At 35.9% G+C, this 72,089-nt stretch overlaps 5 protein-coding genes and 1 pseudogene across 5 annotated transcripts in view; 3 read left to right on the plus strand and 3 right to left on the minus strand.

The window, feature by feature from the left end:
• Positions 1-3,095: 3,095 nt before the first annotated feature.
• On the plus strand, positions 3,096-10,835 carry LOC137739724 (LRR receptor-like serine/threonine-protein kinase IOS1). The gene is made up of 13 exons (XM_068479406.1): positions 3,096-3,290; positions 4,805-5,342; positions 5,552-6,027; positions 6,127-6,265; positions 6,346-6,417; positions 6,579-6,650; positions 8,054-8,134; positions 8,475-8,647; positions 8,751-8,974; positions 9,073-9,199; positions 9,356-9,422; positions 9,638-9,826; positions 9,998-10,835. Exons 1-13 carry the CDS (start codon positions 3,155-3,157, stop codon positions 10,383-10,385), a joined length of 2,682 nt encoding a protein of 893 aa, XP_068335507.1. The 5' UTR covers positions 3,096-3,154; the 3' UTR covers positions 10,386-10,835.
• An 11,954-nt stretch (positions 10,836-22,789) lies between these two features.
• On the plus strand, positions 22,790-30,397 carry LOC137739723 (LRR receptor-like serine/threonine-protein kinase IOS1). Its single transcript, XM_068479405.1, has 13 exons — positions 22,790-22,963; positions 23,828-24,371; positions 24,927-25,414; positions 25,525-25,663; positions 25,744-25,815; positions 25,977-26,048; positions 27,656-27,736; positions 28,274-28,446; positions 28,550-28,773; positions 28,872-28,998; positions 29,156-29,218; positions 29,437-29,626; positions 29,826-30,397. The coding sequence occupies exons 1-13, from the start codon at positions 22,828-22,830 to the stop codon at positions 30,211-30,213; spliced, it is 2,697 nt and encodes an 898-aa protein (XP_068335506.1). The 5' UTR covers positions 22,790-22,827; the 3' UTR covers positions 30,214-30,397.
• Positions 30,398-50,018: 19,621 nt separating this feature from the next.
• LOC137739518 (GDSL esterase/lipase APG-like) lies at positions 50,019-52,547 on the plus strand. The gene is made up of 5 exons (XM_068479112.1): positions 50,019-50,468; positions 50,971-51,101; positions 51,286-51,519; positions 51,840-52,095; positions 52,203-52,547. Exons 1-5 carry the CDS (start codon positions 50,210-50,212, stop codon positions 52,397-52,399), a joined length of 1,077 nt encoding a protein of 358 aa, XP_068335213.1. The 5' UTR covers positions 50,019-50,209; the 3' UTR covers positions 52,400-52,547.
• A 106-nt stretch (positions 52,548-52,653) lies between these two features.
• LOC137739517 (polyadenylate-binding protein 6-like) lies at positions 52,654-56,003 on the minus strand (annotated as a pseudogene).
• Positions 56,004-56,996: 993 nt separating this feature from the next.
• Positions 56,997-61,076, minus strand: LOC137739902 (protein CHUP1, chloroplastic-like). The gene is made up of 5 exons (XM_068479645.1): positions 60,652-61,076; positions 59,933-60,165; positions 59,715-59,812; positions 58,226-58,996; positions 56,997-58,138 (listed from the first exon to the last, which is right to left on the minus strand). The coding sequence occupies exons 2-5, from the start codon at positions 60,084-60,086 to the stop codon at positions 57,263-57,265; spliced, it is 1,899 nt and encodes a 632-aa protein (XP_068335746.1). The 5' UTR covers positions 60,087-60,165; positions 60,652-61,076; the 3' UTR covers positions 56,997-57,262.
• A 6,872-nt stretch (positions 61,077-67,948) lies between these two features.
• The window catches only part of LOC137739490 (ATP-dependent 6-phosphofructokinase 6-like), a 5,348-nt gene continuing 1,207 nt past the window's right edge, over positions 67,949-72,089 (minus strand). Inside the window, exons 2-13 of the mRNA XM_068479077.1 lie at positions 71,988-72,034; positions 71,838-71,877; positions 71,665-71,727; positions 71,441-71,578; positions 71,019-71,177; positions 70,858-70,911; positions 70,622-70,690; positions 70,386-70,515; positions 69,863-70,119; positions 68,952-69,000; positions 68,663-68,817; positions 67,949-68,393 (exon numbers count right to left, since the gene is read on the minus strand). Of these exons, the coding sequence (XP_068335178.1) occupies positions 68,190-68,393; positions 68,663-68,817; positions 68,952-69,000; positions 69,863-70,119; positions 70,386-70,515; positions 70,622-70,690; positions 70,858-70,911; positions 71,019-71,177; positions 71,441-71,578; positions 71,665-71,727; positions 71,838-71,877; positions 71,988-72,034 (1,365 nt within the window). The 3' untranslated portion in view covers positions 67,949-68,189. The remainder of the gene's footprint in view (positions 68,394-68,662; positions 68,818-68,951; positions 69,001-69,862; positions 70,120-70,385; positions 70,516-70,621; positions 70,691-70,857; positions 70,912-71,018; positions 71,178-71,440; positions 71,579-71,664; positions 71,728-71,837; positions 71,878-71,987; positions 72,035-72,089) is intronic.

The following is a 72,089-nucleotide window of genomic DNA, read 5'->3' on the forward strand; positions in this document are numbered from 1 at the left end:
AAATAAGTATGGGGACAATGGATCTCCTTGTCGAATACCCCGCTTTGGATGTACAAAACCTACTGGATCACCATTGACTTTCAATGAATACCTGTATTAATACAAACCATTATTAAGCCGATCCAAACCTCTGAGAACCCCATCTTCCGCATAATTGCTTCCAAATAATTCCACTCCAAACGATGGTAAGCCTTGCAAATGTCCAGCTTCAATGCCAATATACCATTCGACCCGGATGTTTTCTTATGCATATAAAGGGCAATTTCCACGCCACAAGGCTATTATCCGAGATAAGTCTTACAGGAATGAAAGCACTTGATTCGGGGATATTATGCAGAAGAATACTCTTCAAACGATTTGTAAGAACCTTACCAATGATCTTGTACAGAACGTTGCAAGGGTTAATAGGACGAAGATGTTTCGTTTCAGTTGGGTCCTTTACTTTGGGAATTAACGTTACATGCGTGTGGTTAATCTTAAAAGGCTTTTTAGCCAAAATGATCCATGAGATCTGCATAACTCCTCACTTTGGTCACTGAGATTTCAAATCAATAAAAGTGGTCCTTGAGATTGTCCACCATCTATTATTTTGGTCCTTATGTTAAAAACTCCATTAAGTGTCCCGGAGCTCTTGGCCGGAAGTTTGGGCAATTTTCAAAGCTTCGTAACTCAATCGTTTCTTAACCAAATTCGACCTATAATACATCAAAATGAAGATAGGAAATTATAGAATAAGATTATACCTATTTGGAAGCCCAATGGTTGTCGGAGATGGTCAGAAAATAGGCTCAAAGTTGACTGGTTCGAGGGAAAACTGGAAAACTCGTCGGAAACTGGGCAAACTTTAAACGTTCATAACTTCTTCAATATTCAACAAAATCAAGTGATTCAAAACAAAAATCTTATTTCTCGACAAGACAAAGAGAATGGTATCTCTTTCAGCCGTTAACTCGCCTTGGTTTTTTCTAAAAACGGCTCAAAAGCGGCTAACTCGAGATCAAGACAACCACTTTCGAGCCGTTTTTCGGCCAACAAATGGCAAGTTAGCCACTGAAAAATGTATCATTCTCTTTATCTCGTCTAGAAGTATGATTTTTGTTTTTGAATCACTTGATTTCGTTGAGTATTGAAGAAGTTATGAACGTTTAAAGTTTGCCCAGTTTCCGGCCAGTTTTCCAGTTTTCTTTCGGACCAATCAAATTTGAGGCTATTTTCCGACAATCTCTGGCAACCATTAGCCTCCAAATAGGTATACTCTTATTCTACACTTTTCTACCTTCATTTTGAAATATTATGAGTCAAATTTGGTTAAGAAATAATTGAGTTACGAAACTTTAAAAATTGCTCAAACTTCCGACCAAGAGTTGTGGGACACTTAACGGAATTTTTAACGGAATGACCAAAATGATGGATGATGGACAATCTCATGGACCACTTCTATTGATTTGAAATCTTAGGGACCAAAGTGAGGAGTTATGCAAATCTCAGAAACTATTTTAGTTAAAAAGCCATCTTAAAAAGCATGTCCTGACTGAATCATAGACCGAATCCCATTGCACACATCCCGTCCAACTATCTCCCAATGCTTTTTTCTTGCTGCTTCGAAACCATAATATTCTTCATCAACCCCAAATTTACTTCCTGGCCCAACGTCATGGGCCTACAAACCACCCCAACTTCATTCTAATCCACCGAAGAAACATGCTTTAAATGAGCTCCAAATATTTACATAAGCAATGAGAAATTTTATTTTAAAGTTATTAATTTTTTAAAATACGTATACCATCATTTGCATAGTTACACATGATATATCACTTTATGTATTGTTTATACTGACAAATTTCTCCTCATTAAGAGTGATGCACGTATCCCATTGCATTTGCACCCCCACATCTCGCCTCATTTACAGGTATTTCCCAAGAAATTGGATCCTCTCCTGAGCCCAAGGAGAGGATCCTCCTGACCAAGGATCTTGAATCGTTGGATTTTCATCCAACGACTATAGTTATTATAACTTTAAAGGAACTCTTTTTTTGTAACCGTTGGATAAAAATCCAACGGTCCAAGATCGAGATCCTCTCCTTGGGGTCGGGATAGGATCCAATTCCATTTCCCAACGTTGGACATCCCTACATTCACGAAATGAAGACTGAGACCTCGATTGACACGCAATTAGAGCCCTAACGTCCATTGACTCTTCCTACTCCCATTATGGCGTCCTCATTCAAACCAGGAATCACGGGTCCTCGATTTTCAAATGTCTTAGCATAAATAAGCGTGTGGGTAGTCATTTGTGGGATGGTTTTGAACCTGAATAGTTGTTTAACTTTCTAATATTTGATGTAAATATTTCGATTCATATTTAATAATATCTACTTTTTGAAGGAAAAAAAAAAAAAAAAAAAAGCCTTTATTTATTTATCTTCCAGTTATAGAGTAAAAGGCAATTCCTGTGATTGGTTCTAAAAAAGTTTGGAGCATTTATCCTTGGATTTGGATCCGCTTCGGATCTTAATATCTGGAGCCTTCTCATCCACAAATCTGGATCACTGATTGATGTGCAAATCAAATCAATTTCGTTGGTTGCATGTGATGAGTCAAGAAAATGAATTAAAGAAGACCGTTGGATTCAATTTGTGTAGCTCACATTAATGGATGAGAAGGTTCCAAACACTAAGGTCCAGAGCAGATCCAAATCATTTATCCTTACCACCATAAACTATATAGTGTATGCGCATTGCTTATCATAGACCTCATCATTTGTAATGTGTTTTTTCATCTAATTCTGGTTAGCTTTTATAGTAAATATTTCTTTTTTAATTTAAAAACGAAAAGTAATCAGAATTAAATGAAAAAACATGTGACAAACGATAATATGTATGATGAGCATATAGCAAGAAATGGTTGATATACTTTCGAACATCATATGCGAGACGACTTTCCAGAAGTATTCTTATGAAGTCAACTTTCCAGAACAGTTTTGACTGGATACAGAGCCTATCACATTTTCTAATCAACCAGACATCATTTCTAAGGCGACTGTATACATTTCACATTCAGATCACTAATAACATTTAGCGTATCGACGGGAGAACGATGATATACTTCGGAACCAATCCGTGTGTTGTGCAGCCTTGCTCTTATATAAAATGAGATGCTACGGAACCAATATTCGGTGTCTTGTGTTCCAAAGATGTCACGGACAATGAAGCAACTCTTCCTCTTTGCAGCGCAGCTTGGTGGTTTTGCTTTCAATCTTTTGCTCCTAGTTCATGCCCAAGATCAATCAGGTATGAATTCTAAATACATTATTATAATAAAACTAAGGGTTTTATCGTAAATGATCTTTGAAATTGACCCACCCATCAAAATAGTCCCTGACCCCGTCCCTCTTCTCCACCATCAATTTCACAGTGAGCTCAATCATGCGGCCTTGAATATCTAAGAAAGCAACTCTGTTGTCTTCGTCGACCATTTTTCCCATGATTGAATCTTTTTGAGTTCTTGGTTTTAGTTTGTTTATTGGCCTCAAATCTGAAAGAAGAGGTGGCCGTGGAACAAAATCCAGGTCCCATGTGCTGCCATTGGCTATGAAAAGCGTAGGACAAAGGCCCATGAGATCTACCCCTTAATTATCCCCACAAAAATCCGAAAAATTGTTGAAAAAACAAATTATTGGTGGGGAAGAAGAAGATGAAGTACTGTTTTTTTTATTTATTTATAGTTTTTAATTATACACATAAAAATTATTTTTTATTATTTAAATATTTTCAATTCACATGGCAATATTTAATGGGAACATTTTTGCTCATCACTCTAAGACCATCTCTATTCAAAAGGGCTACTTTTAGACCCTGTTCAGATTATATCCCTACAAAAAATTATTTTTTTAATAAACAGTAACATGCTATATCTATATACAATATCCAGTCGAATGGTGCTATTTTTTTAGCTTCCTCAATAATTTATTATTTTAAGTTTGTTCTTCAATTTTCTTGGTTAATCGAATTAAACTCTTATATTAAAATAAAGTTTCCGAACATATTTTGAAGAGCACTTGTCGCTAAATGTTGTTTTGAGTTTTATGTTATTAAATATTTTAATTTTACTTGCATGTTAACAACTTAAACATTAAAATGAGATAAGATAGTATGGAATAATGAAAAGGATGTGAGAAATAATGTAGAAATGACTTAGGTATTTATAGGAAAAAATAGAATTTTTAATTTTTTCTTTTAAATTTCGTCTTAAGAATAAAAAATGATACATGACGTCAGCTAGCAACATAATTAGACCCAACTTTCAAGGCTGACTGGTTAACTCTGTTTGTCCAACCCTTTGGCCATTTGGCTATATTTTAGCTTGGTGGGTCCCAATTTTTTTTGCCCATCCTTCTAATGGAGATGGGTTTTGTGTCAAAATAAACTATGTTTTGACCTATAACCCTTTAATTAGTTTAGTTGGAGATAACCAAAACTCTAGGACACGCTCAGCACCCCCTCTAAAGATTGACATGTGTCCCATAAGAGAAACATGATTAACTATTAATAGTAAAAAAAAAAAAAAAAAAGGAATTAAGTCGTCCCTTCTTCTTCCCCAAATTCACAAGCCACTAATTCATGCTTGAAAACTTAACAGAGAAAATATTGTGACAGAATGACCATCTGTGATACTTATTTTTAAGAAATACATTGATCAATTTTTAATTTCAGAAATCAATTTCAAGGATCATTTGTTATAAAAACCCTAAAGTTAATAAACAATTAAGAACTCTTTTCTTATATTTGTAATATATCTGTGCCAGGCTTCATTAGCATAGATTGTGGCCTAGGGGAAGATTCCAGGTATAATGACGATCCGTCAGGCATTACCTATATTTCAGATGAAAACTTCGTAGCCACTGGTGAACGGAAGCTTGTGTTGCCTGAATACAGAAACAAGTATTCCCTGGCATACAACTCTCTTAGAAGCTTCCCTGAAGGAATCCGAAACTGCTACAAAATAAATGTTACAAGTAAAACCAAGTATTTGATCAGAGCAGGTTTCTTTTATGGGAATTATGATGAACAAAATGAAATACCCGAATTTGAGATACATCTTGGACCTAACTTGTGGGATACAGTGAAGTTTGAAACAGAGAATAATATCGAGCTTGAGCTCATACATGTCCCTCTGCGAAACTATGTACATGTTTGTCTGGTGGAGACAGGCTCCGGGGTTCCATTTATATCATCTATAGATCTCAGGCCTTTAACCGATGCCTCGTACAAAACAGAAAAAGGGTCCTTACCACTTCTCCGGCGGTGTGACACTGGTCTAAAATCTGGCCTTTGGGGATATAGGTAAGTGATTTACATGTTTCTATTGTTCTCAATTTAACCACATATACGGTATGGCAGGATCCTTTTTTTTTCACGAAATGATTTAGTGTTAAATAGTTGTAGAATCATTTATAATTAGCAATTTATATTCTGTCTAGTTTTCGAGGTAGGAAATATTACATTCATCAACATTGTATGCATGTATTGATGCAATACCTTTATTTGTATAGGTATCCATATGATATTCATGATCGATTCTGGAGTTACTTGGAGAACCAAGGCGCTTGGACAAATTTAAATACCTCATCCACCATCAATTCAGAATTCGAGTATCAACCGCCATCCATCGTGATGGGCACAGCTGCAACACCAAATACTTCAAATAGGTCGTTGAATATTTTCTGGGAGCCTGACACAGAAGTATATCATGTTTACTTGCACTTTGCAGAAGTTGGAAAGCTCCAACCCAACCAGTCTAGACAGTTCAACATTACGACAAACGGAGAGCTATGTAATGGGACACTTGCTCCTGATTATTTGTCCACAACGACAATATTCTGTACCGCTGAATCCTTGAGTGGATCAAGAGTACAAAATAATTTGTCAATTATAAAGACTGGAAACTCTACCCTTCCACCCATCCTCAATGCCTACGAGATTTATAAAGTGAAAGAATTCTTAATATCAGATACCAGCCAAGACGATGGTGAGTCATATTGATTCCTTACACAAGCTTATAAAGTTTATTGCCTCACCTAATATGTGAGTTTTATTAAGATCCTCTGTTTGCTTGTGAAAATATTAGTTGTGGCAATCACAAAGATCAAGTCAACCTATAATATTGAAAAGAACTGGCAAGGAGATCCTTGTAGCCCTCAAGTTTACTCATGGGATGGTCTAAACTGCAGCTATCATGGAAATGATCCCCCAAGAATTATATCCTTGTAAGTATAAATATCTTCACACCAAATTGCAGGTTAATTTTCAGTAATAATTTTATTGACGTTATGGACTTTGCAATCAGGAACTTGTCTTCCAATGGATTACAAGGGGAGATTTCTCCTTCTCTGTCAAATCTAACAATGATACAGACATTGTAAGTGTATCTAAATAATCTGTAATTTTGTGTGAAAACATATCTCGGTAATACTACGGCAAATGATCAACTATACCGAAAAAGAAATGACACGAATCATACTGGAAGAATTTCAGTCATCATAACCGTTTGTGTTAAATGAGTTGAGCTGCTCATTGCAGGGATTTATCAAACAACAACTTAAGAGGATCAATTCCAGAATTTTTGTCACAAATGCCGACGTTAAATGTCTTGTAAGTTATTTTGTTATAAATGTGTATGTGCGTGTGTGTGTTTTGTTATTGTCTTATAGGCTTATTTACGCATTTGAAACTCAATATGAGTCGTGCACCATGTAACTTAAATTGTGTCACTTAACTTCCTAAAACTCAACTTGTTTTTCACTTTACACATGCGGTCAAAGTCTGTTAAAAAATCCGTTAAAATTGGTGATATGATGCAAATATGACCCAGTTTTTGCACAAATGGATGCTACTAGAAAAAATGTCCGTGCATTGCTGCGGGACTTAAATGCACGAGCCTTAACTACATGAATAAGACACATTTAACCTTAAAAAAATTCAACATAATCATGAATGAACAAAAAGGATGCATATAGGAAATTATAAAAAGCATTGTAACCGTAGATCCAAGAAATTATAAAAATTCATCCAATCAAGAGACAATATAATAGTTGTGGGAAGGTGAGTACGGACCTAAGAATCTAAGATATACTTGATTTGCAATTCCATTATAATACAAAAATTGATACAAACATCTGAAATGAACATGAGGTCTACAAAGGTTTTAGAACTTACCAATAAATGACGCCGGAAGAAGGCGCAAATATGGCCCCGAAAATCCCAGAAGAAGCAGATGACTCCTTCGACCCGAAAAACTCATAAGTGAAGAAAGAAGACAACAACCCAGTTAGAAGACGACGTGCCTCTGAATTTCTTCCCACCAATCTGACTCCTCAACTTCAAATAAAAAAACATCAATTCAATTCGGTCTAATCGAGTGTAATCCCATTAATCAGTCAAACCCAATTTGGTCTCACCGAACGAAGAATGAACAGGAGGTGGCAATTTTGTAAATAAAACGAAATTTGGGCTGAAATCAGCCCCGGTAAGCTCGTAAATAAAGTGAAATGCACCCAAAATTGAACAGTGCCGTCCCCCTACTTTAAACTAAGTAAAGTAATGTGGATGCTACTTTTAAAAATAAAAAACTAAAATTCCCGGATGTGTTTTAAAATAGTGATGACCTTTTGTGAAAGGACGTCGGAGAGACACCATCGACATTGAGCAATTTTTATTTTCTATTTTAAATACAAATTTGTTGAAAGTACCTAATGATGACCTTTTATTTTCTTTTAAGTACATAAAACTCATTAACCTTTTAGTGTTATTTCAGATTCGTATCAATTATTTTTAATTTTCCAAATAAGTACCTAACCTATTGAAAATGTCATATTTATTAAGTCCCAATTAATTTTTTTATTAAATGTACATGTGGCAAAACTGAGTTCAACCTCTTGAAAATATTACATTTAAATCTCAGTTAATTTTTCCGTTAATCCTATATCTTTTTATATATATGTTCTCATTTAGAAAGCATGGTAACTATATATGTACTGCTTAATCTACCTTTGCAGAAATTTGGAGAATAACAACCTCACAGGCTCAATTCCGGCGGTACTCATTGACAGATGGAAGGATGGTTTCATATCAATAAGGTGCGCCACCCTTTTTTCTGCGGAACGAGGATATTTGTTGAAGAAAATAGAGAATACTATATATTAAAATAGAAAAAATAAATATCAACGAATATCAACGAACATAAATTAATAAAAGATATGTGAAAAGTAAAAATAGGTGCGTGGATAGCACATCCCAAAATATAATCCACCAGTCTTTTTTTCTTTTTTTAACTTCTTCCTTCCTAGAAATTTAAAATGATGTGCCATTCTGCAGAAACTTAAAGATATAAGAAAATGTGTTACAAGTTTTATTTGGGAATTATATGATCTTTTACCATAATTGATTAAACAATACAATATTATTTTCGTATGTCAGTTTGTGCGAAAATCCAAACCTATCCGGAAATGTTTCTTGCGACAAGAAGAAGAACAAGAAGTACAATTTTTTTGTTCTGATGATGATTGTTTCGGTTGTTGCACTGTCAGTCCTCTTACTAAGTGCAGCAGCTATCTGGTGTCGGGCTGCTTCTAAAAGGAAAAGGCGACTTGGTAAGATTCCATATTTGTTAATGTCATCTTCTTCTGCAATAAATAATCACAAACAGAAGGTTTTGATTGTATAAGATGCTTATGAAAAATGTTATGATTGCAGGAAATAGCACAGATGCAAATGTAGCCATTCAGCATGGGTCATTTGAGCGAAAAGGGAGACGGTTTACGTACTCTGAGATAGTACAGATTACAGAGGAATGCAAGAGGGTTCTTGGAAAAGGCGGCTTTGGAACAGTTTATCACGGCCACATAGACGACACTCAGGTAGCTGTCAAGATGCTTTCACCGTCATCAGTGCAAGGGTTTCAGGAATTTCTCACAGAGGCATGTTTGTCATATTAAATAAACAAATCCCACAGTTTTTAGGATCAATATTAATCTTATTAAATTACATGTAGCGCTTCTGAACTACTAAATTACAGGTTGATCTTCTTATGAGAGTTCATCATAGAAATTTGACAAGTCTTGTTGGATATTGCAATGATGAAACCAACATAGGCCTGATCTACGAGTACATGGCCAATGGAAACCTGCGAGAACATCTTTCAGGTTGATGCAAATGAAATTACTCAGTACTAAATTTGCCATTCATTTCTTAATTAACTAGTACTATAAAAATTTTTGGTAGTCCTTAATTTGATAATTCTATTTTCCTGGATCACCGACTTTATAAAATAAGATAGTTATATTTTTTTATGGACGCAGGTAGCAGATCAAATATCTTGAGTTGGGGAGATAGAGTTCAAATAGCAATAGAAGCCGCACAAGGTCTGTATAACTAACCAATCGTATTATTTAGGCACACAAAAATGATACACCTAATATAGGTGCGTCCCACATACAGCGGTACGTAAGGCTGAACTTTATTAGAGAGTATGTTAGCAAATCTTTGAGACTCTTGAGTTTTAGTAGCTTAAATACCAATCATTATTGATAACGAAATGGGATCTACTTTTTGAGAAGTTTTGTCTGGATTTTGAAAACAAGACTGGAGTATCTGCACTATGGCTGCAGTCCGCCTATAATCCACAGGGATGTGAAATCAACAAACATCTTGCTGAATGAAAAATTCGAAGCCAAACTCTCTGATTTTGGCATATCCAGAAGTTTCCCTACAGAGGATGGAACGCATATAACAACTGATGCCGTTGGCACTCCCGGGTACCTTGACCCTGAGTAAGAGTTTTTTTAATTTTTTTTGAGGCATCGTCTTTATGTCCTTACTGTATATGCAAACAAACTTAAATTATATAATCAACAAGAAGAATGAAGAAAGAAACTATAAATCATTTTGGAAAACATTTTATATTGGATGATACGATTTGAGGTATATGGTTTGGCTTGCAGGTATTACGCATCAAACAGATTGAATAAAGAAAGTGATGTTTATAGCTTTGGGATTGTACTGTTGGAGATTATCACAAGTCGACCTGTTTTTTCTAGAACGCATGAGCGGAGTTACATCAGTGAATGGTTCAGTTTCATGCTTCAAAAAGGAGACATTTACAGTCTTGTTGATCCGAGGTTAGAAGGAAAATTCAATATTAACTCAGTCTGGAAAGCTGTGGAAATAGCAAATGCATGCGTATCTCCAACTGCCATCGAAAGGCTAAGCATGAGTCAGGTAGTGGCGGATCTAAAGGAGTGCTTGGCAACAGAAGTCGCTCGAGCAAACCCGAGGCATGAAACTGAAACAAAAAATTCCATTGCTATGCTACACCCCTCACTTAGGTAGTAGTACTAAATATCTCAACCAAATATATAAAGAGAGAGTTTGGGATGCATTATTTTCCTCTTTGTAATAAATACCGTAGTCTTTTTTATGGACTGCAACTATTTCATAATCACATGACGTGCGTCTTTTCGTGAGAAAGGCGAAAATGAAGATGTGATCTAAACAACTATTATGTTGTTTGCCATTGAAGGTCCTAGCGATTAAGGATTAAGTTTAAATCAACTTCAAGTAGTTAATGATTGGTATCAAGAGAGTTTATTTAGATGTTCATTTTTCTAATTAAACAATAATGTCAAATCCACTTGAGCATTGCTATTATGAAAAGATAACGTTGTGAATACATTGATACAAAAATTGTAGGTACAATAACTTAGGGGTGTTGGAGAACAATTCAGAAATAAACAAAAAATAACATAAATAAACAGAACTTGAAATTCTAATATTTTATTAACCAAAAATACTTGATGTGCATAATGAAATTATACAATAAATACATAAACTAATATAAGAATATCAATGATACTAACTTGATCACAGAAGGTAAAGGCTGGCGTAAAAGCTATGTCCTTCAAACAGTATTTTCGTCCCACTCTTGTGCTTGTGGTTCTACAACGTCTGCTCGACCAGGATTCAACTATCTAATTCTACAACCCGCACTGGATTCTAGAATTCTAGCTAATTTGCTTTGTGTGCTTACTCTCTGGAAATTTCGTACAGAAGAAAAAGAGGAAGAAAAGATTATCTCACTTGAATACTGTGATTGCAAATATATAGGTTGTTTTACACCCTTTCAAATACTTGTTCAGTGTATTTGAAAGTACACAACTCTTTCTAATAGCTATGTCTATTTAATCAAAACGTTTTTTTAATTAATAAATTAATTAAAAACTTAATCCAAAAATTAAAATTAATGAATCTGATTAATTTTAAATTCCAAGGCCCAAAGGCCCTTGTCTTGATTAATTAATATTAATTGTATTTATGCTATATTATATTCAAGTCTAATTCACACAACCATAAAACCTAAGGCCCTTGTCTTGACTAATTAATATTAATTGTATTTAGGCTATATTATATTCAAGCTTAATCCACGCAACCATAAGGCCCAAGGCCCTTGTCTTGATTAAATAATATTAATTGTATTTAGGCTATATTATATTCAAGCCTAATCCACACAACCATAAGACCCAAGCCTTCAATCCATTTCCAAATGGTCCAAGTTCTAATTACTAAGAAGAAGGAATAAGCCTACATAATGGCTAGTGAAAAATTATTGTTGACCAATGTGAGACAAAAGGGTTTCAAACTCCTACAAGGGGGACATGAAGCCTTATCTTAACACAATATCAATAAGTTCACACGAGTTAGGTAATCATTACTAAGTAGCTACTATAAATACTTATAAATATCAGATCCACAGCCCAACGGTTGTTAAGATCTTCGTCCAATGATTTGAAATTCGAACATGGAGTACATAGAAGTTCATGAAACTATTAAACTTCTCCAGCATATGAAAATATACAACAGGTTACTAATTTTTCATTGAAGCTTCTTATGTTAGTTTGCAAGAGAAATCCAAACACTTAGAGCCTAATACTTTCTTCAAAACTTTCCACATAAACAGTTAAATTTTTTTACTTTCGTGACTTGACAGTCTGAATGTGATTTAAAGATTTCCTAGAGCTCAAGTGCCAGTCAGTAAGTTTGTGGCACATGCAACTTTGTCAACCTAACTCTTGCCCTTTGTTTCAGTACTCCCCTAAACCCACGGTCCAAGTCTTCAAGTACAAATGTTTTTACTTGTCAACCTAACTCTCCCCCTTTGTTTCAGTGCTCCCCTAAACCCACGGTCTTTCAATTCTTCACGTACAAATGTTTCAACTTGTCAACCTAACTCTTCCCCTGAATGCAAACAAGGGTATGACCATTCCGATGTAGGTGCCTCATTAAAACCTCGTTAGGTTAGCAAAAACTACCAAAAATTACTATTTGCCCTACAAACCAAAATTCGTCAAGTAAATGAATTTTACCCGACAAAATTTTGGTCCGCAAAAACTGGTCATCATTTAGGTTTTGTCAGAGACTTTCCGTGGCAAAGTGAGTCGGTTGGGCAAGAGAGTTTTTGTCGGGCACACATTTGGCGCCAAGGGAAAAAAATGGTGCGTAGTGTGTGAAATCTTCCCCGATGAATCATAAAAGGATCCATCGCACAAAGGTTTAATTAGGTTTTGGGATTTATGATTTTGTTTCATCCCATAAGTGTTATAGCCATCGAGCAAATTGAGTGATAGGGTTGGCATATTAAATTCCTTCGATGATTAACGCATTCTACGAAACTAGTTTGTACGATCCAATTGACAAGTTTTTTTGTATATACTTCGAGATCTGATAACCTGTAAAGGAACACACAACCATGAGTAAGCCCTGGACCGAGGGTGTGCCAATTCAAGGCTCTCCGATGGTCAAGTTAGTAAGAAATATTAAGACTCAAGCAGGTAAGATAATAAGTGAGTAGTGATTGTGTTACCAAAGAGGAAGCCTAGAAGGGTGTATTTGTAACAGTCAAGGAGATGACCTTTTAGGATAGTAGAATATGTATTAAACCAGGAGAACCTATGATGATATCTAGGAAGTAGATATTGCATCCTCTTAGGTTTCCAAATCTTGTGGAACAAGAATGGTCTATCTGAAAAAAGTCAATGGATCTCACCCACTGATTCTGAAGCAGGACGATAGTAGCATCGTTCATCCTTTTAGTCAGCAACGCTATGGAGGCTGTTGATTCCATAACCGAACTTCTGAGGTAGGCGTATTACGATCCGTCTTACTTCGATCTTCGAAAATCATGGTCCCACAAATGCCCCTAACTAGACATCAAAAGGGAATTGTTCCCCTTAAATACAAAGACCATGCACTTCGGAATAAATGAGAATATGTACCGCTTTCTTCTTTTCAGATGCGTAGCGTCTTAACTTCGTTTCTTGTGAACTTTTGTAGCAATAGAAGCTGCACAAGGTCTACAACTTCATAATCTTTTTTTAATTAGCTAGCATATCGTCTCTATGATCTTCTCAATTATCTTTGGCAAGTGATGTCTTAATTTATAAATGCAGGATTGGAGTATCAGCACTATGGTTTTAAGCCACCTATAATCCACGGGGATGTGAAATCATCAAACATATTACTCAATGAAAGTTTCCAAGCCAAAATATCTGATTTCTAAATGTCCAGAAATTTTCTTACGGAGGACGGTTCTCATATATCGACGCGTGTTGCTAGAACTCCAGGGCACCTTGACCCCTAGTAAGTAATTCTTGCTCTCAGTGCTTGTTTGGGAGTCGCTTCTAAGTGTTTGGCAAATATTTAAAATTTCTTTAAACAGTTCCTAGACATTAGATCATTGTGAACGGTTAAGATTAAAAGCCTTGTATTGTCTGCTAGATAGAAAATCTGATAGAGGATCCAGATATAGAGAGAAGGATATATCTATATATAGCTTTTTGGATTAAGTACCTAAACCTCCTTTCCAAAAAAAAAAAACATTTTAGTGTCATTCCAAATTGATCTCAATCTTTTTAAACATTCTAAGCAAATACCTAACTCAATAAAAATGCCACATCCGTCAAGCCCCAGTTAATTTTTCAAAAATAGATTCTATTCAACCACCACTTTGGTATATCATGGACAATATTAATATTAGTTGCCCCAAAATCTAAATTTCAAACATAGATTATATAATATGGAACCCAATGATCAAACCGGTATTGAATTGAATCAGAAATGGACCCAAATCAAAATTACATTAGGAGGGCAATATCTTAATAAAGAAGAGGGTTAAGAATTCAGATAGGGTTTCAAGGAGTTTGTTTATATTCATATGGTTTCCTCTTTCGCCGATTCCCGGCTCGTAAAGCTTCTAGTTTTTCTTTGTGGGCGGTGAAGATGGTGGTGTTGCATCATGGCAGCCCATGCCATGATGCAACCTCCATAACCTTCGTCTCGAAGTTGGTGGCTTGAGTAGTAGGGTGAAGTTGATGGTTTTGCGATAGGTTTACAGGTGATGGCATGATGAGGGTTGTGGTAACCATTAGTTGGGTGGAGACTATGCTTCCATGACCTTCTATTGATTTTGGAGACAAACTAAGTCTAGTTAATTTAACAGATTTTTAACTGGAACTTAATGGATGTGACATTTTCAATAAGTTGGGCACTTGTTTGGAAAGTTTTAAAAGGTTGAAACCAATTTGGAATTATACTAAAAGATTGGGGGACTTTAGTACTTAATCCTAGTTTTTTTCACCTATCATTATATATGGCTACACATAAACATTCAAAAGATAATGACTTGAGTTGCATGGTCTATATTGCAGTACTACTTATCAAACAGGTTAAATGAGAAAAGCAATATCTATAGCTTTGGGGTTGTGCTGTTGGAGATTATCACTAGTAAACATGTTTTTATCAAAAACACATGATCACATTAGTGCTTGGGTTGTTTTCTTGCTTGAAAAGGGGACATTAACGGGATCTTTGATTCGAGAGTGGACAAGAACTTCAATGTTAGCTTTGGCTGGAAAGCTTTGGAAATAGCAATGGCATGTGTATCTGCAGATGCCACCAAAAGGCCTACCATGAGTGAAATAGTGGTGGGAATAAAGGAGTGTTTGGCAACAGAACTAGCTCGAGCAAAGTAGAGTGGCAATGAAACTGAATAGGAAGTTCCGTTGAGATGATGTCTAAGATGAAATCAATCTCTATGGAATTGGAAAGTGCCTCAGTTAGATAGTACAAGTAGACCTATCTTGATAAAAGAGGAAATTGTAGTAATGGTCCTTCAACTTCAATCTGATTGGAGTAATGATCCCTTAACTAAAATTCGTGATTATTTGTCCCTTAACTCATCAAAACGTGCAACTATGGTCCTTTTCATTCACTTTATCAGAACCTTCATCAAAATAAGTCACATGCCACACACGTGAAGCTGAATTAAAGGGGCAAACATAGAAACCCAAATGAGAAAGTAGCAATGGTCCCTCAACTTTTATCCAATTGGAGAAATAGTCTCTCAACTTTAACCTAATTGGAGCTCTGGTCCCTTAATTTTAACCCATATAACAATGGTCCTTCCACCATGACTCATTTTGACGAAAGTTCTAACGGAGTTGACGAAAGGACCATAATTGCACATTTTGATGAGTTAAATGACCCATGATCACGGATTTTAGTTGAAAGACCATTACTTTAGATATTCTCCATTTTATTGCCCGAGCTAGCCCACTTTTGTGTCACGAGCCTGACCCTATGTCTAAGTCCAAAAGAGACTAGCATGTTCTAAACCCAGATGCCTGCTCAGCGAATTTGTGACCATCGAAATTATCTTTTTTCTCTTTTAGTTTTAATGCAATGTTTTTTATATAAATGTTGGATTTATCTAATAGGCTTAAATGTCAAAATGGTCCCTGTGTTAGTCCTTTGGCCAATTTAGTCTCCATGTTTCTAGTTCGGCCAATTTAGTCCTCGTGTTTATCTCTGTTAACCAATTAAGAACATTCCGCGCAATCTTTGTTAAAAATTTAACAATATTCACAACAACAAAATTGGTCTTTTGCGGCGCACAAAAAGCACCGTAAACAGTTATTTACGACGTGAGCCCCCAAGCAATAAAAGCCCCAAAGATGTTTTGTCACATATGACGTTCTCTAGTAGCCGTGAATAATTTAAGCAAAACGTGTCGTAAATGCTCTTTAAGGAGTGCCTTGCACGCCTTAATTGGTATTAAATACAACATTAATAAAGTGTCTTAATACTGCAAAAACAATTACGGCATACATGTGTGTCATAATTTATATTTGATACGACGCCTGTTGAATGTCGTAATACTGTGAAAGCAATTACGGCACACGTTGTACGTCATAAAAAAAGACTACCATCAACAATTACTACTAATATTGCAGCTGGAGTTTACATTTATTTTTATTTTTACCAATTCATCTTAAGCAAACCGAACTTCATAACATCTAAATTAATATTGTAAGGAACACAAAATAAAGATAACAACAATCACCACAAACACATTAGACTCCAAATACTTAAATTAATTAGTAGAAATTGTCAATTACAGTACAATTGAAGGTTTTGACACAAACAAAAAATGTTTTGTTCCTCTTTACAACTGATGCACCTAAAGTTGACAGAGGAAACAAATCATGACTATAAAGCAGCATCACCCCCCCCCAAAAAAAAAAAAAAAAAAAAAAAAAAAAAAAAAAAAAAAAAAGCAAACTCCCAAGCTCATCCTCCATGTCCACTGCCCATAGATCATCCAATTTGATCACAAAAGAGCACCATACCAACAAAAAACAAAGCAATTCCTTTTTAAGTGCTGGGCTAATTCTCAAATCTGTAGGACCAAAATATATAACTTAGTAAGTGACAGAAAAACAAGAAATATCTAAAGTGACAGTCACTCAACTAAATTAATCATCCATGTCTTAAGTTGTTAAGGCTACAACTTCCATTGACATTAAGGCTACAACTTAGATATCCAAAGCATCCATGTCTTTGGTTAGATATAATACTCATAGCCAACAAACTCAAAGAAATATTACCAAAATAATCAAATCATGCACCAGTTCACGCTACATCGTGACGAAGATACATTCAAGAAGACACTTTGACACAACAGTGAAAAATTAGAAAATGGGTAAGAGCTGCAATAACACCATAGTATTACAATAATCCATGAAAGCTTAACCAAATTTGTTAACAAGAAAGCATGCAGGACGAGGACCAAGGAAAAAAGAACCAATTGAAAACACCGATAACAGCCTAAAAGAAAAGGGGAACATTTTCATGCTATAAAATAGAACACCTTTTGAGATTTATAAAAAGGCATACCATTAGCACCCCCTTGGGTACTACCTGATGTTATAACAGCAGCAACCCTACTGTTTGAAGTTATAACAGTAACAACCTTAATTTGTGGATTGTCTATTGATGCCTCACTTGAAAAGTCACAATGGATTCGCTTCCTCTTTCTTGCCACAATGATATTCTTCGAGAAAAAAAATTAACAAGGTTAAATTATGCATCACATTAGTAGCTTCTCCAATTGCCATAACTATATGAAAATGCAAAAATCAAAACATGCAAGTACTCACATTAGTTTCCATATCTATTGCGCTTTGAAAACTATGTAACATCTCAACCTATTATATAAAAATATTCTCAATTAAAATAGAAAAATATATAATTTCAAAATGAAAAATAAATAAACAAACTTACCATGACATCCACCTTGTCCTTGACCCGACCCCAACCCTAGCCACACATGCAGGCAACTCGATGAACATGTCTCTAGATCCACCATGACCCTACTTGTCACCGCGCGAGTTCCATCTTTGTAGTCACAAGAAAATTAACCCCGACTACCTTGCCTCTGACCATGTAATGAGAAACATACCTCAATTAAGAGAGCCATACATTCCCTTTCTCTTTATTTAAATTTAAATATACAGAAAATGCAAATCAATGAGAAATGACACACATAAGAGATAAAACTTCTAATCTAAAAAATTCTTAGGGTTGTGACATAGAAAAGAGTGGGGGTGCAAGAAAATTGGGAGAGTAGAGAACGTTAGGGAGGAGGTCGGAATTTTTTAATAGAGATTAGATGGAAAGTCCTTAATTGGCTAACAAAGATAAACACGAGGACCAAATTGTCCAAATTGAAAATACAGGGACTAAATTGACCCTATGACTATAACGCAGGGACCATTTTGACATGTAAACGTATCCAATATAAATCAACCTTTAAGTGGTCTACTACATGTAATAGGAATGTAATATTGGAGAATAATGTAGATTGTGATTTGAACTCTTAAGGTATCAATCTTATATTAAGTGTCTTATATTGATAGAGTCCTTAATTACTTGTGATTATGATACCTCACTTGGTAGCTAAGAAAGTGGGATTAGGTTCCCTTATGGACGGAAACCCTAGTTCTTAGCTTGAACAAATACTAAGGTCCTTGCAAATCTTAGTTACACATAACATAATATTTCTCTTAAAGTAGTTGTATTCGGCTAGGTATTTGAAGAAGATCTTGGTTATCACAGCCTCCACCCACTACTACAAAACCATTTATTAGTGTCGCTATGATAACCAACAAGAAACGTGTATTACTATCGGATATTAAGCAAAATCCGACAGAAAATGGATGCAGTGGCGGATATAATAAGCGACAGAATTGCCTGCATCAGGAAATGAATTTTCCGACAGAAAACACTCTAAAACCGACAGAAATTGTGTCGGCTATAACCGATAGAGAATATATTAATAATGAATAAATAAAAGCATTTTGTGTCGGATAAAACCGACAGAAAATATATAAAACTGACAGAACTTGTGTCGGCTATAACCGACAGAGAATATATTAATAATAAGTAAGAGCGTTATATGTTGGATAAAACCGATAGCAAATATATTAATAATAAAAAAATATAAAAAGTTCATCATCTCTTTTATCATTTTTCCGTTCTAATGTTCTGAGCTCTTCCCTTTTATCATTTTTCCGTTCTAATGTTCATTCTCATGCCTATGTGGTTTATCCATTTCATCCCGGTAATTACCTTTTTCCCATTCTCTACGCCCATTCTCAGGCTTTGTTTCATTCCTCTGGCTACCCCTGTCTCTCTCTATCAATCCCCTTCTTCATCAGAACTTTCTCTGCCTCTAGGATCCCTCTTAGTGGACTTTTCCCTATTTACATCTTTATGACGCTCATCATGTCGCTTAGTTCTACTTCTACGATGACGATATTCACCTCTCGCATCATCATCACTCGAATCACTACTATATCTTCTAGCCATTATCTTATAAAGCTGAAAACTTCAAAAGAGACTAAAAAACCAACAGCTCACCAATTTCCACCACCCGTTACTCAAATCCCTACCATAAATGACATCACACCGTTAGTGATTACGCCTATAGTGGTGCTGAAAGATTCAACACAAGTATAATGCATATAATTCACGAAAACTTTCTCGACTGTGATACTAGAGAGGATGACACATATATAACCATCCACAATGACCAAAATTACCATATGTTGTATGCTTGATTTACTTAATTTTGATGTTCCGTAATCACACATTCGCAATTTTTGGGTGTTTGAATTTCACTTAGACGAATCTAGATTCCAGTGAGATTGAAAAATAACCACTCTTTCACTTTTCCAATTACGAAAACAGAAAACAGTATACAGCGTTAAAGGATTTAAGCTGCAAATTGAAATACAGCTTAAATTCCCAATAACCAATAACCATATTAGTGCATTACCATATGATTCTATACTAATTAAACAAAAAATCGTCTTAAATAATTAATTAGGTTTAGGGATTATAGATTTAGGAATTAAAAAATTTACCTAAATATATATATGTCGGCCAAAGAATGGCTGGCTAGGGTGGTTGGTTGCTGGCGTGGCTGCACTACACTGGCTGGGAACAACACCTTTGCTCCTATTCCGTTCCGTTTCAAGGTGCTGGGAATTTGGGGGCAGAGTAGCACCACGCTGCTCTCTAATTGGCAAAGGCAAAATAAAAAGGAAACAGAGATGGAATTTTTTTTTTTGTTGGGGGGGGGGGACACAAGCGGTCCCCCACTATACATAAAACATATACAAAACGACGCCGTTTCGTTTATTTTTTTATTTTTTTTATTTTTTACCACGACCAAAACGACGTCATTTTGGCCTAGATTTAAAAAGAAAAGAAAAAATATCACCTAGCTCTGCTGCTGCGCAGCAGAACCAGATCAATTTGATCAGTGGGGGCATTGGAATGCATACAATTTAATTAGTGTTACTCATAGTGGGGGACAAGCGGTCCCCCACTATACATAAAACATATACAAAACGACACCGTTTCGTTTACTTTTTTTTTTTAATTTTTTTTACCAAGACCAAAACGACGTCGTTTTGGCCTAGATTTAAAAAGAAAAAAAAATCACCTAACTCTGCTGCTGCAACCAGATCAGTTTGATCAGTGGGGGCATTGGAATGCATACAATTTAATTAGTGTTACTCATGGGGAATTGGAATGCATACAATTTTTTAAATTAAAAACAAATCTCAGTGGGGACATCCGCCCCCCCTAAGCCCATTGTAGCTTTGCCCTTGGCAATGGCGAATCTATGAAATATTATTAGGGGGTCAGTAAAAATAGCGCTTGTGCAGTGCATAAATTTTTTTAACAGAAATAGCATGTATATCGTCATTTCTTCGAGTCTTGGTAGGTGCCTCCTTTGCATGGGTAACTAACATGTTTCAAGCTACTCCCATATGAATACTTAACAAATGAACACAATTATCTTAAACACACCAACAAATTGATTGATATCAATACATCCCATTAATATGTTTGTCCAAGAATGATGATGTTTTGTTTATTCTCTGAGATTATCATTTCATTTCCTTTGCATTTTTGGATAGTCTTTTACTTGGTTCCTTTTTTTTTTTCTTCGTACAATTGTAATCACAACTAACAAACAAGTCAGAGATAAATAATATTAGCACTAGACTTTATATACCACGTCAGTAGTCATATATTTAACTTGTGTTATAGCTTAGAAAATATATAGAACCATCCACAAATCTTTATCTAATCCACGAATAATGTCTTGAAACTAATTAATTCGTGGGGTTTAGTAGTATTGTAATTCTAGAGTGTCAACCATACAACGACAGTCGCAACTTGCATCAAAGTATTCTCTATCCCAACCCGTAAACTGGGGTAGAAGAATCAACCCTCCCAAACTCAACAACACGTGTTTGGATAGTCTTTTACTTGGTTCTTCTTCTTTTTTTCTACAATTGTAATCACAACTAACAAACAAGCCAAAGGTAAATAATATTAACACTAAATTCTAAAGGGGCAGCACCTCTCTAATGCATTTATCAAGCAGTTGGAAAGCATATATGAAGGACAACTCCAACCTTCAGAAGAACAACACCCAAATCATTCATGAAGATTCATCAGAGTTCGGAGGATCAACTGACCCTCCTTTCCCCTAAGTCGGTCCGCAAAGTGATATGTACGCACCCCATAGCATTTACAATACCATGACTCGCCTCATTTACAGGAATTTTCCAACCTTGGACATCCCTAGAATCACGAAGTGAAGATGGACACCTCGATTGATACCGAATCAGCGCGCTAACGTCCATTGACTCTTCCTCCTTAATTTATTTATCTTCCAGTCATAGAGTTAGACTCTAAAAGGCAATTTCCGTTATTGGTTCTAAAAAAATTGGGAGCATTTTTTCTCACCATCATAAATTATAGGCTTTTTAGTCAAAATGGTCCATGAGATTTTCATAACATTTAAAATCAATAGAAGTGGTCCCTGAGATTGTCTATCATTCATTATTTTGGTCATTCCATTAAAAAACTCTGTTAAGTGGTCCCTGAGCTTTTTAACAGAATGACCACAATGATGGATGGTGGACAATCACAAATACCAAAGTTATGAGTTATACCCTCAACTTAACGGAGTTTTTTAACGGAATCACCAACATACTAGATGGTGAACAATCTCATGGACCACTTCTATTGATTTTCAATCTCAGAGACCAAAGTTATGTGTTATGCAAAACTCAATGATCATTTTGACTAAAAAGCCTAAACTATATAGTGTATGCTCATTGCTCATCATATACCTCATTATTTGTTACATGTTTTTTCATCTAATTCTGATTAGTTTTCACATTAAATGTTTTTTTTTAATTTAAAAAAAAAAATTAATCTAGATTAAGTGAAAAGACACGTGACAAATAATAATGTGTATGAGCATAGAGTAAGGAAAGTGATGATATACTTTGGAACATCATATGCTAGACGACTTCCCTGAACTATTCTTATGAAGTCAACTTTCCAGAATAGTTTTAGGGCTGGTTTGGTATTGCTGTGCTTTGAAAAAAAACTGATTCTGCTGTGCTGTGAGAATAAGCGGCTGTGAAATAAAACAGCAGAGTGTTTGGTAAACTTTTTGGTAAAAGTGCTTTTGAAAAAAAAAACAGTATTATAGTGTTTGGTAAACTTTTATGTAAAACAGATGTGAAAAAAAAAACCGATTTTTCAAAGTTGGGTTTTGCAGCTTCTTGTTTTTGGCTTTTTTTCACCCAAAACTGTGAAAAAAAGCTGAAGCTGAATGTTTATCAAACACAAAAATAGCTCCCAGCTTTTTTGATACCGGTTTTTTCAGAATCACCTGAGTATCAAACCAGATCTTAATTGGATACAGAGCCTATCACATTTTCTAATCAACCACACTTGTCACGTTCAGATAACTAATAACATATTTAGCGTATCGAAAGGAGAATGATGACATACTTTGGAACCAATCCGCGTGTTGTGCAGCCTTGCTCTTATATAAAATGAGATGCTACGGAACCAATATTCGGTGTCTTGTATCCCAAAGATGTCACGGACAATGAAGCAACTCTTCCTCTTTGCAGCGCAGCTTGGTGGTTTTGCTCTCAATCTTTTGCTCCTAGTTCATGCCCAAGATCAATCAGGTATGAATTCTAAATACAGTATTATAATAAAGTTAAGGGTTTTTATCACAAATGATCACTGAAATTGACCCATTCCATCAAAATGATCTCTGACCCCGTCCCGCTTCTCCACCATCGATATGCTCTAATGCAAACGTTCTCCCAATAGATTTGTAAGTATTTGAATTATCCGATGAAGCTCGCAGCTTCATGATTAGAAAAGCACTCTTCTTTTCTCCTTGTTCTGCATGTGCGTCTGTACATGCTTCAATTTCGCAGTGAGCGCAATCATGCGGCCTTGAATCTCCAAGAATGCAGCTCTGTTGGCTCCGTCGACCATTTTTCCCAAGATTGAATCTTTTTGAGTTCTTGGTTTTAGTTTGTTTATGGGCCTCAAATCTGGAAGAAGAGGTGGCTGTGAAACAAAATCCAGGTCCCATGCGCTCTCATTGGCTATGAAAAGCGTATGACAAACCCATGGGACCTACCCCTTGATTAACCCCACAAAAATCCCAAAAAAAGTCGAAAAAACATATTAATGGTGGGGAAGTAGAAGATGAACAGTAGTGTTCATAATTTTTTTAGTTTTTAATTGTACAAATAAAAATTGTTTTTTATTATTTAAATATTTTCAATTCACATGTCAATATTTAATTGATTTATGGGATCCAATCATGCGCTGCATAAGCACATGACATAATTTTTTATGAAATTATAATAGAATGACCACATTGATATGTGAAATCTATTTTCAAGGACTACATTGATCGATTTTCAATTTCATGAACTATGTTGATCAATTTCATGACCATTTGTGATAAAAATCTAAAAAGTTAATAAACAATTAAGAACTATTTTCTTATATTTGTAATATATCTGTGCCAGGCTTCATTAGCATAGATTGTGGCCTAGGGAAAGATTCCAGGTATAATGCAAGTGGGACAGGCATTAACTATATTTCAGATGAAAACTTCGTAGCCACTGGTGAACGGAAGCATGTGTCGCCTGAATACAAAGACAAGTACTCCCATTCATACAACTCTCTTAGAAGCTTCCCTGAAGGAATCCGAAACTGCTACAAAATAAACGTTACAAGTAAAACCAAGTATTTGATCAGAGCAGGTTTCTTATATGGGAATTATGATCGACAAAATGAATTACCCGAGTTTGAGATACACATTGGACCTAACTTGTGGGATACAGTGAACTGGTTGCGCAATTCGTCGGAAGCAAAATATGCCGAGCTCATACATGTCCCTCTGCGAAACTACGTACATGTTTGTCTGGTGAAGACAGGCTCCGGGGTTCCATTTATATCATCTATAGATCTCAGGCCTTTAACCGATGCCGCGTACAAAACAGTAAAAGGGTCCTTATCACTTATCGATCGGCTTGACACTGGTCTAACAGCTGACCCTGGGGAGTACAGGTGAGTGATTTGCATGTTTACTATTGTCCCCAATTTAACCACATATAGACCTGGTTTGGTACTGAGGTGATTCTGAAAAAAGCTGCTATCAAAAAAAGCTGGGAGCTGTTTTTGTGTTTGGTAAACACTCAGCTTCAGCTTTTTTTCACAGTTTTGGATGAAAAAAAGCCAAAAACAAGAAGCTGCAAAACCTAGCTTTGAAAAAGCGGTTTTTTTTCACATTTGTTTTACATAAAAGTTTACCAAACACTCTAATACTGCTTTTTTATTTTCAAAAGCACTTTTACAAAAAAGTTTACCAAACACTCTGCTGCTTTATTTTACAGCTGCTTATTTTCACAGCACAGCAGAAGCAGCTTTTTTTCAAAGCACAGCAATACCAAACCAGCCCATAGTCTGGCAGGATCTTTTTTTTTTTTTTCACGAAATGACTGTTACATAGTTGTAGAATCATTTATAAGCAGCAATTTATATTCTGTCTAGTCTTCGAGGTAGGAAATATAACATTCATCAACAGTGTATGCATGTATTAACACAATACCTTTATTTGTACAGGTATCCATATGATATCCATGATCGAGTCTGGAGATACATTGACGACGAGGGCTCTTGGACAAAATTAAATACCTCATCCACCATCCATTCAGAATTCGAGTATCAACCACCATCTGTCGTGATGGGCACAGCTGCAACGCCCAAGAGTTCAAATGGTTTGGACAAAATTAATATTTTCTGGGGGTCTTCTGACGACACTGAAGTACATCATGTTTACTTGCACTTTGCAGAAGTTGAAAAGCTCCAACCCAACCAGTCTAGACAGTTCAACATTACTACAAACGGAGAGCTGTGCCATGGGACACTTGCTCCTGATTATTTGTCCACAACGACAATATTCTGTACCGCTGAATCCTTGGGTGGATCAGGAGTAAAAAATAACTTCTCAATTATTAAGACTGGAAACTCTACCCTTCCACCCATCCTCAATGCCTACGAGATTTATAAAGTGAAAGAATTCTTAATATCAGATACCAACCAAGAAGATGGTGAGTCATATTGATTCCTTAAACAAGCTTAAATTCCTTGCTATTGGTTTATTGCCTCACCTAATATGTGAGTTTTATTAAGATCCTCTATTTGCTTGTGAAAATATTAGTTGAGGCTATCACAAACATCAAGTCAACCTATAATATTGAAAAGAACTGGCAAGGAGATCCTTGTAACCCTCAAGTTTACTCATGGGATGGTCTAAACTGTAGCTATCATGCAAATGATCCCCCAAGAATTATATCCTTGTAAGTATAAATATCTTCACACCAAATTGCAGATTAATTTTCAGTAATAATTTTATTGACGTTATGGACTTTGCAATCAGGAACTTGTCTTCCAGTGGATTACAAGGGGAGATTTCTCCTTCTCTGTCAAATCTAACAATGATACAGACATTGTAAGTGTATCTAAATAATCTGTAATTTTGTGTGAAAACATGTCTCAGTAATAATACGGCAAATGATCAATTATACCCAAAAAGAAATGACACAAATCATACTGGAAGAATTTCAGTCATCATAACCAGTTGTGTTAAATGAGTTGAGCTGCTCATTGCAGGGATTTATCAAACAACAACTTAAGAGGATCAATTCCAGAATTTTTGTCACAAATGCCGACGTTAAATGTCTTGTAAGTTATTTTGTTATAAATGTGTATGTGTGTGTGTGTGTGTGTGTGTGTGTGTTTGTATTTTGTTATTGTCTTATAGGCTTATTTACGCATTTGAAACTCAATATGAGTCTTGCACCATGTAACTTAAATTGTGTCACTTAACTTCCTAAAACTCAACTTGTTTTTCACTTTACACATGCGATCAAAGTCTGTTAAAAAATCCGTTAAAATTGGTGATATGATGCAAATATGACCCAGTTTTTGCCAAATGGATGCTACTAGAAAAAAGGTCCGCGCATTGCTGCGGGACTTAAATGCACCAGCCTTAACTACATGAATAAGACACATTTAACCTTAAAAAAATTCAACATAATCATGAATGAACAAAAATGATACATATAGGAAATTATAAAAAGTATTGTAACCGTAGATCCAAGAAATTATAAAAATTCATCCAGTTAAGAGACAATATAATAGTTGTGGGAAGGTGAGTATGGACCTAAGAATCTAAGATATACTTGATTTGCAATACCATTATAATACAAAAATTGATACAAAAATCTGAAATGAACATGAGGTCTTCTTAAGCTTTTCTCCCACCATATGGGGTCGGCTAACTTCGAATTACGAAAATCTATTTTCTTTTTTCAGTTTACATGTGTGTGTGAAAATCCAAATTCCAACTCATACGAACAGTAAGAGATGACAAAAGTGATTTCCCGAATTCATCAAACATTGAGAATTCATAACAAAATTGTGGGAAACAACTTCAACCTCCACTACACCATTCAAATTCCTAGTCTTTAAATTAAAAACCATAAGATTCCAACTTTCGTCCAAAAAATAAAGGTAAAACAATAATGTAAAAGAAAAAGCATACATTATCGAACCCAGCAATGTTCTTGTTCTCCACAAAGAACTCCGCCGGCGATTCTGCAGAAAAAATGGAAAGCATGTCTAATGAGTATTCAAACTAAAACATGCCAACAGAAAACGAAGGCAGAGAGAGAGAGAGGAGAGAGAGAAACTCTGTTCGAGAACGCTATCTTTGGGCTTTCTGGGCGTCTTCGATTGGCGTTTCTGTCGCTCTGTCTCCCTCTCCCTCTGTCTCTCTATCTCGATCCCCGAGTGGCATGGCCTCCCATCCCCGAAACCCTCACCGAACAAAGAATGAACAGGGGGTGGCAAGCTCGTAAATAAAGTGAAATGCACCCAAAATTGCACAGTGCCGTCCCCCTACTTTAAACTAAGTAAAGTAATGTGGATGCTACTTTCAAAAAAAAAACACTAAAATTCCATTTGTGAAATAAAGTAAAGTAAAGTAATGTGGATGCTATTACAAATTTGTTAAAAGTACCTAATGATGACCTTTTATTTTCTATTAAGTACCCAAAATTCTTTTTAATTTTCCAAACAAGTACCCAATTTATTGAAAATGTCATATTTATTAAGTCCTAGTTAATTTTTCTATTAAATGTACATGTGGCAAAACTGAGTTCAACCTATTGAAAATGTTACATTTAAATCCCAGTTAATTTTTCCGTTAATCCTATATCTTTTTATATATATGTCCTCATTTAGAAAGCATGGTAACTATATATGTACTGCTTAATCTACCTTTGCAGAAATTTGGAGAATAACAACCTCACAGGCTCAATTCCGGCGGTACTCATTGACAGATGGAAGGATGGTTTCATATCAATAAGGTGCGCCACCCTTTTTTCTGCGGAACGAGGATATTTGTTGAAGAAAATAGAGAATACTATATATTAAAATAGAAAAAATAAATACCCAGACAGCTGTAAGTTTTTTTTTTTTGTTTTTTTTTGAACAAAAGTACTTTGATAGCTTAATTGGGGAGAGAGAGAGCAAAAAAAAAAAAAAAAAAAGAGCTCAATAGATTAAAATATAGGGATGTGATATTTACATACCTCTTTTTACTTATCCCACATTTTTTTAGTTTTCGGCCATTGGATCAGATGAATTGAAGAATATCAATGAACATAAATTAACAAAGAGTGTGTGAAAAGTAAAAATAGATGTGTGGATAGCACATCCCAAAATATAATCCACCAGTCTTTTTTTCTTTTTTTAACTTCTTCCTCCCTAGAAATTTAAAATGATGTGCCATTCTGCAGAAACTTAAAGATATAAGAAAATGTGTTACAATTTTTATTTGGGAATTATATTATTATCTTTTACCATAATTGATTAAACAATACAATATTATTTTCGTATGTCAGTTTGTGCGAAAATCCAAACCTATCCGGAAATATTTATTGCGACAAGAAGAAGAACAGGAAGTACAATTTTTTTGTTCCGATGATGATTGTTTCGGTTGTTGCACTGTCAGTCCTCTTACTAAGTGCAGCAGCTATCTGGTGTCGGGCTGCTTCTAAAAGGAAAAGGCGACTTGGTAAGATTCCATATTTGTTAATGTCATCTTCTTCTGCAATAAATAATCACAAACAGAAGGTTTTGATTGTATAAGATGCTTATGAAAAATGTTATGATTGCAGGAAATAGCACAGATGCAAATGTAGCCATTCAGCATGGGTCATTTGAGCGAAAAGGGAGACAGTTTACGTACTCTGAGATAGTACAGATTACAGAGGAATTCAAGAGGGTTCTTGGAAAAGGCGGCTTCGGAACAGTTTATCACGGCCACATAGACGACACTCAGGTAGCTGTCAAGATGCTTTCACCGTCATCAGTGCAAGGGTTTCAGCAATTTCTCACAGAGGCATGTTTGTCATATTAAATAAACTAATCCCACAGTTTTTAGGATCAATATTAATCTTATTAAATTACATGTAGCGCTTCTGAACTACTAAATTACAGGTTGATCTTCTTATGAGAGTTCATCATAGAAATTTGACAAGTCTTGTTGGATATTGCAATGATGAAACCAACATAGGCCTGATCTACGAGTACATGGCCAATGGAAACCTGCGAGAACATCTTTCAGGTTGATGCAAATGAAATTACTCCGTACTAAATTTGCCATTCATTTCTTAATTAACTAGTACTTTTAAATTTTTTGGTAGTCCTTAATTTGATAATTCTATTTTCCTGGATCACCGACTTTATAAAATAAGATAGTTATATTTTTTTTATGGACGCAGGTAGCAGATCAAATATCTTGAGTTGGGGAGATAGACTTCAAATAGCAATAGAAGCTGCACAAGGTCTGTATAACTAACCAATCATATTATTTAGGCACACAAAAATGATACACCTAATATAGGTACGTCCCACATACAGTGGTACGTAAGGCTGAACTTTATTAGAGAGTATGTTAGCAAATCTTTGAGACTCTTGAGTTTTAGGAGCTTAAATACCAATCATTATTGATAACGAAATGGTATCTACTTTTTGAGAAGTTGTGTCTGGATTTTGAAAACAGGACTGGAGTATCTGCACTATGGCTGCAGTCCGCCTATAATCCACAGGGATGTGAAATCAACAAACATCTTGCTGAATGAAAAATTCGAAGCCAAACTCTCTGATTTTGGCATATCCAGAAGTTTCCCTACAGAGGATGGAACGCATATAACAACAACTGTCGCTGGCACTCCCGGGTACCTTGACCCTGAGTAAGAGTTTTTTTAATTTTTTTTGAGGCTAAGAGTTTTTTTAATTTTTTTTGAGGCATCGTCTTTATGTCCTTACTATATATGCAAACAAACTTAAATTATATAATCAACAAGAAGAATGAAGAAAGAAACTATAAATCATTTTGGAAAACATTTTATATTGGATGATACGATTTGAGGTACATGGTTTGGCTTGCAGGTATTACGCATCAAACAGATTGAATAAAGAAAGTGATGTTTATAGCTTTGGGATTGTACTGTTGGAGATTATCACAAGTCGACCTGTTTTTTCTAGAACGCATGAGCGGAGTTACATCAGTGAATGGTTCAGTTTCCTGCTTCGAAAAGGAGACATTTACAGTCTTGTTGATCCGAGGTTAGAAGGAAAATTCAATATTAACTCAGTCTGGAAAGCTGTGGAAATAGCAAATGCATGCGTATCTCCATCTGCCATCGAAAGGCTAAGCATGAGTCAGGTAGTGGTGGATCTAAAGGAGTGCTTGGCAACAGAACTCGCTCGAGCAAACCCGAGGCATGAAACTGAAATAAAAAATTCCATTGCTATGCTACAACCCTCACTTAGGTAGTAGTACTAAATATCTCAACCAAATATATAAAGAGAGAGTTTGGGATGCATTATTTTCCTCTTTGTAATAAATACCGTAGTTTTTTTTATGGACTGCAACTATTTTATAATCACATGACGTGCGTCTTTTCGTGAGAAAGGCGAAAATGAAGATGTGATCTAAACAACTATTATGTTGTTTGCCATTGAAGGTCCTAGCGATTAAGGATTAAGTTTAAATCAACTTCAAGTAGTTAATGATTGGTATCAAGAGAGTTTATTTAGATGTTCATTTTTCTAATTAAACAATAATGTCAAATCCACTTGAGCATTGCTATTATGAAAAGATAACGTTGTGAATACATTGATACAAAAATTGTAGGTACAATAACTTAGGGGTGTTGGAGAACAATTCAGAAATAAACAAAAAAATAACAGAAATAAACAGAACTTGAAATTCTAATATTTTATTAACCAAAAATACTTGATGTGCAGAATGAAATTATACAATAAATACATAAACTAATATAAGAATATCAATGATACTAACTTGATCACAGAAGGTAAAGGCTAGCGTAAAAGCTATGTCCTTCAAACAGTATTTTCGTCCCACTCTTATGCTTGTGGTTCTACAACGTCTGCTCGACCAGGATTCAACTATCTAATTCTACAACCCAAAAGAGGAAGAAAAGATGATCTCACTTGGATACTGTTATTGCAAATATATAGGTTGTTTTACACCCTTTCAAATACATACACAACTCTTTCTAATAGCTGTGTCTTTTAATCAAAACGTTTTTTTTAATTAATAAATTAATGATTAATTTTAAATTCCAAGGCCCCAAGCCTAATCCACACAACCATAAAGCCCAAGCCTTCAATCCATTTTCAAATAGTCCAAGTTCTAATTACTAAGAAGAAGGAATAAGTCTATATAAAGGCTAGTAAAAAAATACTATTGACCAATGTGGAACAAGAGGGTCTCAAACTCATACAAGGGGGACATGAAGCCTTATCTTAACACAATATCAATAAGTTCACACGAGTTAGGTAATCATTACCAAGTAGCTACTATAAATACTTATAAATATCAGATCCACAGCCTAACGGTTGTTAAGATCTTCGTCCAATGATTTGAAATTCGAACATGGAGTACATAGAAGTTCATGAAACTATTAAACTTCTCCAGCATATGAAAAAATGCAACAGGTTACTAATTTTGCATTGAAGCTTCGTATGTTAGTTTGCAAGAGAAATCCAAACACTTAGAGGCTAATACTTTCTTCAAAACTTTCCACATAAACAGTTAAATTTTTTTACTTTCGTGACTTGACAGTCTGAATGTGATTTAAAGATTTCCTAGAGCTCAAGTGCCAGTCAGTAAGTTTGTAGCACATGCAACTTTGTCAACCTAACTCTTGCCCTTTGTTTCAGTACTCCCCTAAACCCACGGTCCAAGTCTTCAAGTACAAATGTTTTTACCTGTCAACCTAAGTCTCCCCCTTTGTTTCAGTGCTCCCCTAAACCCACGGTCTTTCAATTCTTCACGTACAAATCTTTCTACTTGTCAACCTAACTCTTCCCCTGAATGCAAACAAGGGTATGACCATTCCGATGTAGGTGCCTCATTAAAACCTCGTTAGGTTAGCAAAAACTACCAAAAATTACTATTTGCCCTACAAACCAAAATTCGTCAAGTAAATGAATTTTACCCGACAAAATTTTGGTCCGCAAAAACTGGTCATCATTTAGGTTTTGTTAGAGACTTTCCGTGGCAAAGTGAGTCGGTTGGGCAAGAGAGTTTTTGTCGGGCACACATTTGGCGCCAAGGGAAAAAATGGTGCGTAGTGTGTGAAATCTTCCCCGATGAATCATAAAAGGATCCATCGCACAAAGGTTTAATTAGGTTTTGGGATTTAGGATTTTGTTTCATCTCATAAGTGGTATAGCCATCAAGCAAATTGAGTGATAGGGTTGGCATATTAAATTCCTTCAATGATTAACGCATTCTACGAAACTAGTTTGCATGATCCAATCGACAAGTTTTTTTGTATATACTTCGAGATCTGATAACCTGTAAAGGAACACACAACCATGAGTAAGCCCTGGACCGAGGGTGTGCCAATTAAAGGCTCTCCGATGGTCAAGTTAGTAAGAAATATTAAGACTCAAGCAGTAGGTAAGATAATAAGTGAGTAGTGATTGTGTTAACAGACAAGAAGCCTAGAAGGGTGTATTTGTAACAGTTAAGGAGATGACCTTTTAGGATAGTAGAATATGTATTAAACCGGGAGAACCTATGATGATATCTAGGAAGTAGATATTGCATCCTCTTAGGTTTACAAATCTTGTGGAACAAGAATGGTCTATCTCAACGAATTCAATGGATCTCACCCACTGATTCTGAAGCAGGACGATAGTAGCATCGTTCATCCTTTTAATCAGCTCCGCTATGGAGGCTGTTGATTCCATGACCGAACTTCTAAGGTAGGCGTATTACGATCCGTCTTACTCTGATCTTCGAAAATCATGGTCCCACGAATGCCCCTAACTAAACATCAAAAGGGAATTGTTCCCCTTAAATACAAAGACCATGCACTTTGGAATAAATCAAAATATGTACCACTTTCTTCTTTTCAGATGCGTGGCGTCTTAACTTCGTTTCTTGTGAACTTTTGTAGCAATAGAAGCTGCACAATGACACACCCCGACCGAGATCAGGGCGTGCTGGCCGTTACACGAAGGTGACGTAACCATGTGCACGTGCAGAAGCTAATAAGATAGTAATATAAAAGTACGAATAATTAAAAACTAGCATACAAAGTACTAAAACAAGTGCTAGCGTATGTGAGATACAAATTGAGAGCAAGACTACAGCAGTCCAAAGGAAAAGTTGAGACAAAAGTACACCCGAAGGTGACCCTACGCTGGTGAGTATCTGTCAGAAAAGCCGGGAGAAACCTCTGGGAAACCACCGAACCTGCTAAGCAACTAGAACCTGGAGGGGCGCAAAATAAAAGCGTGAGTGGGCAAAAACAAATCTCTTTGAAAACCATTTAGTAAAACACAATTTAACCCCTCGCCGTAAAACCTGTATACTTCCCTGAAAATAAACATATATACGTATGTATAAATATGTCAATCATGCTCAAAGATATGCCATGCCAAAACCTCATAATGAAATGCAAGTGCTCAGGTATAACTCAAATCAATAACATGTAATCTGGCAGCCGGAGTCACCTAACGTGACCTGTACGGCTGCATATAGAGCTCAAATCTCAAACTCAATAACTGAACCTGCCCACGAGTCGGAACCACCTAAAGTGGTCCGTACGACAGGCCTGGGTGTAATATATATGTACGCTCTAGTGCTACGATCACGTGAAGGCTGTGCGAATAATCGCGGGTCACCTACGAGTCGAAACCACCTAAAGTGGTCTGTACGACAGGACTGTGCACCTAACTTGGATCCAAGCTGAGCGTGTGGTGCAGGAGGTGAACATCACGTGAAGGACTGTGCCCTACTCTGGGCGGGAGCACTAACACCGGGGGTGCAGGTTATGAGCTCTCTAAGCATCTCAAACTACTACTGAATGTAAATATGAATACCATTTACCTGGCACTTACCTGTGCGTCCACAACACCAAATACGCATATATAAATGTATACCACTACTAATGCATGTGATAATGCATAAACAATAAGAATATGGTGCATGGCATAACACATATAACCCTTTTTAATCAAATTTCTGGGAATATAAATGTATATAGGTATATACGGAAAACCAAAAGCCCACTCACTGGTATGTGGAAGGGTCGTAGCCCCCCTGCCTCGAGTGACCACGCTCGTCCTCGGGATACGTATCACCTATACGCTAAATAACTACAAAAACGTTAATTTTAAAGCACATAACCAACTTCTCGTAATAACTTCTCATACATTGCTCAAAATGGACAAATGAATATACCAACGTGCTCTACACAACCTCAGGATCACAACCATAATTTTAGAAAAATTTTCCTCCGCCGCACGCGCCCCCACGCGCCGGCCACGCGTAGGCACGTGCGGTGCACACGGACGGCGTCAACTGACGCCGTGAGGAATATTCCGTTAGTTCTAACGGATTCGGTCAACGGCGTCAGGAATATTCCGTCAGATTTGACGGAATATTCCGTCACCTTCTCAGGCGAACCTCCGGCGACGTCGCCGACGCCTGAAAACTGGGAAACCTGCAAATCGTGTTTTCTCGTTCGTTTCTCAACCAATTTCCATGATTCAAAAGCCAAATTGAAGCTTAGGACTAGTAGAACCGCGATATACTACTTTTAAAAGCTAAAAACCATGCGATCATACCTGTCCACACAAACCAAAACCGGCCAACTTCGAACCAGGCTTCTCCGATGTCAAAACACTTCCAACGAAGCACTCCGAGGCTCCTTGGGACACCACCAAGCTACCTATGAGCTTCAAAATCCCAAAAACGTGCTAAATAAATCTTGCATGAATAGTACCCCAAACTGTCTTCGTGAAAACGACGTGAAAACGTTAGAGTTCTTACCTGAAAATGGTACGATCGTGCTCCCCTCGACCTCACGAGCTCGAAAATGGGTTTATTTCCCTCGATCTGTGATGATTTGAGTGAGTTGTGTGTGTCCGTACGTTGAAGGAAGAAGAAGAAAGATAGAGGACTCGGGAGAGAGAGAGAGACAGGGAAAGGGACAGGGAGAAGTGGAGTGTGTGGCTGTGTGTGTGCGGTTCCAAACATGCCAACGAGGCACACAAACAACCAATAAACAAAACGAAAACGAACTAGGGGCAAAAATGTCTTTTCATATGTACATTTTGATATTTCCGGGACGGGATGTCACACACAAGGTCTACAACTTCATAATCTTTTTTTAATTAGCTAGCATATCGTCTCTATGATCTTCTCAATTATCTTTGGCAAGTGATGTCTTAATTTATAAATGCAGGATTGGAGTATCTGCACTATGGTTTTAAGCCACCTATAATCCACGGGGATGTGAAATCATCAAACATATTGCCCAATGAAAGTTTCCAAGCCAAAATATCTGATTTCTACATGTCCAGAAATTTTCTTACGGAGGACGGTTCTTATATATCGACGCGTGTTGCTGGAACTCCAGGGCACCTTGCCCCCGAGTAAGTAATTCTTGTTCTCAGTGCTTGTTTGGGAGTCACTTCTAAGTGTTTGGCAAATATTTAAAATTTCTTTAAACAGTTCCTAGACATTAGATCATTGTGAACGGTTAAGATTAAAAGCAGCCTTGTATTGTCTGCTAGACAGAAAATCTGGTAGAGGATCCAGATATAGAGAGAAGGATATCTATATCTATATATAGCTTTTTGGTGTCATTCCAAATTGATCAAAATCTTTTTAAACATTCCAAGAAAATACCTAACTTATTAAAAATACCACATCCGTCAAGCCCTAGTTAATTTTTCAAAAATAGATTCTATTCAACCACCACTTTGGTATATCATGGACAATATTAATATTAGTTGCCCCAAAATCTAAATTTCAAACATAGATTATATAATATGGAACCCAATGATCAAACTGGTATTGAATTGAATCAGAAATGGACCCAAATCAAAATTACATTAGGAGGGCAATCTCTTAATAAAGAAGAGGGTTAAGAATTCAGATAGGGTTTCAAGGAGTTTGTTTATATTCATATGGTTTCCTCTTTCGCCGATTCCCGGCTCATAAAGCTTCTAGTTTTTCTTTGTGGGCGGTGAAGATGGTGGTGTTGCATCATGGCAGCCCATGCCATGATGCAACCTCCATAACCTTCGTCTTGAAGTTGGTGGCTTGAGTAGTAGGGTGAAGTTGATGGTTTTGCGATAGGTTTACAGGTGATGGCATGATGAGGGTTGTGGTAACCATTAGTTGGGTGGAGACTATGCTTCCATGACCTTCTATTGATTTTGGAGACAAAGTAAGTCTAGTTAATTTAACAGATTTTTAACTGGAACTTAACGGATGTGACATTTTCAATAAGTTGGGTACTTGTTTGGAAAGTTTTAAAAGGTTGAAACCAATTTGGAATTATACTAAAAGGTTGGGGGACTTTAGTACTTTATCCTAGTTTTTTTCACCTATCATTATATATGGCTACACATAAACATTCATAAGATAATGACTTGAGTTGCATGGTCTATATTGCAGTACTACTTATCAAACAGGTTAAATGAGAAAAGCAATATCTATAGCTTTGGGGTTGTGCTGTTGGAGATTATCACTAGTAAACATGTTTTTATCAAAAACACATGATCACATTAGTGCTTGGGTTGCTTTCTTGCTTGAAAAGGGGACATTAACGGGATCTTTGATTCGAGATTCGACAAGAACTTCAATGTTAGCTTTGGCTGGAAAGCTTTGGAAATAGCAATGGCATGTGTATCTGCAGATGCCACCAAAAGGCCTACCATGAGTGAAATAGTGGTGGGAATAAAGGAGTGTTTGGCAACAGAACTAGCTCGAGTGAAGTGGAGTGGCAATGAAACTGAATAGGAAGTTCCGTTGAGATGATGTCTAAGATGAAATCAATCTCTATGGAATTGGAAAGTCCCTCAGTTAGATAGTACAAGTAGACCTATCTTGATAAAAGAGGAAATTGTAGCAATGGTCCTTCAACTTTAATCTGATTGGAGTAATGATCCCTTAACTAAAATTCGTGATTATTTGTCCCTTAACTCATCAAAACGTGCAACTATGGTCATTTTCATTCACTCTATCAGAACTTTCATCAAAATGAGTCACATACCACACACGTGAGGCTGAATTAAAGGGGCAAATATAGAAACCCAAATGAGAAAGTAGCAATGGTCCCTCAACTTTAATCCAATTGGAGAAATAGTCTCTCAACTTTAACCTAATTGGAGCTCTGGTCCCGTGATTTTAACCCATGTAGCAATGGTCCTTCCACCATGACTCATTTTGACGAAAGTTCTAACGGAGTTGACGAAAGGACCATAATTGCACGTTTTGATGAGTTAAATGACCCATGATCACGGATTTTAGTTGAAAGACCATTACTTTAGATATTCTCCATTTTATTGCCCGAGCTAGCCCACTTTTGTGTCACAAGCCTGACCCTAAGTCTAAGTCCAATAGAGACTAGCATGTTCTGAGCCCAGAGGCCAGCTCGGCGAATTTGTGACCATCAAAATTATCTTTTTCCTCTTTTAGTTTTAGTGCAATGTTTTTGATATAAATGTTGGATTTATCTAATAAGCTTAAATGTCAAAATGGTCCTTGTGTTATAGTCATTTGGCCAATTTAGTCTCCATGTTTCTAGTTTGGCCAATTTAGTCTCCATGTTTCTAGTTTGGCCAATTTAGTCCTCGTGTTTATCTCCGTTAACCAATTAAGAACATTCCGCCCAATCTTTGTTAAAAATTTAACAATATTCACTACAACAAAATTGGTCTTTTGTGGCGCACAAAAAGCACCGTAAAAGGTTATTTACAGCGTGAGCCCCCAAGCAATAAAAGCCCCTATCGTAAAAGACGTTTTGTCACATATGACATTCTCTAGTAGCCGTGAATAATTTAAGCAAAACGTGTCGTAAATGCTCTTTAAGGAGTGCCTTGCGCGCCTTAATTGGTATTAAATACAGCATTAATAAAGTGTCGTAATACTACGAAAACAATTACGGCATACATGTGTGCCGTAATTTATATTTGATACAACGCCTGTTGAATGTCGTAATACTGTGAAAGCAATTATGGCACATGTTGTATGTCGTAAAAAAAGACTACCATCAACAATTACTACTAATATTGCAGCTGTAGTTTACATTTATTTTTATTTTTATTTTTATTTTTACCAATTCATCTTAAACAAACCTAACTTCATAACATCTAAATTAATATTGTAAGGAACACAAAAGAAAGATAACAAAAATCACCACAAACACATTAGACTCCAAATACTTAAATTAATTAGTAGAAATTGTCAATTACAATACAATTGAAGGTTTTGACACAAACAAAAAAATGTTTTGTTCCTCTTTACAACTGATGCACCTAAAGTTGACAGAGGAAACAAATCATGACTACAAAGCAGCATCACCCCGAAAAAAAAAAAAAAAAAAAGGCAATCTCCCAACTCATCCTCCATGTCCACTGCCCATAGATCATCCAATTTGATCACAAAAGAGCACCATACCAACAAAAAACAAAGCAATTTCTTTTTATGTGCTGGGCTAATTCTCAAATCTGTAGGACCAAAATATATAACTTAGTAAGTGATAGAAAAACAAGGCATATCTAAAGTGACAGTCACTCAACTAAATTAATCATCCATGTCTTAAGTTGTTAAGGCTACAACTTCCATTGACATTAAGGCTACAACTTAGATATCCACAGCATCCATGTCTTTGGTTAGATATAATACTCATAGCCAACAAACTCAATGAAATATTATCGAAATAATCAAATCATGCACCAATTCACGCTACATCGTGACGAAGATACATTCAAGAAGACACTTTGACACAACAGTGAAAAATTAGAAAATGGGTAAGAGCTGCAATAACACCATAGTATTACAATAATCCATGAAAGCTTAACCAAATTTGTTAACAAGAAAGCATGCAGGACGAGGACCAAGGAAAAAAGAACCAATTGAAAACACCAATAACAACCTAAAAGAAAAGGGGAACATTTTCATGCTATAAAATAGAACACCTTTTGAGATTTATAAAAAGGCATACCATTAGCACCCCCTTGGGTACTACCTGATGTTATAACAGCAGCAACCCTACTGTTTGAAGTTATAACAGTAACAACCTTAATTTGTGGATTGTCTATTGATGCCTCACTTGAAAAGTCACAATGGATTCGCTTCCTCTTTCTTGCCACAATGATATTCTTCGAGAAGAAAAATTAACAAGGTTAAACTATGCATCACATTAGTAGCTTCTCCAATTGCCATAACTATATGAAAATGCAAAAATCAAAACATGCAAGTACTCACATTAGTTTCCATATCTATTGCGCTTTGAAAACTATGTAACATCTCAACCTATTATATAAAAATATTCTCAATTAAAATAGAAAAATATATAATTTCAAAATGAAAAATAAATAAACAAACTTACCATGACATCCACCTTGTCCTTGACCCGACCCCAACCCTAGCCACACATGCAGGCAACTCGATGAACATGTCTCTAGATCCACCATGACCCTACTTGTCACCGCGCGAGTTCCATCTTCGTAGTCACAAGAAAATTAACCCCGACTACCTTGCCTCTGACCGTGTAATGAGAAACAGACCTCAATTAAGAGAGCCATATATTCCCTTTCTCTTTATTTAAATTTAAATATAAAGAAAATGCAAATCAATGAGAAATGACACACATAAGAGATAAAACTTCTAATCTAAAAAATTCTTAGGGTTGTGACATAGAAAAGAGTGGGGGTGCAAGAAAATTGGGAGAGTAGAAAACGTTAGGGAGGAGGTCGGAATTTTTTAATAGAGATTAGATGGAAAGTCCTTAATTGGCTAACAAAGATAAACACGAGGACCAAATTGTCCAAATTGAAAATACAGGGACTAAATTGACCCTATGACTATAACGCAAGGACCATTTTGACATGTAAACCTATCCAGTATAAATCAACCTTTAAGTGGTCTACGACATGTAATAGGAATGTAATATTGGAGAATAATGTAGATTGTGATTTGAACTCTTAAGGTATCAATCTTATATTAAGTGTCTTATATTGATGGAGTCCTTAATTACTTGTGATTATGATACCTCACTTGGTAGCTAAGAAAGTGGGATTTGGTTCCCTTATGGACGGAAACCCTAGTTCTTAGCTTGAACAAATACTAAGGTCCCTGCAAATCTTAGATACACATAACATAATATTTCTCATAAAGTAGTTGTATCCGGCTAGGTATTTGAAGAAGACCTTGGTTATCACAGCCTCCACCCACTACTACAAAACCATTTATTAGTGTCGCTATGATAACCAACAAGAAACGTGTATTACTATCGGATATTAAGCAAAATCCGACAGAAAATTGATGCAGTGGCGGATATAATAAGCGACAGAATTGTCTGCATCAGAAAATGAATTTTCCGAAGAAAACTCTAAAACCGACAAAAATTGTGTCGGCTATAACCGATAGATAATATATTAATAATGAATAAATAAAAACATTTTGTGTCGGATAAAACCGACAGAAAATATATAAAACTGACAGAATTTGTGTCGGCTATAATCAACATGGAATATATTAATAATAAGTAAAAGTGTTATCTGTTGGATAAAACCGATAGCAAATATATTAATAATAAAAAAATATAAAAAGTTCATCATCTCTTTTATCATTTTTCCGTTCTAATGTTCTGAGCTCTTCCCTTTTATCATTTTTCCGTTCTAATGTTCATTCTCATGCCTATGTGGTTTATCCCTTTCATCCCGGTAATTACCTTTTTCCCGTTCTCTACACCCATTCTCAGGCTTACTTTCATTCCTCTGGCTGCCCCTGTTTCTCTCTATCAACTCCCCTTCTTCATCAGAACTTTCTCTGCCTCTAGGATCCCTCTTAGTGGACTTTTCCCTACATCTTTATGACGCTCATCATGTCGCTTAGTTCTACTTCTACGATGACAATATTCACCTCTCGCATCATCATCACTCGAATCACTGCTATATCTTCAAGCCATTATCTTATACAAATGAAAACTTCAAAAGAGACTAAAAAACCAACAGCTCACCAATTTCCACCACCCGTTACTCAAATCCCTACCATAAATGACATCACACCGTTAGTGATTACGCCTATAGTGGTGCTGAAAGATTCAACACAAGTATAATGCACATAATTCATGAAAACTTTCTCGACTGTGATACTAGAGAGGATGACACGTATATAACCATCCACAATGAGCAAAATTACCATATGTTGTATGCTTGATTTACTTAATTTCGTTGTTCTGTAATCACACATTCGCAATTTTTGGGTGTTTGAATTTCACTAAGACGAATCTAGATTCCAGTGAGATTGAAAAATAACCACTCTTTCACTTTTCCAATTAAGAAAATAGAAAACAGTATACAGCGTTAAAGGATTTAAGCTGCAAATTGAAATATGAGTTTTCAAGAACAACAAGAAATAAATTCCACAACTTTATATATATTTAACGCCTTTTACAGAACAACTAAACCCTAAATCGCTAAATCGCTAAATCATGAAATTATCCAAAAACCCTAAAATCGTACAAAACTGAAAGAAGATAAGGATACATGGGTACGGAGGTGCTTCAATGAAGGAGAAAGAGTGGAAGAGAAAAGCAATGGAGATCCCAAATCACACACAACATTCAAACATCAAACACTTACACAATCAACGGAAACGACCACCATTAATAGAAGAATGAGAAAAGCAATGAAGAAAAAGAGAGGCTCGCTCGTCTTTCTCTTCGGTGCTCTGTAACGGGCTTCGATTGGACTTTGAGGAGCAAAAGAGAGGAGAAAGAACAGATGAAGCAACGGCACAGAGAAACAGAGAAAGCAAAAATCCAAAAACCATGTAACAGGGAAGAAGAAATGTGCGTGTACGATGTTTGTATGCGGTGGGTTGGACGACTCTAGAGTTGTATGCTCAACAAAAAATATAAAAAGGAGAAGGAAATGAGCAGAGGAGAAAAGGGGGAAGGAAGGAAAATTTTCATTACTGTCGATTAAAACCAATAGAAACATTTTTTTTAAAATAAAAACCGACAAAAAAGAAAATGACGGCAAAAATCCCCCAAAAAATTTGTTACGATTTTAAAAAATAAAATAATAATTTTTTGGTTTAATAAATAATTAAATAATATGTATTTAAATAGAATACGTTTTAAAAATTAAATAAATAATTGTTTGGTTTAATAGATAATAAATAATGTAAAATATGCGATAAAGAAACGAAAAAATAATTGTACAATGAAAATGTCATCACACAAACTAAATATTGTCTAATCAATACTTGAGAAACCTAAATAAAAATTTAGCACAAATTACTTTTCCCACTTCAAAATTTAGGCAAATTTAACGAAGATATGCATTCTACGAAACTAGTTTCCATGATCTAACCGCCAAACTTATTTGTAGATAATACAAGATTGCATACATAAAAAATCGCAAAAAAACAAAACATTAAGAGATTAGGTAACGGAAACAAAAGTTTTTTACGGTTACAAACGAAAAATCACAATTTAACGATTATATTAGCTCCGATTTTAATGATTTTTTATAGCTACACTCCTCTACCCTATAAGAATGCAATGAATAAATTTGATCTTCTATTTAAAATATTTACACTAGTGGATACCACAAAATCTTATTTTATACTTAATAGAAGTATAACATTAATTCTTAAGTGTTTAATTAATCTATTGTTTTGACACGATACACATTCTACGAAACTTTTTTCAATGATCTAACCGTCAAACTTGTTTGTACACACTCCGAGATCGCATACATAAAAAATCTCAACAAACAAACATTCAGAGATTAGGTAACAGAACAAAAGTTTTCAACGGTTATAAACGAAAAATCACAATTTAACAGTTATTTTAGCTCTGATTTTGATGATTTTTTTTACAGCTACACTCCTCGACCCTATAAGAATGTATTGAATGAATTTGATCTTCAATTTCAAATATTTACACTAGTGGATACCACAAAATCTTATTTTATACTTGATGGGGAAGTATAACATTAACTCTATGTGTTTGTTTAATCTACCGTTTTGATGTGATACGCATTCTATGAAACGTTTTTCAACGATCCAACCGTTAAACTTGTTTGTACACACTCCGAGATCGCATACGTAAAAAATCGCAAAAAACAAACATTCAGAGATTAGCTAACTGAACAAAAGTTTTCGATGGTTATAAACGAAAAATCATAATTTAACGGTTATTTTAGCTCCGATTTTAATGATTTTTTTTATAGCTACACTCCTCGACCCTATAAGAATGCATTGAGCGAATTCGATTTTCAATTTAAGATATTTACACTAGACACTAGAAGATAACAGTTCATCTATCACGGTGGATGCCCGTGGTAGATTGCAATCCACCACGGAGATTGCGCCCGTTAGGTATCAAGACGTGATGAAAAGTCTTAATTTATACCACGGGCAAAGAGCGTTGTTAATTAGATACTAATCACGGACCAAGCTCGTGGTAACTCAAAATCTAACACCACGCGTTATGGCCATTGTGGTTTACTAATTGACCACGGCGAATGCCTGTTATAAAAAAAAATTCAAAATTAAAAAAATAATAATTTAAATATATAAAAGATCAACAAATTTGCACATTTACTATAATACAATATTTCATGAATAATCATATACTCAAAATGTATTACAAGACGTACAAAGCTAAAACCACCACTGATTTGTACTACAAAATACTACACTACACATGAAGCATCAGATAGGCCACTAATAACAAGAAAATCATCACTTGAAAGACTTCACTTTTTCTTGAACACATCCAAACGAAGTCCTTTGAAGTGAAATACTCTAACCGTGTTTTGTTACCTTATGAACAATTGAAACAAAAAAAAAAAAAGTAAAATTACACAATTGTTGGCATTGAAAATGAGTAAGCACCCACAACAACAAAGAGATTCAAATAGGGCTGGGTTCGGTTTTTTTCGGTTCGATTTTTTCTCAAAACCGAAACCGAACCGAAATTTCGGTTCGGTTCAAATTTTTTTCAGTTTTTTTCGGTTCGGTTTTTTTTTCGGTTCGGTTTTTCTCGGTTCGGTTTCGGTTTTTTCCGGTTTTTTTTTTTTTTTTTTTCTCCCTCCAAAATTATTTAAAAAAAAAATGGAAATATGAAAGTTCACTTCACATTCAAAGCCACTTCTTCAAAGTCATCCACATGAAAACCTGTAAAGAAACCCAATTAGATATAGGAAAGAATGAAGCTCTGAAAATTTGATTACCAAAAAAACCCCAATTAAATATTGAAACCGAGAGTAATCTCACTAACTCTAATTGTAGATAGTAAACTAAAATTATGCAATACAACAAACTGAAGCCAAGCCAAACAAAATTAAAGCACAACCCAAAGGAAACAAAATTAAAGTACATAGAGTGGCAGAGTGCTATGGGAGTAAAGCCAAGGTAGATCGATAGAACACCAAACGAAATAACTACCCCTGAATTTCATGAAGGATTATGCAGAAAAGGCAGGATTATGCAGAAAATGCAGAAAAGGCAAAAATGTTGATGCAGGATTATGCATATAAACATTTGCTATGTCAGTGTGTCTCATGTCAGGGAGTAAAACCAATGTTTATAACCAAAATCACAAATGTCTGAATAATGTTTATAAACCAAAATTAAAACAATGGTTATAGCAATATAGCACCCAATAGAAATGTCTACAGAGTACAGATTATAACCAATGAAATCGAATATTACCAATTCAGAAATCGAATATTACAGTTACTACACAAAATTCACGATCTTCGTGGTAGAACACAATCGAAAAATCGAGATACAAAGCTAAATTTAAGCAATTCTTGGAGAAATTGGCGAACACAGTTCCCTTTCGATTTCCCAACACTGGATTCATCAACTACCAAAAATCTGACAACCAAAATGCATAAAACACTGAAAAAACAGTAATCAAACACGAAAACAACTATTCAAAACATACCCATTTCACCAAAACAAAAAATAAACATACCCATGAAGTTATTTTCGAGGTCACCCAGTTCGACTTTAGATCCATCGATGACGGCTGTCCTTGCTTGCCCTAGATTCTGCAATTTCATATGGGTGTAAACAAACAGAGGATTAGAACTTTAGCGAAAAGGGTTGAATGATTTCTCAGAATCCAAACATATTAATAAATTTCCCATAAATAAAAAAAATAAAAAAACAAATTGGAAAATTGGAGAATCAGACCTCCATCTTCTTCTCACCAAGTAGCCCATAACAAAACCTTTTCCCCTTTGCCCTCTTTCTGCGGCTCTTCTTCTTCTCCTTCTTCTCTTTCTCTCTCTTTGTCTGTATGCAAGCTGTGGGGAAGAAGAAGTAGATGGGAGGGGCGAAGCGGAAGGGACCAAGCGGAAAGAGGCTCAGGGCCTCAGGCTGCGCGAGACTGCGAACGAACTCTGAACTGAAGAAGAAGAACTGAAGGCAGGGAAGGGAGGGAACGAGAGTCTAGAGAGAAGAGGCCAGGCGGAATGAAAAATAAAGGGTTTTGTTAAAAAGATTAAAAAATTAAAAATAATCTCACAAATCCTGGTGGCATGAGGGTTCGAACCCATGCCTCCAGCTTGTAAAGTTTCACTGAAACCAACTTGGCAACAGGTTCTGTTTTGTTATGATTGTATGACTAAACTATTTATAAATATTCAAAAAAATTATATATATATCGGTTCGGTTCGGTTTCCAAACCTCAAAAACCGAAACCGAACCAACCAAATTCGGTTCGGTTCGGTTTTGTAGTTTCGGTTCGGTTTTTTTTTCGGCCTCGGTCCGGTTCGGTTGTCGGTTTTTTTCGGTTTTCGGTTTTTTGAACCCACCCCGAGATTCAAACCTGGGCAGGAGTTATTTATTTTCCTAATCTTTTGGGAAAACTTTTACTACTAATCCCTCTTCTGGAAAGAGAGTTCATGCCTCCGTTACACCCATAATGGAGTACGCCGAAAGAATGTGGATGTCCGGCTTGTATCCCTTTCTCCAGAAAACAAAATTTTGAAATATGAAAAATCCCAATTCGTTCAACCAATGTTCTAGATGTATATTCTAGGAAGAGAGCAACATGCAACCGCAAAGAAAACAAAAACATAAATTGAAGATAGCAACGTGACATAAGGAGGGTATTTAGGATTGAAATCATCACCTTTTCCTCTCTTTTTTCTATTGCAAAAGTGATGAAATCGCTCAATCTTTTGCTCACCTTTACCTGCAGGATTTTAAAAAGTAAGATCTAAAAGAAAAAGAGAGTGTTGAGAGAGTTCTCCGAAACGTGAAGCTCGACCTTGGTTCTTCTTCAAACTAGGAAGGACATGAGGGAGACAACAATCTGGTCGACCTCGATTCTTCTTCAAACTGGAGAGAAGAGTGTTTGATTGATGAGATTAACCGTTTCACTTCCTTTATACTTTGGGAATTGTGCGGTGGTTGTGTGAAAATTTCAATTTTAAAGATGTTCAAAATTTTGGTTTGCCGCCTTCTCTAAATGTTTAATTTCAAGTAAGTATAAATGATTCTCACACATAATGTCCGTGGTAGACGAAAGAAAAGCGTTGTGGATATAAATAATATTGATCACGAGTATTACCTGTGGTAGATGTAAGAAAAATGATGTGGAAATTAACAATATTGATCACGAGTATTGTTCATGGTGACTTGCTATATTTACAACGTGCAGTATTGTCCGTAGTCATTTACTATTATTTTATAGCGGACTAAAATTTGCCTGTGATAAAAAGTCATTATTCATCACATGCTTATTATGCCTGTGGTGAATTTGTACTTTTTATAACGGGCTTACAAAGCCTGTGATAAAATTGTCATGATGAGCTGATATATTGAGTGAAATCTTATTTAATACTTAATGGAAGTATAACGTTAACTCTTAAGTGTTTATTTAATCTACCATTGTGACACAATACACATTATACGAAACTTTTTTCAATGATTTGACCGTTAAACTTGTTTATACACACTACGTGGTATTGTCAACCGATACGAGAGCAAATATTACGTTGAAATTAAGATGTCTACAATCTTTCAATCCCTATCATGTAGACATAACTATTAGAAATTTCAATCCCTATCTTTCAACCTCGAACTATCACAATTGCAATTTAATTTCCAACACCTATCATAGTAAAACAAATTAAAAAACAATAAAAGGTTAACAAAAATATGTTTATCTACACTCTTGATTATTTATTAAATTCAAGTTTTGTATATCCTCATAGCAATTAGAGTGAAATATTTAATTAATTAACATAATATATACCTATATTACTAAATATTACCAATTTATGGTATATTAAATATTGTCAATTTAACATAAATATTTAGAAATAATATTATCGAATTTCTTCATAACAATTTAAGTGAATAAAATAAACTAATGGAACACAATTATTCCTAATTTATCTTACTAATTAAATTAAAATCTCTAAATAAATAAAGATTGAAGATGAAGAAATCCGAAGAGCAAGAGGAAGAAATCTAAATGAACAACAAATTGAAAAACTTTTGGTGTAAAAATAATAAAATAGTTAATTTCTATCAGTTATAACCGCCAGAAAACTAAAATAATAACCACCAGAAACTAAAATAATAAAATAGTCAATTTTTGTCGGTTATAACCGCCACCATTAACTTCAAAACCATCAGAATCTATTAAAAATATTTATAAAAAAAATTCAAAAATATTGGCAGTTATAATACTTTTATGGCAGTTGTATCCGCCACTAAATATCCGCTAGGAATTTATGTCGAATATAACCGACAGGACTTCATTGTTATCTGACACTAACTGAATAATGTGTCAGATATCTTTTATTCGATATAATGGCTTATTAAACCACCACCATCATCTGACACCTAAAGCTAATATTGTAGTAGTGACCCTCTCTATTTGGTCTTCAATGGCTACCGCTTCATGATCAGGCAAGCCAGCTCTTTCATTTGTGTTTTTTTGTATAACCATATAGTAACAGTTGGTATTAGAGCCATTAATTATATATATGATTAAAACCTATTAGGTTTAACGTTGGATTATATACATGAACTGCATGTTTAATCCAAGTTGTGATTGCATATGCTTGGCAACACCACCATGCTGTTTATATCAGTGTAAATTTTTTATTATGATCAGGTTGTATAATTATTCTGTTTTAAACAAGATTATTTCTTAATGATCTTATGGCACGAATTTGGACATATTAATAAAAAATAGCTATAAATCGTGTATCAATCCTATAATCATATAGGAATTTGAAGAAGCATATATATATATATATATATATATATATATATATATATATATATATATTGCTATTATGTAAGTATTTACTGTATTTTGCAGTGGGATCTAAACATGGAGTTGAAGTACTATAGAATTTATATAATATTTTTCATAGAATTCAAGTATGCAATTTAAATAATGGTGATGATTGCTTCGAATTCCAACAGTTTTCCAAATTCCAAATTATACATAGAGTAAACGGCTGATTTATCTCTTGAACTTTCACTTAATTTTCGATTTTCCTCCTGAACATTTTAGTTGGAAAATTAAGAACTTTACCAATTTCCTCCTACTGTTAGTTTTTCATTCATTCCATCCAAATTTATGTTAAATGGAAGCATGTGCACAACATGTAAGGTAGTCTGGTTGCTTCGTTCTTTAAAATAATTAAAAACCCTAGATTTGTAAAATGTCGACCTATGCAAATATGTATAATTCTATAGTTTTTGTGTCTGAAAATCTAGTGAATTGACGATTTTATTCTCAAATGAAATCACGTAATGTGCACATGATAAGAGTTAATATTAATTTGGATAGCCTTTTTATGCTGGTAGTTTACGCTTATACCTATTATAATTACATAATAATATATGGTTAGGTTGATCGCATTTTTATGCAGGCCTTTTTTATTGCATATAATATGTTTTGGTCGAACCACCAAAGTTTGGAGGTTGCTAGTATTTTGATCAAGCAAGTACATGTAATTTTTCAAAGCCATTTATGTATATAGGTTGTCACTACTATATTTCTTCTCGAAAAAGATTTAAGTCTGAGTCTCATTTAATTTCCAGAGACATCAAACAAGCACAGAACGCGTCGCAACGTTGAAGCTGGCAAAGCTTGATGGCAACGAGTATCCACTTTGATTTGTTGCAGATCTTGACCGTAGATTGTGGCAAATGTGGGACCTCACTTCAAATGCCAGGTCCGAAATCATCAATAATTATAAAGAACGGTTCCAACCAATTATTTCTAAAACATTAAGAGACCTCATCCATTTGTGACTCACAATGTCCGTAGGACTCGATGCACGTTTTAGTGTATTTTGATCGTCCTTGGGTTAGGTTTAAGATTAATTCAAGGTTAGTTAATCAAAATTAATTATACGTATTTATTTTTTTTTTATCAAAACAAAGCAATTATAATTGCGGTTATAAACTTAACCAAGGTTGTTAGAGTAGTATGAATTTAGTGTAAACTTCAAAATAAGCTAATCGCGCTCATTTCATTTCCTATTCTACCGCCCAGGTCTATTAGAGTGATACCATGCTCAGGAACCCATTTAAGTGCAAAGTTTTTATTTCAATTTCTGACAATTGAATCTGACCCACAATTCAATTTTTTTTTTTTTTTCCTTTACAATATTCTAAACAATGTATCTTTAACACGGAAAAGTGATATGAACTTGAATGACACCATTCCTTAACCAATTGACGTAATGCATTTGCAACATGTTAATTTTATTAGTTTTAGTTGGCTTAGTAAAGCCACCTATTTCCATGCTTTATTTGTCCAACCAGTCGTGCTAGGCCAGAAGATTTTTCAGAACCACCAAAATAACTCCATCACATGCAGCTTTGATATGCCTTTTAACTAATAATGCCTCCACCTGCTATCCTCTCAACCACCCTATGCAACCCCATATTTAATACCCAAAAAATAAAAAAAAAACCTACGTTTTGTCTTCAAATAGTAAAGCAACACCAAAGGGGTCAGTAATTTATTAAGTTTGGGCATCAGATTGAATAAATCAAACGATATAACGGACATAACTTGTGTGATTCTCATTTCCTAATTTTTAGTGCATGGGTAATTAAATCCATAAAACCAGTTGATCTATCATTCAATGCCTAAACACAGACTCCACCTTCCCTCTGCAAGAGGGAACTTCTACAGGGCCATTTTCAAAATCACTTTATAAGTTCTAATTACACAACACAAAGCACTTCTGTTTTTCACAATATGGAAAGCCTTTTCTTGAGAGCAGCAGCTTTTGGTTTGGTTTTGGCTTTTTCGTTTGTGATTGGAGGAAATTATGCACAAGAGTCAACCACACTTGTTCCGGCAATCATGACGTTTGGAGACTCTGCAGTTGATGTGGGCAACAATGACTACCTCCCTACCATTTTCAAGGCTAATTACCCTCCTTATGGAAGGGACTTTGTGAGCCATCAGCCTACTGGGAGGTTTTGCAATGGCAAACTGGCAACTGACATCACTGGTAAGTTGAAAATTTAGCTTCCAACAAAAGTTCTTTTGTTATTAACAATATTAAACAGTAATTAATTGCTTCTTAATTAGCATAATGGGCAACTTAATGTTGATCTGCATAAGATTTTTAGTTAACAGAACTGAAAGTTTAAATTGTTAGTGAAATTAATGACTGTTTGATTGCATAGCCAGTTCGACTGTTTTGCTTCTTTTTGTCTTTTGCAGCTCAGAATTTTGAGTGCTTTAGATTAATAATATGGTCACTTTAGCTGCATTTGCGATTAAATTTGTTAGAGGGAGCATGCTAACTGATGATATGATATGGTAGTTGATGTGTTAATTAACAGTTGTCGGTAGTAATTGACACATGATTTGATGTAATAAGTGCGCATCAACTGCCTCGTAAGTCTCTAATGTGGTTAGAGAATATGATTTTTCTTGCATTATTCTTCGTGATCATAAGGAAATTTAACTGACTGGTAAAAATCTAATCTTTGTCTTTATATATGCAGCTGACACTCTGGGGTTCACTACTTATCCGCCGGCGTATCTTAGCCCACAAGCATCAGGGAAAAACCTTCTGATCGGTGCCAACTTCGCTTCAGCTGCATCCGGTTACGATGAAAAGGCAGCAACCTTAAACGTAAAATTCCAATCTTATTTATAACAGTAGTCTATGCTATGAACTTATATATGTATTATGTTTTTATATACAAATGATACCCGGGAGGGCATTTTGAACACAGGATCTCAGGTGCAAGGATAAATGCTGTTATATATATGTTAATGTCGTAACTTTGATACAATTGAACTTGTGTGGAATGCAGCATGCAATCCCATTGTCCCAGCAGCTGCAATATTACAAGGAATACCAGACAAAGCTTGCCAAGGTAGCAGGCAGCAAGAAAGCGGCATCGATCGTCAAGGATGCTCTCTATTTACTGAGTGCAGGAAACAGTGACTTTCTTCAGAATTACTATGTCAACCCTTTTGTTAACAAAGTCTACACTCCTGACCAGTATGGCTCCATCCTTGTTGGTGTCTTCCAAGGCTTCGTTAAGGTGTATATCTTCTCACTGCTCCTCTTAAATAGTTCTAATCGTAATAAAACGATAATTCAGTTATTGCACCCGACTGTTGCCTCATTTAAGTGAATCTCACTAACATTAATACATCACTTGTCACGCGGACTACGTTAATTAAGTAATGGAATTTTGGTTAAATTTCTATTTTAGATTTCTGATTGTGAAACTAATGGCTCGTTTGAGGAGATGGTTTGATTCAAAACTAATTTACCTTGTGATTAAATCCGCGAGTCCTTTTTTTCAAACATGTCGTCCGAATGGATCCTAAGGTTTTGCTACGCTTCCTTGAAAACTAGGATTTGTATCACTTGGGAGCCAGGAAGATCGGTGTGACCTCACTCCCTCCATTGGGTTGCCTTCCGGCTGCAATCACCTTATTTGGAAACCATGAGCAAGGATGCGTCGCTAGAATCAACTCTGATGCCCAAGGGTTTAACAAGAAGATAAACTCCGCAGCAGGAAATCTCCAAAAACAACTTTCCGGTCTTAAAATCGTCATCTTCGACATTTACAAGCCGCTCTATGATGCCATTAAAGCCCCAGCAAATTACGGTACTGAACTACGTCTCAACCTGTAGCCTAACGAAAAAATATATCTACTTGAGAAAAAATATATGCATACGGATAAGAACCTATTATTTTCTCTGGTAATCTTACAGGATTCACCGAAGCGAGGAGAGGTTGCTGTGGAACGGGAATTGTAGAGACAACATCACTGCTGTGCAACCCCAAGTCGATCGGAACTTGTTCTAATGCGACTCAATACGTGTTTTGGGACAGCGTCCATCCGTCTGAAGCCGCTAACCAAGTTCTAGCCGATGCATTGATCCTCCAAGGCATCTCCCTCATTGGATAAGGGGATTATATGGATCTTTCTATATCTCAAAAAAATGTTTAAAGACTGCTACTACTTGCTTTTAGATACTGCTAATGTTTGCAAAGATGGCGACTCAAAAGCTTAATAAGTTGTATGCAATTTGTTAAGTTATCAAATGGTTTATAAACTGTCTTGTTTTGTTAATTGAGAGAGAGAGAGAGAGAGAGAGAGAGAGAGAGAGCAACATTTAGCTAAACATCATGTTCTAATTGATTACTATTGAAGAGAATTACAGATCCAATTAGTCAGATTTAAGCTAAACGTTTAGCAAATCTTTTGCAGTGATTTGCAAATTTACCAAAAGAGAGCATCAAATGCTTTGATAGGACCTGTAGCAGTAAAAAGCTATATGGCAAAAGGCAAAATGACACCGGCTTTGAGCTCAAGTAGCGGCCACCCTTAGCGAACATGGACGATCTTTGCTGGTCCTGGAACCATTTGCCACCTTCAAAACTTGAGCTGCTGCTTTCTCAGAACTGTTCAACTCCCACAGCATTCCCGATGTTCCTGTTACCTGTGCTGCACGCCCAGGCTGGAGAGAGACACAGCAGATAACAACAATGTTATAGAGTCACTTGTCAATGAAACATAAAAATCCTCTGAATCGAAAAAACATGATTACTCAGAGACCTCAAGGTTCTCAACAAACAAGCCGCGTCGATCCCTTAGAGTTGTCTTCGAGTTGGAGCTACCAGTGATTGATGCTTCTGTGAGAGGAGCTCTGCCTCCTGTAGTTGCTGATCTTGAACTTCCTGCAGCAGCTCCACTCTGTTTGTAAACCTTCTTCCGGTATCCTGTAGCTTCATAACCTCCATGATTCCAAGAGTTGGTATGATCATTTGAGTTAGCATATGTCCTGGACTGTTAAAAACAGGCGAAAGTAACAAAACAATCAGTTCAAGCCACAACAAAAGCCAGCATTATAACTTGAGACACTTTCCTTGTCGTACAAGTAACAAAAAACTGAACCTACATTCTTCTGGAAATTCTCATTCCTAGTGCTGCTACCCCACTGTGGTTGTCTGCTTAGAACCTGTGACATCATGAATCAAGTAAGAATAATTAACACTAAATACACACATGCAGAAACACACACAAACGATGAGGCTGATTAGGAAATAAGATGGATTACTTACAAAAGGGTAATGCGCATCAACATTAGTACCAAAACTTTGATGCATGACTGGCGGGCATAGTAGAGGAGCCGTAGGAGGCCTTGGGGAAACGCTGTACTGGACCGGGTGCAGGGCAGGCCAGTTTGGAGATTGCAAAGATCTTTGTCGCAGCTGAAGAGTATAGTAATCTTGCAAAGCCTTGCAGCGATCTTCTTTTCGTTGAGCTACAGACACATAAAGTTTTCTTCCTTCAAACATAGCTCCTGAGAAAAACAAACTCAAATCAGACAGGCATAAACCAAATATAGGCTTAACAGATGCAAAAGCAGGAAAAGACACAACAAGATCTTGTTTACCGTTAAGATTACTGAGAGCTTTTGCAGCTTCTTGAAGAGTTGAGAAGCAAACAAAACCAAAACCTCTGCTCATCCCGTTGCCATCACGCATCACCTTCGCCGATAGAATCTTCCCAAGGGCACTGAAATGTTCTCCTAATTTGCTATCATCAACAGATTCAGCTAGATTCTTAACATAGAGATTCGTAGACTCAAGTTTCTCAATCTGACTGTTCAGCATTTCCTTTTTACATTTTAAAAGCTTTTCCCTCTCAGCTTTCTTTTGAGCCCTTCCTACAAACAAATGTTTTGATCCTGATACACATTTTGAGTTTGTTTATTAGAGAAAGTTGCAGTCACATTTATACTATCAACAAAAAACGCTACAACATGATTAAGTTACAGGTTTACCCAGCAGTGCACCATTCATTCCCTCAACAGCCTTCTTAGCCTCTTCTGGTGACTCAAAGTTAACAAACCCGAAACCTTTTGACTTCCCTTTCTCATCCTTCATGATGACAAGACTATGAACACTTCCATACTGAGAGAACATCTCTCGAAGCAGATCCTCAGTTACATGTTCATCCAGATTTTTCACAAACAGATTCGTAAATTTGGATTCATCCTGGGCTGGTATCCTCTCACTTTTCTTCACAAATTTCGATACATATCTAATGAAAAATGAGGGAACAAAATTATTGACGAACAAATAATAATATCACTAAATGCAGAAACTATAAACAACACATGTAAATGCAGAAACTATAAACAACACATGTAAATGCAGAAACAACAAGAGAGTTCTTTATATCAATTATAATTAACAACAAATGCAAAACTAGTTTATCGATAAACATGTAACCATTAACCAATAATTAACAACAAATGCAAAACTAATTTATCGATAAACATGTAACCATTAACCAATTTATCAATACCATGTATGAAAGGGATCTCAACACATTTGACAAAACCATCTATAAACAATCAAACATCACAAAAGCAAACAAAATGACAGAATAGACAAGACAAAAGGAAACAGAGGGCTTACAACTTCTTCCCCTTAATGATTGTATCATTGAGAGCATTGACAGCAGCCATAGCCGATTCCTCTTTTTCAAACTGGACAAACCCAAAACCCTTGCTCTTCCCATTTATTTCGGCTACCTTGCAAGAGTGTATAGTCCCAAACTCCCCGAACATGTCCTGCAAGTGAGTGCTGGTGATTTCAGGGTCAAGGTTCTTCACAAAGACATTTCCAAGACCAGTTTTCCTTGGAACGGGATCCCTCTGACACCACATTATTCTCATGGTTTTCCCTTTCAGCTCAGTGTGGTTCAGACAAGCCATAGCCTTGGATGCTGACCAAAACAGACCGAAAGCTTGTCAAGAAATCTAACCAAAAAATCATACACGATAACAGAGGAGAAGAAATTAAGGACGCCGAAAACCCATTTCAGAAAAATGGAACAGGAAAATCCCAAAATTAAACCCTAATAAAAAAAATTTGGGAACCCATTTCAAGAAAGACATTCTTTAAGCACAGAACCATTGGAAACCCATTTATGGAAATTGAAATTCGGTTCTCCATTAGCAAGAATTCCCCAAAACCCTAATCAAATAGCTAGATTAACGAACCCTAGGGGCATCAGAACTAGAATAAAACTCCAAGAAAAAAACCTATTAAAAGAAACCCATTTCACAGGTTCATCCATGAACAAGAAAACGAAAACGTAACCAAGATTTAGATATTCACACAAAGAATTTCAGAGAGAGAAACAGAGAGATGTACAGAGAAGCAGAGCCACCATTGTTGAAAGAAAAGATGAGAGAGAGAGGGTGGGGTTTTTGGTTACCGTGAGAGTGTGAGTAGAAGTTGACATAGCCGTAGCGGAGGGACTCGCCGGAGTGAGAGTCACGGCAGACACGGACGGAGGCGATGGGACCGATGAAACGAAAAGTAGCGAGGAGGTCGTCGTCGGTGACGTGTGGGTCCAGGTCGCCAACATACAGCGAGAAATTATTCTCAGGATCGGCCGGCGCCTGCGGTCGCACTGTTACTGTCGGCGGTAGTGGAGGGGCTGGTGGTGGTGGCGGCACTGGGGTTTTGGGGTCTGAGAGCTCTGCCGCCATTTTCCTTGCAGTTCAAGAATTGCAGCTCAGAGAAGAGAGAGAAATTGAGGGGAGAGAGAGAGATAGAGATTTGTCTGTTTGTTACAACGGAGAGGGAGGTGTGTGATACTGTACGGGTATAAAAAGCGATTGCGAAGGCGGGAAATTTCTGTACGACGTCGTTTTGATGAGGCGTTTTAAGTTCCTATACGATACAGTTGGCATCCAATCCACAACCGTTGAGAGGTTTGATTTAATCTAATTTGGACGGTTGTGATTGTGCTTGCCCAAGTTAGAAAAATAAACCTAACTGAATGGTTACATTTAACCATGTAAGAAAAGAGGAACGCTTAGTGCACTAATTCACTAGTTTCTTTTACCTCACAGATATTATGTACATTTTTTTTTATTTAACGCACATAAATGATCTATATTGTAATAAGAGACATTATTGGAAGAAAAATAAAGCTTATCCAAAATGTGCAAAGTAGGAAATTCTACCGTGTAACTGGTCGTTTATCAACTAGGATGTTCAAGATTTTTCCGCAAAAAGAGATTCGTATTTTTCGCATGTCAACAATCACTGGACAATATAAAAGGTAGATTGCCATATTCAACCCTCATGCGAAGAATAAAAAAAATGAAGGGATTCCATACACAATATTCTGTCACTCGAGTAATCAAGATCATTCACTCATACACAATATTCGATTCATTTCCAAATATAGCAATTTTGAACTTCCGTCAGAATGTCCCTCGTTAATTATCAATTATTCACATTAGATTAAAAAGGTGAACTACTGTAAATTGCATTGGTTGTGGCCACACACATATGGCACAAACGTAAAGTAGCTCCATTATGATCTTGCTACATCAGTACATCTAACAAAAATGACGGAGAAGACTTCCATGGTAAGCGACGCTATTGTGGCGGTCCACCAATGCCATGAAAGCAAATATGTTATTGAAGCTAAATTTGGAATTATAAACTTGATTCGCTTTTTTTTTTTCCTCTGTTATTACACGCGATATTGAGGGAGATGGCAATCGATCGTTTTAATCCACTCTTATTACCGCAAAAAAGGGTAGATAGGGATTATTCGTTCATAAAATGTAAATCAAAAGTACACTCCTCTCACCAATTGAAATTCTTTCCTATTTTTACACAATTAGTTCTTAACTAGCTTCAACTGTAAAAATATGGTAAAAACTGGCTCTTTTGCTATTTTCTTAACTATAAGATTCACATGTATGTGTATGTATATAAACCGGTTGATCAACTACGATGCTGATGCTGATTTTCTGTGTACATTCGGGGTCGCGCCACGAGAGTTTACCAAAGCTTCTGCATACTTCACCAGCTCAGCTTTCTCAGTAGAGTCTGAGCCTTGGTCTGATCGATCTTTGAGTGGGAAATCCGCAGAACCCTCCCTGCTGAAGGTCTTATACCCGGAGGGGGTTCCCACGTCACTATGCCTTTGAGCCCTGCGTACATCCTTGGGATCCTGTTCCTTTGGACTTCTCCATCTGGGAAGGTCTAAAGAAGCTTTCGATGAACTATGAAACGAAGTTGCAAATATGTTACTTTGACCCTCTTGTCCACCATAAGCTGCTAGTGATTTACTTGAACTGAAAAATGGAGATGGAGACTCGTTATCTTCTGCATATCCAGTTTTCTCTGTTGACACAGCCTGGTTGTGGTAAGGAGTGTCTTTTCCCTGTATGAGTCTCCTAAGCTTGCTAAACAATTTGGTTTTACTCGACATGTTGGTTTTTGTAGCAGATGAATTGTCGACAGAAAAGTCATCAAACTCAGGGGAATCTGTGAAAAATGAAGCTTGGGAGGATGACCATTGTTCAGAATCAAAATCAATGCTCTTATCCCCGAATCCTTCAGTGTTTGCATATTCAACTATTAGCTGCTTGGCTTTCTTCTCTGATCTTGGGCTTAATGATTTACTTAAGTCCCTTGCCACTGTTTTACCAGATTGGGGCTTATAATTCCGCAGTTCGTAGCGTAAGCAAGCATTTATCCACCGGAGGTAAACTAATTCTTCAACATCAGAACACCGATCAACATGGAGTTGCTGAATTTCCTTTGTCAAGTCGTCATTTTCTTGTCTTAAACGCTTACTCATTTCCTTCAATGCTTCTGCCTGCAACAAAGTGTAAAACGTAAATTCTAAAGAATAATGATCAAGGGAAGACACGATAACAATTGAAAACTATGATCAGCTAGTTACCTCCGGATCTTCCAAGATAGAATTTGCAAGGATTTGTGTGGACTCTAGGCTCCGTGCCAATTCAGAATTTTCGAGTTGCAATTTCAAATTAGACTTTTTCAACTCTTCAGCTTCATCCTCCAAATCTTTTATCCTTCTCAACTTCAATTGAATATCTGAATTACTATCAGCAGCTTCGCTATCGTGAAACTTCTCTACTCTTTTCTTCAGAGCTAATATCTGTTCTTTGTTCTGTTCAGCTTCAAATCTGAGTTTCTTCTTTAGAATCTTAATTTTTGCCCTAGTAGCCTCAAGCTCAGCCACCACCTTTGCATGATCGGCCACTTGTGACTCCAGTCTTCGGTTATCTGCCTCTAAGGACTGAATCTTGAGAGAGAAAAGCTTAGCCTCCATACCATTTATCTTCAACTGGTTTTGGAGCTCCATAACAGCAGTCTCCTGCTCCTTAAGGCCATAGTACTCGAGCAACTGGACTTCAAGACTCCGCTCCCTCTCTCGAAGCGATCTAACTGTGTTTCTGAGGTGTCTGATTTCTTGCTCATATTCATCCATATCTGATCGATATGCTTTGGGAGTGTCTGCATCTGACCTAGGAGTTTCGACATTCTTCCTTGGAGAAAACCCAGAATTTGCAGCACCAAAGTCAAATTCCTCCACAAGCTCATTGAACACTGGTAAGAGTAACCCATCTTTGCCTCCACCGTGTTTGCTGCATGGAGAAACACTGGACGTGCAATTAACATTACAGACCTTTGGCATGTGCATCTCGTCCTGTTAAAAAAATACAGAAACATGCTTACTTCACTGAAATAAAATTTAACAAGAACAAAGCCACTCGTTGGGTTCGTCTTAATTAACGGGAACCTCATAACCAAATGCCTCTTCCTATATTGGCAACAGATAATTCCTATATTGGCTCGTAACTAATTGTTATCTGGACATAGAAAAGGTGACCAGAATTTAATACAGATATATTCCCCTTCATGGCCGGAAAATGAAAAACACAGAACACAAGCAATCGCTAGACAAGCAGACAGTTGACAAATTAATGCATGATCAAGTTCCGTCCAAGCAGTAAACCTTCTATGTTTAGTTGCCGCACATAAAAAGGGAAAATAAGGGGAAATAATGAACTGAGAAATTCCATAATCCTGTCTTTAGTTTCCGTAATTGGAAAAAGTAATCCTTAATCATTCAAGTGAGAGGATTATATGGATAATCATAAACAAAAATACACAAGTGAGAGGATTATAACTAGGATGAAATGCTACAAACGCGAATAAATCATTCCAAACTGGTTTTTCCTACTTTATTTTTCATAGTGAAACTACGTCGGCATGTAAAATTCATCTGCTCATATAACCAAGACTCTATGATCCAGAAATACCATTATTGTAATTAACTTGCTACAAAGTTTTGAGATCAATCGACAGCACAAGCAGAGATTCCATAGCATATAACTAAGACTTTATGATCCAGCTAAACGTACATATTTTTCCGAATTGCATGAACTGTGTGATTTCCTTGCGGCATTAAGGTCATCCTTCCGCCGAGGCCTCACTGCCAAATCAACTTCACTTTCTTTATCTGCATACATAAAATGATCAAAACAATGACGAAATCAACAATTAAGTACGACAACAACAAAATGAAAAAAAAAATAAAAAACACAAATGAAGGAGATCAATCTAAAGTGAGAAGACGAACCCGAGGAGCACGAAGAGCGTGGTGAAGGCAGGGAGGGCTTCATCTTTCTGGTTTTGAGACGAGAAAAGAGAAATCCAGCAAATGAGAGAGCAAAAGCCACCCCAACTTTCAACAAAAGGGGCTTAATGTCCCTGTTCTTTCCCCCAACCATCATTAAAAAACCCTAATTGCGAATCATTAACCCACATAATTTAGAAACATATTTATGGGTCCACTTCTGCTTCATCTTCCATCTACATCACCACCCCATGTCAGATTAATCCACACAGGAGAAATTGGTAATAATTAAAACACCAACTAAACGTTTCCCAAAACAATAAACATGAACTTAGTTATCAAAAAATGAAGGAAAAAAAATGATTTTGATCAAATTTTATGGCCCAGAAAAAGAAATAATCACATAACCCATTACAGATTAAGCCAAAAGGGTCACAAAAAATGAAAAAAATAAGCAAAACCCAGCTAAATCTAAAAGTCTGATTTGATCAAAGTTCATGCCAAAAAACAGAAAGAATCACATGACTACAGAAAAAAGCCACAAATGATAAAAATAAAATAAGATAAGCAAAACCCAGCTCAATTTATAAGTTTATACATAACCCAGAAAGAGAAACTTCCATAAAACCCATGTCAGATTAGCAACAAAAACTCAGATTAGCAAAAACAAGCAAGCACCTTTTGAATTTATGCTGATTAAAAAAATGAAGCGAGAAACTTACTAGTATTTAATGGAGCTTTTTCTTGGAGGCAACGAATCAGCAAGGATCAAGAGGACGGTATAAAAGTTTTGATTTGGTCTTTGATTTATGTTGCAGTTGAGGATTTGTTTGTTTGTGATTGTATCTCTCTCCTCTCTCTCCTGTCTTTCCTGGGATGATGAAACAGTTAGTAATATAAAACAAAATCTTACATGAAATACTTTTTTAATACAAATGTTCCCACTAATGTTTGTCCTATGTCATGTTCGATGTGATGTGCAAGAAAATGGTTAGAGAGGGATAGAGAAGGAGAGGAGAGAGAGAGGGGATTGAGATTCTGGTTCCAGGTGGGCAAACGAAAAGGGAAAGTGAAGAGGTTTGAGCCCTTTGAATGGAAAAGGAGAAGATAATTAGAGGGTTAATCTAATAATTCAGGAAGGTTTTGGACATGGAAAGTGGTGGATGGGCTATATTTAAGCTGCCTCTGTTTTTCTCCTGTTCTTTTTGCAGTTTTTTTCTTTTCCCTCCATTTGCAAACTATATATTGGGTGGGTGAGAAGGTGGGGAAAGTTGGAATTGTATTAATTATGGGGGTTATTTACTTTTAATGGTCAAAGCGAACCCTTTCGTTCCGAAAGAATCCAATCTTCTTAAGTAGAATTTGAACCTACAACCATTCAGTAACAGATGATCGCTAATTGTTATGTAACGTAATTCTTACTTTTATTATTATTACCAAACATGTTTTCAATTGATCAACACGTACTTAGGTAGTACTAAATATCAATATATGTGGATGAAATTATTGAAAGTTTATACATAAAGTACTTAATTTGCAGGCATAAAACAGTAGCCAACTAGTCAGTCCATATATCCGAAAAATAAATTATTGAGTTTCAAAAAGCAAACATATTATTTACTTCATAAAATCTCTAGATTTTAATTATTAAGATTTCACTATGAATACTGTTATTAAGATTCATGACTCTCAATTTTATTTTTATTTTTTTGCCCTCAATATTATTGGTTTCTGTTATTAGATTTCTTTTTTATGTTCTGTATTATTTTTTGGAGATAATTATTATTAACATAAAGTTTCATAAATTCCTTCTTGGTAAAAGATTGAAGGAGAAACTAGGGGCGGTGTGTAAATGGGTTTTTAAAGGAACTACGATTATCTTCCATCTTCTTTCCATCTCCTTTCATCCCCACATCTTATATTCTCTATTTTGTCTTTCTCTTTCTATAAAAAAATTAATATAAATGTTGACGTGGCTTAACTGTGACGGTTCAAAAAAATGGGAAGGAAGGAGAGGAAAAAAAAGGGAAGAGAATCCTACTACTTTTTAAAGTACTGATAACTATCAATTTATTAAAAGGATAAGCTCTTGTTACATCTTTCAGTAAACTAAAAGAAGCTTCCGTTAAATCATTCATAATTACTGGTCAAGTGTCTCTCAAACAAATGTATGATTTTCCATATAATGTTACAAATATTTCTTGCTATATATTGCTAGATAAAAGGTGATGAATTAGTTTCTTAGTTAACACCTATAATTGTCTTGGAGAGATAATTTAGTGTAACCGGATTATGAAGAAGTACATCACGTGTCATGGTATAAATAGTGGGATTTGTATATTAAAATTTTAATAACTTAAAAAATAAAAAATTTTATCATTTATATAAAAACATATAATATACTACCTATGTTCCGATCATAAGAAAAAATTTCTCGTTTATGTTGCGTACAGATGGAGGAGAGAGACAATTGACAAGAGACTCAAGTTTGCAAGTTTGCATTGATTCCTTACCTACTGTAGATTTCAGTTCCCATGTGCCTGGGAATGGAAAATAAATTAATACTTTTATAATGTCAAAAAATTAAATTAATAATTATTTTGAACAAATTATTGGAAACTTCCAGCGATATATATCTTGCTTCATTGAATAAATTTTAAGAAAAACTAATGTAAATAATTTGAAAATTTTGAGTTTTAACGATAATGAAAAAATAAAGGTAAAGTGAATAGTACCAAGATTGACTTTTTAGTTTAAAATATGATTTTTTTTTATTAAAATAAATAGCACTATGAGTTTTTCGTTAAAGTTTTCTAAATTTTAATATGTGATGTTAATTGGAAGCCTGAAACGTATGCATGCCACCGAACCAAAGTCTAAAACATCATTGACCCATAAAATAAAGAAAACAAGTCCAAATCATCCATCAATCGAATGGACTAGATATGTGTTTTGAACAATAAACTAACGGATGTGCACTCTTCAACGGTAATTGTGTTAAATGCATATATGCACATAATTAACTATGACCTTCTATTGTAGCCAATTTCGAGAGACACATACATAATAAAAGCGTCAAGGTAGTTGTATCTCAAACTTAACACGAGTCATCATATGTTTTGACTTTTTAGTATAACTGTATTTTTAAGGCATCATTCACTAAGATCATTAATTTCTTGGGCAATTAACAGGAACAATCTTTTTTGACATTTGGTATCATTTTTTATTACCGTAGAAGACATAACAATCACATAACACCAAATCATCTCTGCATAATGTCAAAAAGTAATTATTTCTGCTAATTGCTCTAATTTCTTTCTTAAAGATTGATGTTGATGTTACCCCTCCTTAGTTCATTTTCCTCCCGTTGTTGTAACAAGGAAAATCTCTACAACTCAAAATTTTCCTTCTTTAGGTTTCGTGTTTAGGTTTTCGTTAGGCTCATGTGACATCATGTCACAATTTACGATTATCTTTTTAATGCTTTATTAATTATTCTAAGTGTGTCAATTTTTTTGTCGCGATACATTAGTAAGAATCATATATGGAATATGCTTTACAAAATGGAGTGTTGAAGACGTACATGTAATAGACAATTATTAATTCAAACACGCAATTGTTTGAAGTTGGACAATTACCTGGAATGATCACTTTTGAACATTTAGTTACAGAAATGATTAATTTTTAGTAATGATATATTGATCAATGACACAACCATGACATAACGACCACATGCACAACGATAATATAATGATGACATGGTAAAAATTGATTATTTTTTATAACCAAATATCAAAAAGTAATCATTCCAACCAATTGCCTTTTAAAGTTTGAGTCATGAACAATTAATAGGTTAGCCTTTATGTCACATTCACAGCCCCCATTAAATACCGGGCCCAACTCCACCGTAGCACGATATTATCCACTTTGGGCCCCGACCACACCCTTATGGTTTTGTTTCTGGGAACTCAAATAGAACGTCCCAGTGGGTCACCCATCCTGGGATTGCTCTCGCGTAAACTTGCTTAACTTCGGAGTTCCGTTGAACTCCGAAGCCAGTGAGCTCCCAAAAAGTCTCGTGCTAGGTAGAGATGGAAATATACATATAAGGCTTACAGGATCCACTCCCTAGACGATATGGGATGTTACACTTTAGGAGCAATGAAAAGTTACAATATATAAAGAGAGAATGCAAAAAATGGCGAAACATTCATAATTTCAAAATTGCCCTCTCTCATTAAATTTTCAAATAAAATAAGAAAATCACAAACAAAAAAAACCCACAAAGTGATTATTAACTAATTTTATTATTTTTTAAAATAAATTATTATTTTGTTTTTCGCTTTTTGTTTCTTCAAATAAAAAACCAAAAGAATCAACGCGTATGAAAAAAGGCTAGTGTGTGTGTGCGCACGCGCACGTGTATATATCACTATATTTTTTTTTAAAGAGATGATAAAATCATTTACACTAATTATCTTAAACTACATAGAGATGAATAGTTTAAATTCGAGACAATAGACCGAAATCCTTGTCCATGAAGATAACCACCACGTATTTCTCTCAAGCGACCTTTCAATACAACAATCTTGCCATGCACTAATGACACTCGTGAGTGTTCAGAATCTTGAACACGATCATCAAATGGTGCATGGCTTGAACTTGAACACGTTGAGTAGCTAATTGCCATCTTTGAATTATGTTCCACCAGTAGACATCGATATAAATTTAGCACTTAATGCAGTCATAACTAATGAGTTCTTAATGATTACAAAAAACGAAAAGACAAAGAATTAGGTGTGGTAGAGTAATCCAAAGTTAAGGAAAATAGTATTATAAAATGTTATGTTAAAAATATAAGGTGACAGAAAATTCATAAAGAATTCTACTTTTAAAATGATTTCCTTAACATTTTTCTAAATATAATCCTTAATGACCCATGTGACTTTTGTAGGTGGATAATTAGATAGAATATGAATAACATAACGAGAAAATATTTGTCAAAATAAAAGTTCAACGTGAGAATTGGCAGTAAATGCAAGTTAAGGAGGAAAATCGGAGATATACTCAAATTCGTTATTTAAAAAAAATGGTGATTCAAGAGAGACAATATTTTGTAAACCACATCTAGATCACCTCTCTAATAGAGGTGAGACTTACTTATATTGTGGACCCTACGTCTATTAAAGAGAGGGTTTAGGTATGGTTTACAAAATGTGATCTCCCAAGCATTTTCAAAAACAATAAAACCAGTATGATTTTGCCTTTTATTTATATAGTGATGCTAGAGATACCACATTTTTAAACGATATTTTATTGACTACATAGTGTGGCGATTGATGATTGATTTCCTTATTTAAATCCTTAAGAAATGAATTCCACTATCAATTACTATATCATGTAATTTACAAAATATGGTCTAAAAAGTATGGTATCTCCAATAGTTAGTAAATTCGCGTATAATATGCATACATACACACATACTTTTAAAAAATACTTTTGTTTTCTGTACTCATCTTAAATTAGCGTACAATATGCTTAGGAAACATGTACATATGTACTTTTTAAAATACTTATGTTTTTCGTACATGTCTTAAATTATCGTATAATATGCACAATAAACACGTATGTACGTACTTTTTAAAATATCTATGTTTTTATACACTTCTTAACGATTCATTAAATTGCACATTTTTTTAAAACTCCAACTTAACTTTAAATGTGAAAATTTTCACGTTTAATACACATTATTCTCACACATTTTTCAATAATACATATAGAATTTACGTTTTTAATATGTATTTTTAACATATTATAGAAGGCCTTCAGTGGTTTAGCTCTATATCGATAAGAACACATGTATTTGTTCAACAATTCTCTTTTACAATGAATGTAATCTTGTATATATTCTTTATAAAGGACCAAAAATACCTTGCTTACATATCATTGGAAAGTGCATTAAGATAAACATGGCGGTAAGAAGAGGCAATACAAAAGTGTGTTAAGAAGAGGTAATACAAAAGTGTGAACTATAGTCAAAGTGGATCGTCCTACACTAGCATTTCCGCAGAATAACTCTCCTGGAGGCAAGCATATTATAAGAATAGCATCTAGTATGTCCTTTACAATATTTACTGCCCGATAATCAATTCAATAGTAGGTCCATTTTTAGCCTCGGTAAAGTCCATCTTCTTGTGATAGGAATGAACAAGAACAAATAAGTTTTAGCTAATATAATAAAGATACCAATTATCGCTCCAAAACTCCACATTTCATTTATTTCAAATAGCTTATAAACATACGTGTCCAGGATAAATATATTCTAACCTCCCAATAACTGTTACAAGTAATGAAGAAACCAATAAATTTAGATAGAAAGCAAACATAAAATAACCCAAATTTTATACCCGAGTATACTAACTCCTCTTCTGCTTCTGGTAAATCAAAAAGTAATATGTCACATCCTGCTAGGGAATAAATGATAAAAATGATAAACCGTATAGGGTTGGTTGTGCCCAAGAAAGGCACTTGTTACAATGAAATCATGGAGATGTTTAACAAAGTCCAAATAAATATCCCATTACTTGATGCTATAAAGCAAATTCCTTAATTCCGATCGTAGAGTTCAAGAAAAAAGCACAGGCAAGTCAACTAGCGAGGAATAAAACTAACAATCAACTTCCCATTTTTGATGTCCCACAATTGCGCTAGGTTAGAAACTAAGGAGAATGACAGGGGTCACTGGGTCATAAAAGCTAAAACTTGGGGCAGAGGAGGCTAGATTAGTCAAAAGACGGTTATCAGTTCAAGGACACAGGGTGCCTCTGATTTTTCAAGGTAAGAAGGGGTAGGGAAAATGGCTCGAGCCAATGTTTGAGTATCAGGCGCCACATCGCTGAAGTAACCCATGCCATGCTCCTAGGAAAAGCTTGAACGACCTTCAACAAAAGGGTACATGTACTCGAAACTGACACAGGTGGTAAGTAGAGATTACCTAGGGGCGTGAGACAACTCTCTCTAAGGAACTTGGCAAAATAGCCCCGTAAGTTCAAGTGAAGGGGTGCCCCCTCACAAAGGGGGTCGCAGTGACCAGGTCCTTGCGACTGTTTACCAAGATCACAATTCTCTACAAAGTCGTAAGAGTTGAATTACTCATGCCTCAGCCTATTAGTGAACTATCTCTCTAAGGATTGTGGAAAAATGTTCACTAGAAATATTCTTGTTATTGCTTCGACTCATATTCCCCAAAAAGTGGAACCTACTCTAATAGCTCGAAATAAATTAATATATTAAGATACGAAGGTTTCTTATTCCACAACAAGGAAAGCACATTTAGCACCACCTTAGGGGATGACATGGCCTTAAATAAAGTTAAAGGTGAGGTTCAAACAGGGAAGGCTTACGGTGGATACCTAGGCACCGGAGACGGGAAAAATGTAAGCGACGAAATGTTTCGAGGAGTTGAAAATAAGTGTAGATTTGGAGATTCCTGAATAGGTTAACCTTTCGAACTACTGCTTAATCCATGGACAGACAAGAGACAACTTGGCAAATTGAAACATCTTAGTAGCCAAAGGAAAAGAAAGCAAAGACGATTTCTGTAGTAGCGGCAAGCAAAATGGGTGCAACCTAAACCGTGAAAACGGAATTGTGGGAGAGCAACATATACGTTGTGTTGCTAGGCGAAGCAGTAGAGTGCCGCACCCTAGATAGCGAGAGCCCTGTAGCCAAAAGCATCACTAGCATGCACTCTAACTAGCATGCATAGTTTTACTAAGCGATTATTGTAAGTAGTTTCTCCGATTTATGCCCCGAACTTGTGAACAATTTCCATTTCCACCTAACTTTTATTTCATCGAACTACCATCCTGAATTTTTGTAGATGGTCAATTACCTTCCCACCGTCATACTACTCCACAATGCATCCAAAATTTCGTTCATAGTTATCAGGTGGACAGTGCATAAATGAGCCCAATCCTCTAATTATAAATCATTCTGAAAAGAGTAGGGAAAGCTTAGTTGGGAAAAAGAGTGGAGAGGAATCATATCTGCCCACAACTCATAACTTCTCATTTGTTTCATAAGTATACAATGACTCCTTTTAAAGATAACGATACGAAAACACAAAACAGCGACAGATTTAGGGTGCTCTTCTAAAGAATTACATCACACATGAAGACAGATGGAGCGACAATGAATAAGAGCGCCATGAACACAACAATCTTTGATTTCGGAAACATGCTTCTAGTTGAACCCTTTCCTATTCCTTTGGTATAGACGCTGCAGTTGCTTCAGTATGGTTTTCCCCAACTATCAGTTGGGCTTTTGTTTCCTCTTCCTTTTCCTCTTTCTTAATTGCTTCAACCTTCTTGAGGTCCAAGAAGCTTGGCTGATTGGTTGACGACAGTAACCGTGCCCACATTCTGTCAGTGATCACAACCTTGTTCTGCTTCTCGGTCACCCACTGCGCATGAAAGAACAATCAACTTGAGCATACGACTCAATCACAAGAATGACAATTCATGGCAGTATCCAAAAATGAGAGTGCTCTTGTATCCCGAATAATGTAAAATCGATTTTTTGCCTATGTTCTTGTATCACTTGCTTCGTCATATTGCCTATTAGCTTTTGAAGGGGAATGTAACATGCTAGAGTTTCCCCACTTCCGAATCATATGTGCTTCCCTTCTTTTACTGAGATAGCTAATTAAACCAAGAATAACTTTCAACTTACACGGAACGGAATGTAAGCGTGCCTCCCGTTAACAGGGCCGACAGTGAAGCCCGTGTATCCAGCCATCGCACCATGAATGGCACTGTGAGCAAGGAGGGTGCAATATACATTATCAGATGCATTGCTTGGAATTGCACGGATCATGTAAGTAGGATCTGCAAGAAATGAATGACAGTTGTTAGGTTATGTAAGTTGTTCCACCAGACTTTACGACAACATCCGTAGAATCAGACAATAAAAGGGTAATACTTCAAAATCCGAAAAGAGGCAATGTTTCAGTGTAACAAACCTATATATTTGAGATTTATAGTGATATTTCTCTGTTTCGAGAAGTGGTCCTACAAGAACATAATCAAAACCAATACAAATGGTAAGAAGTGGCATACCCACGGTTAAGTCACTTAAAAATGTTAGGGATAAACAATAGCATATGATGTCAACGTCATCAAACAAGTAGGCTACACTGCTTGTGGCTACATTGTTTGTTTAAGATTAAAAGCGTTTGGCTGCTTGACAAAGTCTTCTTGAGTTCCCCGCCCCGTTTTCTAATGGGGGGTAATATCAACACTCTTCTAAAAATCCCCGCCTAGTGCCGCCTAGGCCCTGCCAAGGCACTAGGCGGTTGGCCACGGCCCCGATTAATGCCTAGGCGTTTGAAAATTTAGAAATGACGCCTAGACCTGCTGAGGCACCCGCCTAGACCGCCTAGCCTGCCCAGACTCACCTAGACATCCGCCTAGGTTGCAACTCACTTAGACAGAAAATAGATAACTTTCATTTTGCATTATATTTTTTTAATAAATTGTAAGAGACTTGTTGAATACTTAAATGAACACACATTATATGCTTGTGTCCCCATGTTTTCATTATGTTTCAAATTTTCAATGCTTCATAATATATATGTCATTCTATTTTGTAATTTATGATGTAATTATTTATATTTTAAGTATAAATAGACACTTACTTACACAAAATATAACAGATTTACTTAAGTCTGCCTAGGCGCTCCGCCCGCTGCCCGCCGCCCGTCTTTTAGAACATTGAATATCAAAAGGAAAAAAGGCTACTGTGCATCCCTACCCTATTCCAGAATGGACATGCTTACAACAGCTAAAAAGTGTATAAAAGACAAACCACACTGATGAGGCAGGGCTAACAACATTTCTAACATCAGGCATAGAAATAACGCTGGCATCTTACCCTAATATTTTGCGATAACCAGAGACCAACATCTTGGAGAAGCTTATTTCCAGAAGCATCCTGCTGGTTCATGCTTTCAGCAAGAAGTTCTTGTCCTGCACCTTCAGCCATTACTATAACCAGGTGACCATCCTCCTTCAGTCTTCTTTCAATGTATTCATAAAGTCCACCTGGTCCTTCCAGATAAAAAGGCGATTCTGGAATCAGACAACAGTCAACATCTCGGCTAGCAAGAGTAGCATACATTGCTATGAATCCTGCGTGACAAGAGAGTATCAGAATAAGAACTACATAACAGTGACTGTTACCCCACAGTTAGTCTCGTCAATGGATGCACATAGTCAACAACCCAATATATACTAAGGGATATCTAGTCAATATGCAGAGGGCACAATTATTACACATGGTCAGGGAGAATCATATCAATTGGAGAAATAAGATAGTATCAAGTGACATAATAACATCACATCAGAAGCCTATTTTCACATTATCTTCCTAAGATTATAGAGGAATGACACTTTACCACTGTAGCGGCCCATTAACTTGACGAAGCCAATACCATTCTCAACGCTTTCTGCTTCAACATGGGCTGCATTAATGGCTCGTTGAGCCTCCTCAACAGCAGTGTCGAAACCAAAAGACCTGTCTATAACCTAAATAAAAGCAATTATGGAACCCAAAATTAAGACTGCTTCCAAGACCAAATGCTAGATTTAGATCAAATACATCAGACAAGTGATGCATGGAATAAGGGAGTACCGGAATGTCATTATCGATGGTTTTGGGAATTCCTGCCACCACTACTTTGAGGCCACGCCTCCTGATTTCCTGCATTGAATAATGGCAGGTAAATAACAAATTATTGGGCTCAACTTACTTATAATTTCATCCCATATTGTTGGCCAACACTCTCAAGATTGTTGAATCTTCCAAATTCTTCGTGCCTGGGTAGCAATGGAGATGAATGCTAGTATGGCCACATCAAACGGAATTACCTCAAAAATCACCGAAGCTCCTTTCTGAGTTCCATCTCCTCCAATTACATAAACCTGACGTGCACAAACATAGTTAGTCTATGCACAGAATTTGTTTGAAGAAAGAAAAGGCAGCATAAAATGAAATCTGAAAATCTAGAGTAACATAAGACAAGATCGACCTGATTAATTCCTCTGTCCTGGATGCTGTCCACAATCTTTGAGGTAACATGCCCACCTCGCGAGGTTCCAAGGATGGTGCCACCTCGTTTATGGATGTCATTCACAACCTTCGGTGTTAAGGGGATTGTATTTCTGGCATAAAACCCTCTATATCCACCCTACATGGAGAAAATTACTTCCTTAGTTCATGACATTGTTCAACCGTATGATAAAAGATTATCATTGAATTGAAGGCCAAATTATCCACCAACAGGCCTAAAATTATAGTCTGTTATATTTACCTCATGTAGAATGAGAGCAAGGGAACAAAAAGGTTCGGTTAACTTTTTATTCATGCACATTTGCACAATTTATTCTCCTATTTTGCAATATGAAGATGGAGATTTAAAATGTCTTTGAGTATACGTCAAATATGCCTTACCTCTATTCCAAGAATTCTTTTGACACCATACATGTGGTACAGACCACATACTATTTCCCTAATAACTGTATTCAGTCCTGGACATAGACCACCACATGTCACAATGCACGCATGCACATCATTTGACTCGAAATACACCTGAGAAATATCCAATTGCATGTGATTTGTCTGGAATACATAACACAAGGACGATAAATACAGGGAAAAAATTAGGAATGTAAAACCTTCTGACGTGGTCCAGAGCGTCGAAAGTGTGTCCCCCTTGGACTATCCTTATGAACAACAATCTATACAAAGCAAAACATTATAGAATTAGAGAACCTGAAGTTGTAACATATAGAAATGTTCATATCAGTACGAATTTGAGCAAAAAACAAATGCATTATTAGTAGAGCACCTTTTGAGCAACGGTATCATCTGCATTAACGAAATACTGCCTGGCCAAAGCAAGATCAATTTTGTGAATTATAAGATCACAACAAAATGTGTTGAACGAAACACAATTGCAGTGAATGTAAAGCAAAGGAGCTGAAAGAGTCAAACTTACTTAACAACCGAATAGGACGGATTGTCTTGTAATGGATTGGGATATGTCTGCGAGATGCCACAAAACATATAAAACTGCGTGTTAGATTTCGTTTCCCCTTGC

Source organism: Pyrus communis, chromosome 7 (genome assembly GCF_963583255.1).
Source record: "Pyrus communis chromosome 7, drPyrComm1.1, whole genome shotgun sequence".
Lineage (NCBI taxonomy): Eukaryota > Viridiplantae > Streptophyta > Magnoliopsida > Rosales > Rosaceae > Pyrus > Pyrus communis.

Bases quoted from the DNA above. Each gene is read 5' to 3' on its own strand.
- LOC137739723 (XM_068479405.1), top strand. From the start codon at position 22,828: ATGCTACGGAACCAATATTCGGTGTCTTGTATCCCAAAGATGTCACGG. The intron at 22,964-23,827 runs GTATGAATTCTA...TATCTGTGCCAG, and splicing joins TCATGCCCAAGATCAATCAG to GCTTCATTAGCATAGATTGT. The intron at 28,774-28,871 runs GCATGTTTGTCA...ACTAAATTACAG, and splicing joins TTCAGCAATTTCTCACAGAG to GTTGATCTTCTTATGAGAGT.
- LOC137739902 (XM_068479645.1), bottom strand. From the start codon at position 60,086: ATGATGGTTGGGGGAAAGAACAGGGACATTAAGCCCCTTTTGTTGAAA. The intron at 59,813-59,932 runs GTTCGTCTTCTC...TTATGTATGCAG, and splicing joins ACGCTCTTCGTGCTCCTCGG to ATAAAGAAAGTGAAGTTGAT. The intron at 58,997-59,714 runs GTACGTTTAGCT...TTTTTTTAACAG, and splicing joins CATGCAATTCGGAAAAATAT to GACGAGATGCACATGCCAAA.
- LOC137739724 (XM_068479406.1), top strand. From the start codon at position 3,155: ATGCTACGGAACCAATATTCGGTGTCTTGTGTTCCAAAGATGTCACGG. The intron at 3,291-4,804 runs GTATGAATTCTA...TATCTGTGCCAG, and splicing joins TCATGCCCAAGATCAATCAG to GCTTCATTAGCATAGATTGT. The intron at 8,648-8,750 runs GTAAGATTCCAT...TTATGATTGCAG, and splicing joins TAAAAGGAAAAGGCGACTTG to GAAATAGCACAGATGCAAAT.
- LOC137739518 (XM_068479112.1), top strand. From the start codon at position 50,210: ATGGAAAGCCTTTTCTTGAGAGCAGCAGCTTTTGGTTTGGTTTTGGCT. The intron at 51,102-51,285 runs GTAAAATTCCAA...TGTGGAATGCAG, and splicing joins AAAAGGCAGCAACCTTAAAC to CATGCAATCCCATTGTCCCA. The intron at 51,520-51,839 runs GTGTATATCTTC...CTTGAAAACTAG, and splicing joins TCTTCCAAGGCTTCGTTAAG to GATTTGTATCACTTGGGAGC.